The 72,089-nt window shown below is 43.2% G+C and overlaps 1 protein-coding gene and 2 long non-coding RNA genes across 8 annotated transcripts in view; 2 read left to right on the forward strand and 1 right to left on the reverse strand.

Moving 5' to 3' along the window:
- Nucleotides 1-3,408: 3,408 nt before the first annotated feature.
- LOC148685639 (uncharacterized) lies at nt 3,409-5,106 on the reverse strand. Its single transcript, XR_015950190.1, has 2 exons — nt 4,609-5,106; nt 3,409-3,849 (listed from the first exon to the last, which is right to left on the reverse strand). It is a non-coding gene; the product is annotated as an uncharacterized LOC148685639 (long non-coding RNA).
- Nucleotides 5,107-17,289: 12,183 nt separating this feature from the next.
- On the forward strand, nt 17,290-57,928 carry PCGF5 (polycomb group ring finger 5). 6 transcript variants are annotated; one of them, XM_035137702.3, is made up of 10 exons: nt 17,343-17,481; nt 34,821-35,129; nt 37,701-37,797; nt 40,449-40,504; nt 40,615-40,674; nt 41,387-41,535; nt 46,250-46,348; nt 47,683-47,772; nt 49,528-49,587; nt 52,051-57,928. In XM_035137702.3, the coding sequence occupies exons 2-10, from the start codon at nt 35,018-35,020 to the stop codon at nt 52,096-52,098; spliced, it is 771 nt and encodes a 256-aa protein (XP_034993593.1). In that variant the 5' UTR covers nt 17,343-17,481; nt 34,821-35,017; the 3' UTR covers nt 52,099-57,928. The 6 variants fall into 6 exon arrangements, with proteins under 6 accessions (XP_088526453.1, XP_034993593.1, XP_088526452.1 ...); XM_088670326.1 differs by lacking the exon at nt 17,343-17,481 and adding an exon at nt 25,697-26,543; XM_060274867.2 differs by lacking the exon at nt 17,343-17,481 and adding an exon at nt 33,899-34,036.
- A 9,114-nt stretch (nt 57,929-67,042) lies between these two features.
- Nucleotides 67,043-72,089, forward strand: part of LOC148685640 (uncharacterized) — a 16,059-nt gene continuing 11,012 nt past the window's right edge. Inside the window, exon 1 of the long non-coding RNA XR_015950191.1 lies at nt 67,043-68,900. This is a non-coding gene — a long non-coding RNA (uncharacterized LOC148685640). The remainder of the gene's footprint in view (nt 68,901-72,089) is intronic.

The following is a 72,089-nucleotide window of genomic DNA, read 5'->3' on the forward strand; positions in this document are numbered from 1 at the left end:
TACCCCGCCCATCTGGCTGGGTTTCCAGATAACTAGAGAGATAAGCAGAGCATGCACCACTCTGGTGAGGCAGTCTGCAGGCAGGTAGGGTCTCAGCCTGCGTACCAGATGGAGCTGATAGACAGCTGCCCTAGACACAGAATTGACCTGCACCTCCTCCATGGACAGCTGTGAGTCCAAAATGACTACCAGGCTGCGCACCTGGTCCTTCAGGGGCACAGTTACCCCATTCATGACCAGGGAGTCCTCCACACCAGCCCGTCCCCTGTCCCCCAAGAGCAGTACTTCTGTCTTGTCAGGATTCAACCTCAATCCATTAACCGTCATCCATCCTCCAACCGCCTCCAGGCACTCACACAGGACCTTCACTGCCTTCACTGGTTCCGATTTAAAAGAGAGGTAGAGTATAAATTGCTGAATAAATTATGCAAAAAAGGCAAAATTTGCCTAAAGTTACACACACATCAAGGTCTGAGTAGTGAGATGTTTCAGAGGCTCCAGGCCCACCATATATCATAGGTTTGATTTCCTAGGGGTGAAGATTGCATTGTTTCTGTAATATAATTATGTACATGTGAGCCACACCTGCTAAAGGAAGACCCTTTGCCTCATCAAACGCACTAATATTTTATTATTATTCAAAAGAAGACTTAGGCGTGTTTAGAGGGTACTCCCGATTCTGCTTCGCTTTAGCGAAGTTTCCAGCACCTGATTTCATTTATGATGTGTCAGGCATGGGGAAAGTGGTCTACCTGAAAGGCTTGGCATACACAGAATTGTATGTGACAGATTCAGCTCCTTCAAATGGCAAAACAATTTGACTGGATGTTGCCTGCTGGCTGCAATCAAAGCGAGATATCATTTTGAGGGTATTGCCCATGGACGAAAATGTCTGTGTTGAATGTGCCCTTTTCTGCGGATTGAGGAGTGCTATGCATATCAAGCTCCCCCTGTTTTCAGCAAACACAGCTGCAATGTGGCAAGCACACCCATGTGGAGATAGAGATGCTCATGGGCCCCCAAACAGGAAAAAGCTCACGTTGTCCCTGTGGGATGAAGTTAGCAGCTCCTTGGAAATCCTGCAGAGGGCCGCAGTGCGCATTCTGAGCGCAATATGCAAGGCGTATTATCTTCTTGGAAATAAATAAATACATCTGTGCAACTCATAGCTTTTCCTGTGGGTGAGAGACAGATTTCCTACTGCTCTGTTTAAATAATAATAATGGCAGATTGCATGGCATGTGCCTATCAGATTCCATCCAAAAAATGTCTCTCCCCAAATTGGAAACTGGGATCTAATATTGGCAGGTCCAGACGCAAAGGCGGAAGCAGAGGCATGACAGCGTGCTGAGGAAGTCATGAATGCCAGGAATTCCACAGTTATATACCACACAAATACCGTGTTTCCCACATTTTAAGACACCGTCTTATATTTATTTTACCCAAGAAAATAAGCCTATGGCTTATTTTCGGGGGGGTGTCTTTTTAATTTTTTTTTAACTGTAATTACGGCAGCCAGCGTTGCTGCTGCTGGGTTCCGGAGGCAGCCTGCAGGGTCGGTGCCCAGCTGCGCCGGTGCTGGACACTGGAGAGAGCAGGAGACTGAGCAGCCACTGCGGCATCGCGCTGCCAGAGACTCGCAGCCACTGAGGAGCTTGCGGCGCCGGGGCTTGCGGGCGGCTCTCGCCTTTCCGCCCTTTCTCCTGCTCCCGGGGGAGACGTGGCTTCTATTCCCCATTGCCAAGGAAACAGCCCGGGGGAGAGACGCCAGAGCTGAGGCGCCCCCCGCCCGCGGATCCCACGTGCCGCCGAAAACGGCAATGCTTAGGGCCCCCCACTCCTCGCCCGAAGTGGAGTAAGGCCCCCCGAGCGGTCCAGGGCTTGCTTCCGAATGCGCAGGGACAGGACTGCGCTGTTAAACTCTTTGCAAACTCCTTGCCCAAAAGAAAGCTGTCCTGCAGAGTGCCGGATCGAGGAGCCGGTCTGCAGAGTCAGCGCCCAGCAGCGCGGCGCTGGATTGAGGAGGCGGTGCTTCGTGCGGAGCTGCTGGGCGCCGACCCGGCAGGCCGCTTCCTCGATCTGGCGGCCTCCCGGGTTGGCGCCCAGCAGCGCCGCGCGGAGCACCGCCGGTCTGTAGAGTCAGCGCCCAGCAGCACGGCGCTGGATTGAGGAGGCGGTGCTTCGTGCGGAGCTGCTGGGCGCCGACCCGGCAGGCCGCTTCCTCGATCCGGTGCTCCGCACGGCGCTGCTGGGCGCCCACCCGGGAGGCCGCCGGATCGAGGAAGCGGCCTGCCGGGTCGGCGCCCAGCAGCTCCGCACGAAGCACCGCCTCCTCAATCCAGCGCCGCGCTGCTGGGCGCTGACTCTGCAGACCGGCTCCTCGATCCGGCACTCTGCAGGACAGCTTTCTTTTGGGCAAGGAGTTTGCAAAGAGTTTAACAGCGCAGTCCTGTCCCTGCGCATTCGGAAGCAAGCCCTGGACCGCTCGGGGGGCCTTACTCCACTTCGGGCGAGGAGTGGGGGGCCCTAAGCATTGCCGTTTTCGGCGGCACGTGGGATCCGCGGGCGGGGGGCGCCTCAGCTCTGGCGTCTCTCCCCCGGGCTGTTTCCTTGGCAATGGGGAATAGAAGCCACGTCTCCCCCGGGAGCAGGAGAAAGGGCGGCAAGGCGAGAGCCGCCTGCAAGCCCCGGCGCCGCAAGCTCCTCAGTGGCTGCGAGTCTCTGGCAGCGCAATGCCACAGTGGCTGCTCAGTCTCCTCTCTCCCATGCCCAGCGCTGCTGGGAGCCGACCCTGCAGGCATGGCTTATTTTCGGGGTATGTCTTATATTTTACAAAGGCTTTAAAATCCTGCCATGGCTTATATTATGACTCCGTCTTAAAAAGGGGGAAACACGGTAGTCACCCTTTCTTTACCCAATGAAGGGAGATGAATGCAAACCAAACGGCGTGGGCTATCAGCATGATTCACGACTGCAAGTTGAAAGCGGGCTAAAGTACGCCATCCTTGACATTAGGCAGAATGAGGTAGCTGCCTTAGGTGGCATGCGTGGAGTGTCGTGAAATGGCAGCAGATTCTTTGTTATTTTATCGATTATTATTATTGCACTTTTCCTGACAGAGAGAAGAGGAGGTGCTTGTGTGGGATTTTCTGACCCAGGTGGCAAAATAATTTGGCCAGCCACGGGTGCTATGCACCTCCGCTGGAGGAGGAAGAGGGCGGTGGAAGGTTGCTGCTCAGTCCCATATGGCAAAACATCTGTATGTACACCCACTGCTCTATACCTGATGGGTGGGAACAGGCTGCATTGCATTGACCTTCCCTGCCCTGGTCAAGGTAATCTCTGAATGAGTGGGCAAAGTGCCTTACATACAATAAATAATAACAAACATCGCAATTACAACATGGTAGGCTAATTTCACTGTTTGAAAACCTGGATGTATGGCAATCCTATTACAACATTTATTATTATTATTATTATTATTATTATTATTATTATTATTATTATTATTTTATTTATACCACGCCCATCTGGCTGAGTTTCCCCAGCCACTCTGGGCGGCTTCCAACCGAATATTAAAAACAATACAGCATCAAACATTAAAAACTTCCCTAAACAGGGCCGCCTTCAGTTGTCTTTTAAAAGTAAAATAGTTGCTTATTGCCTTGACATCTGATGGGAGGGCGTTCCACAGGGCGGGTGCCACTACCGAGAAGACCCTCTGCCTGGTTCCCTGTAACCTCACTTCTTGCAGGGAGGGAACTGCCAGAAGGACCTCGGCGCTGGATCTCAGTGTCCGGGCTGAACGATGGGGGTGGAGATGCTCCTTCAGGTATACAGGACCGAGGCCTGTATAAATCATACAAAATAATTAACAAATCAGTAAAACAATAGCCATTTATCAAATTTGGGTTTTCTATTGCATTTGAAAAAGAAGGGGTAAATTAACTTAATCTTGGAGGGAGAGAAACCCATCCTTAATCCTTCATTCTAAAGAAACAAAAATATATACCAGTTCTTCCCTCCAAAGTCTTCATGATTACGGTACTCTTCCCATTACACTCAGCTTTCATGCAGTCTGTTTTTGCATGAGGTGTTTATTTATTTAAGAATGATGTTCATTATATATACATGAAATCTTCTGAACTTAAGAAGGTCTGTTGTTATTCCTTGGATCGTTCTAATACTAGCAATCCATGGAGACTCGTGCACAGTGTTTCTTTATAGGTGTTTCTGGTGCTTTATAAGGAATCGCCAATTTTCCATTCAGCCTCCCCTGGAAATGTGGCAGCTTTACCTAGAAAGGAAGTTTCACTGCATCTCTTTCTATCCCTTGTTATGGAAGCTGAGCAAGAAAATATACAGGTGCAAAACACCCCAACAAAGGGGGAGTGGATAGATAAGCTATGCGAATATCTAGAACTAGCAAAACTGATGAATTTAATCCAATACAAATGAACTGGATTAATGAATATTTAGGGAAACAAGGTCTGGGAACAAGAACCTGGTTGTGTCTAGAATAACCTTGCAGGAAGTGGAAAACGGGACAATACAAATTTATGATGGGAAATAAATTAAGATGAGAAAAATAACAAAAAGTCAGATTACCTTCATGTATATAGAAATAAGTACTGTATGGAGAAGCGGTGGAAGTCTCAAATGTTGTATAACGTTATTCTGCAATGTATTTTTGTTTCTTTTTTTCTTATTCTTTACCCTTATCTTCCCCCCCCCTCTTCTTTTTCTTCTTTACTTTCCCGTTCCTTTTACGGATTAACTTTTCTCTTTCCTTCTTCTTTTCTTTTCCAGGAAAATTGATACAGGTGGCGCTGTGGTTAAACCACTGAGCCTAGGGCTTGCTGATCAGAAGGTCTGTGGTTCGAATCCCTGTGACGGAGTGAGCTCCCGTTGCTTGGTCCCAGCTCCTGCCAACCTAGCAGTTTGAAAGCACGTCAAAATGCAAGTAGATAAATGGGAACCGCTACAGCGGGAAGGTAAACGGCGTTTCCATGTGCTGGTTTGCCAGAAGCGGCTTTGTCATGTTGGCCACCTGACCTGGAAGCTGTACGCCGGCTCCCTCGGCCAATAATGCGAGATGAGCGTGCAACCCCAGAGTCGGTCACGATTGGACCTAATGGTCAGGGGTCCCTTTACCTTTATCTTTAACTCAATGAAATAATTGTCTATCATATGTTCTACTGGTATGTATTTTTAGTCAATTATGTATGTATTTAGTTGAATATGTATCTATTTTTATTTGATCATTTAATAAAGGATTTTTAAAATCTAAAAAAAAAATTAAAAAGAAAATAAAATATACAGGTGCAATTGTGAGAAGAGGGTGGGAAGAGCTACAACTCAGGGGCAGAGCACTTAATTCACATGCAGAAGATTTTGGGTTCAATCCCCAACATCTCCAGATGCATATGATTCCTATCTGAAACCCTGGAGAACCCCTTCAGCACTGAGCTACATGTCTGATTCATTATAAGGCAGTTTTCTGTACTCTTTCTGAGTGCCAAAGGAAATGGTGCCTCCAGTTTTAATCCAGAAAAAAAATATGGGATTCTGCCCAGCGCACTGTTTCAAGTATTATTATTTTAAGGATTGGCTTTTTAAAAAAGGCACTTCATAAACATTTGACTGGATAAACATGCCAAACGCTGGTGGGTGGAGGGAAGAGAGATTTTGAAAAGCCAAAAGCACAGCTCAGATCATAGCAGGAAGAGGGGGGGGGACACTGGCTGCAGTAGATAGATCTGTCTGCCCATAATCTGTACTCTCTGCACAGAAGTATCAGCTTTCTAGAAGAACCACTGCCCTGCTTCCTCTTGTACAGATTCAATACATAAACAAGGACTGCAGAACCTCTGGCAGGCCGTGGAGGCTTACCTGCATCAGGTTGTCCTATATGACATCAGATGTGGGGAAGCTGCAGCTAAAATGAAGCATAGACTTGCACAGTGACAGGAAAAGACTCCAAATTAAAGAAATGTCCGCTTTTTGATGCAAAGGAAGGCATGGGAGCACTCTCAGACAGCAATCTTGAATCTTTCTTTGAAGCACCAGCAAAGGATCTTCCTCAGCATGTATGGCTGAAAGCCCACCAGTAAAGGAAAAACTGTCCCTTCGCATCACTGGCTCGAATTCAAGATAGCCAGTGATGCCAAAGAATCTTCTTCTGCAGGCATGCCTCTTGACATGCTTGCTGTGGGTCATCCGGTGACATCAGATGACTGACAGTTCTTCAACTTTTTCAGACACAGGACCCCCTTATAACCTAGGGTTGCCATACATTCAGAATTCCCTGGACAAAGCCGTTATTCAGCCCTCATAGACAGCGTCCAAGCGGAAAACCCTGAAATGTCCAGGGAAATCTGGACGTATGGCAGCCCTTGCCAGTAGTGTCCATTTTGACAAATTTCATTAAAAACAGCTCAAAAACTCATTTTTTTTAAAAAAAAGATTTCGCAAACAAAACAAAACAAAACAAAACCCACAACAACCTTTGTGTCCAGATTTTCACTTTTTGAAATATGCTAACCCTATTTTAACCCAAATGTGCATTTTGGGACCAATTTGAAGACCGGTGCTTTAAAAGGTAAAACCAAATACATCAGAGTCCCATCGTTAAAGGGGGGGTGTAGTTTTACATACGGTAACTTCATTTTCATGAGGATGGTCTCAGATTCTACATTGCATGACTGGAGCCGCCTTCATGGCACCTTGTGCAAGAAAGAGGAAGAAGAAAGAGATCCAGCAGGAGGAGGGGGCGAAGCTTAGGTGGTTTTCCACTAAACACATTTCCCCTGACCATCTGTTAGTCTCAACCCTGCCCTCAACATTGCTTATACCAAAAAACAACAAAAAGCAGATTGAAACTAATATGCCAAACGAGCATCAACTTTAAAAGCAGCCTAACTAAAAGCCCCATGTACAGTAAATGTATATGCATTTGTCCTACAACTTACAAAGCTTCATATATGTAGCAGATTTAAGCAGGGCAACCACTTCTCTAAGTCCACATATAAGAGTAGGACTTTGCCAAAGCTGCTTTTGAGTGCTGTGCATTTCATTCAATCGTCATTTTATTCACGTTGGGGGTTTTTTGTTTGTTTTTTTGCTGAAGTAACTAAAATGAAATGTGAGAACAATTTGCATTATGAGTGGTGCCAGTCTATTTGATGGACCCATCAATAAAGATTTAAATCATGGCTGCCAGCTTTAATCGATTCATTGGTGCATTTAAGTTATTAAAGATTAAGCTGGATTCAAAATGCAGGGTTTGGGCTTTTTAAAAAAGCTACTAGCCTTCAAGCCAGGCATAGGCAACCTTGGCTCTCCAGATGTTTTGGAACTACAACTCCCATGATCCCTAGCTAACAGGGCTAGTAGTCAGGGATCATGGGAGTTGTAGTTCCAAAACATCTGGGGAGCCAAGGTTGCCTATGCCTGCTTTAAGTTAACACTGTTTTGGATATATTTTTATTTAAAAAAAAACAAACTTTTTTTTACTACCTCTGCTAAACTGATTTGGATTGCTGCCTTTGCAGGGTTGGTGTACTATATAACAGCGTTTCTCAACCACTGTTCCGCGGCACACTACTGTGCCGCGAGACGGTGGCTGCTGTGCCGCGATGTGAGGCAACGAGAAGGGCGATTTTCGGCCGCCAATAGGCAGCGCTGACCCGCCGGAAAGGAAGCCGGCCGGGTCAGTCTGGAGGGTGCGAGGGTGTTTCTCCGTCATCTCCTCACGCTCGCTCCCTGAGCGAGGCAGCGCTTCATGGCCGAGGCCGCCTCCTCGCGCTCTCCCCGCGTGCTCAATGGAGAAGGCGGCAGCGGCGCAGGGCGGCGGAGACTCTGGAGCAGCAGCAGCCCCGTCCAGCGGCGGCAGTAACAGCAGCAGCCGCAGCAGCAGCCGCCCCACCTCGGCGGGCTCCTCGCCATCCTCCCCCTCCAGCCGGGGAGGGCTCTCGGGCCGCCAAGGAGCAGTGGCGGTGGCGGCGGCTATGCCAGCGGGGAGGCCAGAGGGAGGCGGCGGTGGCGGCAGCAGCCCCAGCTCAGCCGCGGACAGCCCAGGAGGGAGCGGGAGGCTGGCGGCAGGCAGGACGACGGAGGCGGTGCTCAAGGGCTCTCTCAGCAAGTACACCAACCTCATCCTCCCTATTCCTCAGTCCCCCACCCATTCCCAACCCCCAGGATTTGCCCCGTCTTTTAATGGTGGTGTGCCGCGTGATTTTTTTGACGGAACAAGTGTGCCGTGGCCCAAAAAAGGTTGAGAAACACTGCTATATAATACTCCCTCTCGCTGGGGAGGGTGGGGTATAAATAAAAATTTAATATTATTATTATTTCTTATTTCAATAAGACCTTAGAAACTGGCATCTGAAGAGAAAACGCTAGGGATTGAACTGAATGCTTTAAAGTCTCACTGATTTCAATGGGAGAGGTTAAAATAATGCTTAGCCTCCTACTGAATCAGTGGGCAAGATCCAACCCAAAGCAGGGCAATATGCAACACAACCCAATCCTATTTATTTAGAAGGCAGCCCCACTGACTTCAACAGGAGTTTCTCCCAAGTAAGGATTGTTGTTAAAGTCGCATTGATTTTAGAAGGGCTGGAGATGAGGCAGAAAATCCTGCAAGAAGTTCCCCTCTTCTGTCAATAAGAACACAATAATAATAAATTAACTGCCCTTGCACAGTATCCAAAACCAGCTGCCTGTGGTGGCTGCCTCCTTCTGTCTAATGGTAGGGCCAGCCCTACCCCACTAAAAGAAGTAAGCAAGCACACAAAGCAAGCAGAACTACAGAAAGCAAAGGCAAGGAAGTCATTAAAAATGGCACATCATCACAACCCACCACCTTGTTAAGGCAATTAACAGATTTCCTACCCACGATTTCTGAAGCTTCGGTGGAATCAAGGGGGCGCCAAATGTCTCAATTTCCTCTAGTAGGGTTTGTGAATGAAATCAACTCATAGCTTTAAAAATCTGGCAACGGCTGCATCTAGCAGCCACATCTCCAAGTGGAACAGTTTTAGCTACATGCCGATCCAAGATACTGTACTTCCTTCCTTATCATTTCATCTGCACTCCCTCCTACTGATGATGATGATGATGATGATGATGATGATGATGATGATGATGATTATTTTATCCACAGCAACTTGATTCCTGTTTTAATTTGAATTAAGTTACTGAGAATTGTGCAGCTGTATTCCAAAGACTTTACAATACTTTGATGAAACTTACCAAGCGTTCACACACATACACACCAGAACCATGATTTTGGTCACATAAATCTAAGGCCAAACAAAAACATTTCAGCACTTAACTGAAAGACAATCCTGGGAAAGAGAACGCTGAGATATGTAACGTAATACACATATGTAATTCACAAGGGAGACAACCTTTTGATTTAAATATATGTCGTATCCAATGCTATACCAGCAGGGTTCTGCTACCGGTAGTATAGCAGAACCTCCATTTCCTCTCCTACCTCCACCCCCAAAACCTGCTCTAGAGGATCTCTCAAATCTCAACCCTCCGGAGCTGATTTTGAGAGCACACAGGGAGCAGAGGAGACAGGAAAGGAAGGGAAATTACCTTGCTCACATGGAAGTCCCTTGCACCAACAGAACTTATCATCTATCTATCTATCTATCTATCTATCTATCTATCTATCTATCTATCTATCTAATCTTCTAAACATTTTCTCACTTCACACCAATGTTACCTAGAAACCCCAAACTAAAAGGCAGGAATCTGTGCCAAGCAAACATTAATGTGACTCTTCAATGTCACCAGATAATGCAAGCACACACACACACACACACATGCATACATACTTAAACAAGTTCCTTGCTTGATATGGCAGTACTTTTATTAATTTTACTCCATGTAGACAGCCAGAACCACAACACTTTTGCAAACATAAGACTCTGCTGAGGTTGGGGATAGGTGAAACTCTCAATTTCACTTTCTCACTATTTCTCCTTTTCCCAAACGTAAATTCAATTATCCACAACAGTTTTTATGGGTTTGTTTTATAAAGTCCTCATTGAAGGTCATCAGCGTTTAAGTGCAAATTTCTCCTAATATGCAATTTTTGGCATGGAATTTTGCCTAATAGACACATTTTTGAAAAACTTTTTTCCCCTGGTATTAATATTTTCTTTACTATAATACATTTTTGTATATTATTTTCACTAATATATGCATTTTATGTACATTTTACCTTAGTAATTTTATTTTTGTACCCATTACATAACTAGAGAAGGGATAACAACCCATTTTTTTTAAATCTGGCACAGAGCCTTTGGCACAGAGCCTTTGTTACCTTAATGCAGTGGTTCCCAACAGGTGGTCCGGGGACCCCCAGGGGTCCGCGAGCTATGCCAGAGGGGTCCGCAAGATGCTATTAGAATAAAAAATATATTAAATATATTTCGTATGATAACAGATTTTTTGTTTTGGCCGCTTCCTGCATGAGCAGAGTCTAGCGCAAAACTAGAATTAGATGAGGCAGTAGTTCTGCTGTATGCCGTTAGGTGCCGCTTTACAAACACTACTGCATTCTACTAACGCTCACCTCCTCAAGATGCTTTGCGCACGTCGGCTTCATTTGTGCGCTACTGCGCAGGTACCCTGTCTTCTCCATTCCCCTCCCTCCTCCCTGGACTCTTATAAAAAGACTCTTAATTTGGCTCTCACTTTTTAATTTTAGGATTAGGAATTAATGGGGGTCCTTGTCACAATAGCGGCTCGATGAGGGGTCCTCGAGAAAATTTTGTTGGGAACCCCTGCCTTAATGACCCATATTTAGGGGGTCATTATCAAGAAGCTTGTCTGCCTATTCCAACAATTTGAATTCTTCCTTAGATTTTAAAACTTGCTGGATCCAGGAAATAGAAAGGACAAGGCATACAGCCTACTCCCCAATACTATTCTAGCTAGTAAGCTTCTCTTATTGTGGGTTTAATAACCTCCAAGTGCCCTGAAGACATTGAACTGTCTTGAGCTTCCCTTTCAACTTCCTCTTAATAAATTATTTATTTTTTTTAAAGGTTTCCCTCTACTGAACTTAAATATGACTCTGTTGGACTTTGTGTGCACCTTTCCAGTTACATACGGTATATGCTGAACGTTGGCTGGTGTGTGTCTGTGTGTGGTCACTGTTGCCAACTGGTTTGAGAAAACACATCAAACCATGAACACTACTTCTGATTCCCTTCCCCCTGGCTGGTTCTAAAGGATCAACTTCTCACAGGTCAACTGTTTACCCATCCATGTGACTATAGCTGCACTATCCACTATTAAACTATAGTGGAACCTCGGTTTACAACTACCTCTATTTATGAACGCTTCCGTTTACAAACGCCACGGACTCGGAAGTGTTTACATCCTGGTTCCGCGGCGTTGGATGCACAGATCGCACATGCACAGAAGTGATCTGCGCAGCACATGCGTGCACAGAAGTGCTCTATCAGCGCTTTACGCACGCGCAAAAGCGAGCCTTTGGGGAGCGAATGCCTCCGTTTACGAACGCCTCCGTGGAACGGATTGCGTTCGTAAACCGAGGTTCCACTGTATTTTCTTCTTTAGCTGCCTCTCTTGATTTCTCTCTGCATCTCAAGATCACACTCAAAGTTTTGGTCATGCCACAAGTACAACATGACTTTTGGGGCTTGGTATTTCCACCCACAATTCTGCTGAGGAGATTGTTCCTCTTAAGTTACCTACTTCATTGGATTGCATTCTGCTCTTTTTGACATATACTGCAGAATGCCCTTCCACCTTCCTCAGGGGTCACATAGATAGATAGAAAGGTTCTTCTATCTCAGCTCAGTCACTCATCTCTACAAGTTGGTGAGGCTCATTTGACAGCAACAAGAAATTGAGCCTTTAGTGTCATTGGCTGGGTCCTGAGAAATACCCTGCCAATTGAGATTTGGTGGGTGCCTTCTGTGCTAACTTAGCTGTCAAAAACTTTTATATTCCACCAGGTCTATGCAAGCAGTTAATGGTGCAGCCCCCACAATGATCTTTGTTGTCAACTTGCTTTAACCCTTTATGCTTCTATTGTATGGTTTTGTCTTATTTTTACTGTAAACTGCTTTGGTTTTTTGTGTGCCATATAGCCGCATAAACATATTTTTTTATTAAATTAATAGGTAAGATGTTCATGGACATTTCATGGCAAGGCACATTTGGTATGTAAGCACCAAGATGGCAAATTGGTCGTTCCTATGTTTTGGTTAAGCCGCACCAGTAAGCAGCACTTCGCTCCTTTTCTGCACTCGGTACTATGAAAGACTTTACCAACCACAAATGTTTTAGTAGTAAAACCACGTTAGCGCTGCTTGATCTTTCAAGATGCATATCATCACAGGAATAGATGGTACACGCAGATGTGCAAGTCCGTCATTTCGTGGTGATGACAAAGTACTGAAATGAGAAGATCTGTTGCTTAGAGGAAACATGTAAATGTTGGGAAGTGGAACAGAGTCCCACAGAGCAGTCAAAAACTCCGCCAGTGGAGGAAGTGAAAGTGGTAGTATGATTAGAAGAACAATTCTCCAGCCGGTGTCAGGAACGTGGGCCCCCCCCCCAGAGTGCAGCGGAAGAGTCAGCCTCAGAAACCCAGCTGAGCGAGCAAGGGTCCGACTCTGCAAATGAGAGCTGTCTGTCAGAGTTTAGAGGGGGCAGCCCGGCCCCCCTCCTTCCCCAGGAAGACACGGTTAACTCCTAAGGAGAGGAAGAGTTGGAAGTCGACCAAAGCATTGCCAGGCAACCAGCAGATAAGCCAGAGTCTGAGGCTATGTCTTCTGGGGAAGCGACAGGCCAGCCAATCAGTCCCAGAAAAAGGAGACTGGAGAAGCTTAGAGAACAACAGAAGGGAAGGAGAAGAATGGTGGGATTATGGCATCCTTCCTGTTGGAGTAGGGGCGATGAGTCAGACTGAGCAACTACTGTTAATGTGACCATGCGGAATGCCATGCTCTGGATGTGTTTTTCTTGTAAATAAACTTCCATAATATTGATGGAGAGTCCTTGCTGCTTACCAGGCTGCTTGCCTGCCAGAGATCGTTATAGCCTGAGACACAGTTCAGTGCTCTGGGCACCATAGGAAATAACTGATAGAATAGCCCCAAGTTTTAGGCTTAGTTAAGGAATGAGGGGCCATTTTGGCTTATAAGATGGCATGGTTTAAGGGGTGTATCTGAGACCCTCCTCTTTCCGAAGTTAAGCAGGACTGGGTTTCACCTGTGCCTGGCTGGGTGATCACTTGGGAGTCCTACCAACGGTGCCTTGAGCTCTCTAAGAAGAGGCCTGCTGGATCAGGCCAACATTCTGTCCCCACATTGGCCAACCAAATATGTAGTGGAAGCTCCTTCCTCCGAGACTTCCTGTGGTGGTTGCGCATTCTGCAGTGGCACCAGGGGTCCTGTGAGGAGGGAAGGGTGGGGAGGCGGCTAAAATATTTTTGCAATACATTTTGTTTAATAAATAAATCTATTAAATCTATTAACTGTGCATTTCATTATATGCACTCAATTAATTGTGCCCATTAAATAATATTAACTATATTGCAAACAGTTTTAATTTACGATATGGAAATTTACAGTAATCCAGTGTGTGGCCTGCAGATTCTGTGTCGAAGTACTCTTGCGGTCTACTTGGTCTGAGAGGTTAGACTGCCCTGGGCCAATCTCATCCTAACAACTGGGTTTCATAGGCAAACTTCTCTCTACACATAGAATATTTCATTTCAGCAATACGCTATACAGCAGCGTAGTACATGAGTAATAAGAAAATGTTTAAAACCACAATTTGCCCTTCTTGTAAAATTTGGCTGCAGAGGAATGGTTTCTGTTCACCATAAACACAAAGAAATTAATGAAGTGCACAAGCTACATGATCCCCTGAAAGCTGAGCTGTTTGTCCCATTCACTTCAAAAGGAAGCACTTTCCCCCTATGCTAAACTTTCCCATTGAAACTAATGGGTTTTGTTTTGAGCGTATTGACTTTGGCTGGGTTCTGCATGCGGCTAATACTTTTACCAAACAAAAACTATGTAAACTGCCGAAGCATCTTCTCTGCTGAATATTTACCCAAAGGCTAAAACTCCCCGGGAATGCTTCAGAATCTGTTGATTTAAGAGTTATTCTGAATCAACCACCTTTGTTTACATAGATCAGAAATCCCACAGGGTTTCAGCCAGGCACTCTTTAGGGGCTTTCCATATGTTTTGAAAACAAGCCTACCCTTTCCTTTTAGCACTATTAGGGTTGGCAGTATTTGCTGCCCCCACTCCTATGGCTTTTAACATTAGCCGTGCAGAAATTAAATAGGCTAAGCTTTCCCCATTACATTTCCTCCATGCCAGGAAAAGCTTCCCATGCCCAGTTTCTGCATGTCAAGCTGCTGTTAAAAGCACAGGAAGAGGTGCAGTTGGGCTTTGATGCTTGTGCGTTTGTTTGTAAAAGTTGGCAGTCGTAAGCACAGCACTTCCTCTAGGTAGATATGTGACTATGTTTATAGGCCTGGTCTCCAGATGAAGCAAGGCATGTTTAGCGAACATGCTGCTCTACACAAGAACACAAGAAGAGCCTGCTGGATCAGGCCAATGGCCCATCTAGTCCAGCATCCTGTTCTCACAACCAGGTGCCTGTGGGAAGCCTGCAAGCAGGACCCAAGCACAAAAGCGTGCTCTCCTGTGGTTTCTGGCAACTCGTATTCAGAAGCAGTGCAAGCCATCCAACTTGGTGGTCATCACTGCCTCCTGTGGGAGCAAGTTCCATAGTTTAACTATGCACTGCATGAAGAAGTCGTTTCTTTTATCTCTCCTGAAAATTCCAACATTCAGTGTCATTGGTTGTCTGCATTGGTTGTCTGGATGTTGCTGGGAAACAACTTCCATCGACCTTGACCATTGACCATGCTGGCTGTTTTGTTCAGGGTGTCTCCCTCCTTGGAAGGAGGGGAGGGAGCTCTGTTGCCACAGAAAAATAAATATCTGCCTTGCTTTCCACTGGATCCAGTCTCCATACATTTTTCTCTGACCTATCATGGACGGGACCTAACGGTCAGGGGGTCCCTTTACCCCCTTTACTATTATGGACTTAGGGGACTCAGAATCCTATGGGGAGTAGGGCAGCAAAAGCGAAACCCCAATTTTTATATACGGTAAATTCATGGAGCGATAACATAACTAAATGAAGCAAATTCAATGCATGCAATCTCATTCATTTAAAATAGCATAGGAATGGGATCATTGGAACTTTATAGATGTCCATGTCACTTATGCAACCACACTGCAGTGACAGTCACAGACGACGTGCTAACTAGGAATTTCACACACACACACACACACACACACACACACACACACAAATATTGCAGCTTAAGTCCTGGGAAAATGTAAGATCTCTGGAACAGGAGACATCCCTACTTCCTAATGGTGGGGGGCAGGAGATGGGATACATTTGAGGCCCCTAAAACTGAAGAGTCCAAGCTGAGCATGTACCACTCTAAAAAGAATCAGCTGGAAGTGTCATAATAATCTCTCAAGTATCACTGTGTTGGATTTTTATGATGAACTGCACCTATTGATGGGTACCTGAAATGGCTGTTTGATGGATAATGTCGTTATTTATCCAAAGGCAGGTTAACAGCATATAGCAAATGAATGCCAGAACAATAGCTGCATTTTTCTGCAGTAACAGACAAACCAAGATCCATTCAAGTGAGAAATGGAGCAGCATAGGAATCCACCTCCATCTCATACATCCACCCCAGGACAGTATAGGGTGGTATACAGTGGTACCTCGGGTTGAGTACAGAATCCGTTCCAGGGTGCCGTTTGCACCCTGAAAAGTACTTAACCTGAGCGGCGCTTTAGCGCATGCACGAAGCATCGATAGAGCACTTCTGCGCCCGCACAAAGCGTGCAGAACACTTTTGTGCATGCGCGCGCAGTGGAACCCGAAAGTAAACACTTACGGGTCTGCAGAGTACGCAACCCGAAAGTACACAACCTGCAGCGTACTCAACCTGAGGTATGACTGTATAAATTAATAATAATAATAATAATAACAACAATTTAATTGGGAAAATGGCAGTCTAGAAGCAAGGCATGGATTTCATTAAGAAGCTCCCCCACCCCGCCTTCCTTTCTCCACAATTAGATCACGGATTCGCTGTAGAGCAAATGCAATACTGTATAGGATTCCGCTCATACGCCCACAATAGTACGGTAGTATAAAGCAGGTCATGCCAACAAGCACAAAGTAGCGCGTCGTCAGTGCTGCAGAGGCGCAGGGAAGCTGCCCCACGATTGTATCTGGGTATCTCACGTCGGAATAAACTCTCCCACCACGCTGTTGCTACGCACTAACAAGTGCCTAAGCTTCAGCCTGATCACACTTTCAGCATAGCTGCCAAGTTTTCCCTTTTCTCGCGAGGAAGCCTATTCAGCATAAGGGAAAATCCCTTAAAAAAAGGGATAACTTGGCAGCTATGGCAGGGGGAGTCTCACTGAACTTAGTGCGACTTCACTTGTGCGCAAAACATAACTGGAATCCGGCTGCGCTAATTCCCTTTAGCTGCGTCCCCCTCCTCCCTCTTTTTAATTGCTGGAAGATCTTGAGACTGAGCGGACGAGAGATCAGCGGGAGGAATATTTTACCCCCGACCCCTTTTCTTTCTTTTTGCTAGGGGAGTTTGCGCCTCGGGGACCGGACTGCTCTCTCTCACTCGCGCGCGCCATTCACGCCTAAGAATTCCCGTCAATCCGGAGGCGCGGGTAAGGGCAGGCTGGAAGGACCGCGGCTTCGCGGGACTCCGGCGCGCATGTGCTACGCGCACGCTCCTTCCGCCGGAGCCCTGGCAGCATGTGCGCAGCCAGGCTAGGAAGGGTAAACTCCGCGCTCGCCAAAAGGGCCGCCCGACACCATTGGCTCCGCTTTCGCGCGCGCACGTGTGTGTTGTGAGGGGGGGGGGAGAGAAGGCGGGTGTGGAAGATTCGGGAGCGCGCACGCGACGGGAGCCGAAGTCCCCTCAAAGCGGGGCAGAACTTGCTAGCCCTGCTCTTCCCCTGCGGGGCTCCGTGTGTCGGCGACCGCAGCGGCATGGCTGCGAGGCGGCGGCGGCAAGGGCGGGCGGCGAAAGGCTGTGCCCCAGTTTGCGTCCAATCAGAGAGTGCATTGCGTGCACCGAGCAGGGCAGCAATGCGTAAACAAGCCCTGGGAAAGTCCTCCGCCCCCCTGCGCCGCTCCCTCCGCGCCGCTCCGCGCGAGGCTTCCTCCTCCTCCTCCCCCCCCGTCCTTCCTCCTCCTCCCTCCCCCGTGGAAGTCTTGTCAGCTGAACAGCAGCGCCGAGCGCGCCTCGCTTCCCCGCGCCGCCTCGCCTGCCTCACGCCCGTAACTCCCGCGCCGCGTCCTCGGGGCGCTCCCGCTGCGCTGCTCGGGGGGAAGGTAAGGGAAAGCGTCTTGCCCAGCCAGCCCGCTCGTCCCCGGCCGCCCTGCTTCTCCCTCCCTCCCTCGCCACCCCAGAGGAAAGTTAAGGCGGGGGAGGGCAGCGGGATGGCGTCGGGGGAGGAGAGCTCGTCTGTCATGACAAGTTGCTGAACGTGCTCCTGTCGGAATCGCGCCTTGCAGCAGCAGCAGCAGCCGAAACCAAAGGCTGCTGCGAGGCTCGGGAAGGGGCCGGAGCGGAGAGTTAACTTTCTCTCCCGCGTCCCCGCCGCCGCCTATAATTAAGGAACCTGCGTCGAGTCAAGGGAAGCTGGGACTTCCCATCACTGGAAAGGGGCAGGAAGGTGTCCTGGCGATGGTGCCTGGGAGCTTCGCAATGGGGAACCGAGCGCAGCAGCACCACCACCTCATCCTGTTGGGTGTCTCTTGCATTTAGCTGCTGCGTCGCTTCTTCCCTGCCGGGCTTTTTTCTAGCATGTCGCTAGTTTTTGACGAAAGGCTCCTTGTCCGGAGGAGCGCCCGTTCCGCCGGCTCCTTACTCTCGGGGTGGCTCGGTCGGCTTCCGCTTTTGAAGCTTGCTCGGATCATTCTTATATAAGATGTCACAGGAGGAGGAGATGGAGGAGCGACGCACGTCCTGGATGTGGCGAAGGGAAAGCTGGGCGCTCGCTCGGTGTTGACGGCGCCGATGGGCCACGACGCCGCGGACGCACACACACACACACACCTGTCTGATCTCAAAAGTGAAACTGACATGCTGATATTACACCTGATCTCGCGGGTGCGGTAAAGGGGAGCGTTAAAGGCATTCAGGACTGAAGCGTCCCCCCTTCAGGCTCCTGGTGCCCATCTCCCTGGGCGCATAGTTGTTCTCACCACCCCCGCACTTTCGTAATAAAGGAAATAGGGAATAAATATTTGAGGAATTAGTGGGTGAAGGGGAAGAGAATCCGGCGCCGTTCCGAATCCGGCCGATTCAGAAGGACCTTCGGTGTAAAGTGGTTTGTGGATTACAACCCACGTGTGTTTCTGCTTGTTAGTATGGCCCGGAGATAGTGACTGAATGGATGAATCATCAGTTCCACGGAATAGTGACTCACCTCGCTCTGTGTGTGTGTGTGTGTGTGTGTGTTGAGAGAGAGAGAGTCAGATGGACTCACTTACACACACACACATTGTAAAAAGATACTAATTGTCCAAAAGCTGTTTTTATTTTACGGTTTTCACCATTTAATTGTCACAACAACCCTGTGAGGTAGGTCAGGCCAACTTTATGGAAACTCCTGTGGACTATTTAAGACTTTGATTGCCTTCTTGGAGAATGCCTTGGTGATGCTATGTGCTATGGACTATAAGAAAATGTTGAATAATAAATCATTAAGGTTGAAAGCTTCAAAAGAAATTCATGACCATGTTGTAAGACATGGTATAGTAAAGTGGCAAGAAGACACCTGATGCAGCCACCTTGCTGAAGCTTGGCAGGTCTGAGTCTTCCCAGTACCTGGATGGAATACTACCTGAGAGCGCTGTGTTTCACGGTGGAAGGAAAGTGAGATGTAAATGAAATACATAAGCAAACACCCCTGTAGGATCAAAGTAAATTCCATAAATGTACAGTCTGCAGTTAGTGCCCTACAACTGTGGTTTGGGATTTATTTATTGGTATTTGATAAAAAATTGTATGCCACTGAACTGTTGAAACACCTAAGCAGCTTACATAACATGTAAGCATAGCTGCCAAGTTTTCACTTTTCTCGCGAGGAAGCCTATTCAGCATAAGGGGAAATCCCTGTAAAAAAGGGATAACTTGGCAGCTATGCATGTAAGAGATACTATTTATAAAGGTCAAAAGTTTAAAACAACTCCAAATGTGAATAGAATCAGTAGTTTAAATACCTATTAAAATACATGTTGCATCTGATTAGGCATGCCTAAACAAAAAGCTTTTTAGCAGGTGCTGGAAACAATGCGACCAAAGTGCCTGTCCAGTATCAGTGTGCACAGGATGGGCCACATGGCCCCAGTAGGACTGTAACTATGCAAAATAGTACTACTGCACTACTACTGTTTTTTTGTAGGCATGTACTTTGCCCAGTTCCTTTGCTTCTGGTGGTTCTCTGGTGGTTTCTGATGAACTGACTAAGGCCTTATCCAGACTTCCTTTTGTGCCGTGCTTTCCAGGCACAGGACTGTGCCTTTCAGATCAGTGTCTGAGCGGGTTTTGTTTTGTTTTGTTTTTTGCCCCCACACCTTTCTCCAGGAAACCCCACTGTTTACTGCTGAATCAGAACACACAGCAAACAGGTTTTCTGCAGATTGTTGCTTGTTTCCATTCAGCCTTAACAGCGTGTTTTCCTGGTGAAACCAGGTGGACTTACAAAGTGTAGACCTGCGCCTGGAAAGCATAGCACAAAAGAAAGTCTGGATGAGCTGTGGCAGCAGAGGGCCAGGTGTGGGGAATTAAGGCCTCCCCAGAACAGGCACCAGCAATGGGTCCTGCTATGGCCCTGGCAGATGTGTCCAAGGATGTTGAGTGCTGATGCTAGCCCTGGCTGTGAGAAGAGTTGGGAAGAGGGAGAGAGAGCCCAGAGCTGCAGAATAGACAGACTGGAGATGTGCAGTCTGTTGCTAGCTCTGCTATAGCTAAGAGTAGGAAAGTGGAAGCTGGGAGAAATAATGCAGTGGCAAAAGAGAAGGGAGGACTAGGCCAAGAAGAGCATGTTCTGCGGATGCAATTCAGAGGCCAAATGGGCGCTATACAGAAATGGGATGAGTCTAGCCACTACCCAAGTTTGGTGTACCAAACAATGTTCTCCAGATCTAATTGCTGAAGTGAGTTTCCACCTTTAAGGAAAGACAAGCCATTGAGTTAAAAGGGTCTTTGAGCCAAGAGCTGTTTAGGATGGAGAGCATCCTGTGACATTGCCCTGTGACTGTCCACAAAAGCCAAGTACTGTACAAGCATCATCAATGTCAGTGCTGCATGGCTCAGAATCAGGCAGAGTGCAAGCATGTCAATAGTAGGACTCTGGTGGCTAATTAGCCAAGGCTTTCAGGCTACTGCAAATACGGACAAGTCTGCACAGATCTGTGTGCCTAACATAGAGTGGCCATTTGCTGCAACAGGTCTGCATGGTGGACTTGCACAGTTGCATGTTGCAGAAGCCTGTATGTCTGTGAAAGCAACCAAGTGTACCATGGCAGCCACGAATGCTATATCAGAACAGCCATCTAAATTCTGTCAAATCAGTTGCCCCATTAAAGTTAAAACAGCATTGCCTAATGCCAGATATTACTTGGAAAAAAGAAATAGTCATGTGATAATGCCTATTGGTTTCATTTAGACTGAACTATTATTGATGAGTCGATTCCAGAAAATGAGAGGCAAATAATTTTGTAGATCTTTTCCCTTTCGTAAAGCATGACTGCTGAATGTGTTGATAAGAAAGGGTGAGGGGAAGGGAGCATTCTTTACCATATCTTTTTAACTTGTAGAGCAGTGCTACCGGTAGCTACATCGTGATAGCTTTTTGTCATTTAATGCAAAGACACAGAAGACCAAAGAACTGGTCAAAATACTGTCTTGTGTCACAAACAACCAATGAAGCTGGGTTAGAAAGTACATACAGGAGGCTGGAGGAGTCAGTTGGAGTTAGGCACAACCAGTCAGAGTGTACCAGTTGAGATGTTCTACGAATAACCAGCTGCTCAAATGTAAGATGGGAGAAACTTGGCTTGCCAGCAATACACGTGAAAAGGATCTAGGGCAGGCATCCCCAAACTTTGTCCCTCCAGATGTTTTGGACTACAATTCCCATCTGCCCCAACCACTGGTCCTGTTAGCTTGGGATCATGGGAGTTGTAGGCCAAAACATCTGGAGGGCCGCAGTTTAGGGATGCCTGATCTAGGGGGTCTTAGTAACAATAGTCCGCAACAAAAAACAGTAATGCTGTTCTAGGCTGCAGCAGCAGCAGCAACAGAAGTCTGGTGTCCTGATCAAGGGATGGAACAGTCCCATTTTATTCTGCCTTGGTCAGACCACACCTGAAGTACTGTGTCCAGTTCTGGGCACCACGATTGAAGAAGGATATTGACAAGCTGACAGAGGAAGCCAACCAAGATGATCAAGGGTCTAGAAAACAAGCCTTATGGGGAACAGTTGAGGGAGTTTGGTATGATCAGCCTGGTAAAGAGGAGGCTGAGAGGAGATAGGATAGCGAGCTTCAGATATCTAAAGGTTTGTCTTATGGACGGAGCAAGCTTGTTTTTTCCTGCTCTGGAAGGTAGGAGCCAAATCAATGGCTTCAAGAAAGAAGATTCTGGCTAAACATCAGGAAGAACTTTCTGACAGTAAGAGCTGCCTGACAGTGGAATGGACTTCCTCAGAAGGCGATGGACTCTCCTTCCTTGGAAGTTTTTAAGCAGAAGTTGGATGACCAATGACCATCTGTCATACGATTTAGCTGAGATTGTTGCATTGCAGAGGGTTCGACTGGATGACCTTTGGGGTCCCCTCCAACTCTACAGTTCTATGATTCTATCTAGGAGTTTTGTTGACATCACTATCTTTGACCTTATTTCTGATGCACTTCAAAGGAATCTACCGGTACTTCCATTTGGCAGCATCTAATCTCTGGAGCCTCCTGCCCTTTGATATTTGAAAGCACCTTGGATGTATTGCTTCCAGCACCTCCTAAACACTTTTTTGTTTAGAAAGCTTACCCAGGCTACTTTTTTTACTTGTTTTCTGACAAATATTAGAACAACTTTTTTTTTACCCTTTTCTCAGCACGCTAATGAATATATTATTTCATATTAACCGCTTAGATGTTTGCGATGATTGAGCAGAATATAAATCCTGCAAAGTAAAAATAAGTGTTAAAATATTCAAGTGTCTGTAGAGTGGGACCAAAAGTAGCAAGATTTTCTGTAACTGTAAGGTTGCCATACTTTTGTTTTGACTGAGAATGGAAGGACTGCCGATTTCCTGTTTCAACGGAAATGGATGAAAACCCAACCATAATTCTCCTGTTTCTGGGGAAACCCCCCATGACTAGTCCTGATAGGACTGCAAGGTTGAGAAGGAATGGGGCAGTGAACAATGCAAATTCCAGAGATCTGCTGTGCATTGGACTCTGTCTGTAATTGTGTTTGGCTATAGAGACCCTTACTGTAGGTTTGGCTTTAAAATCCAGTCCACTTCCATCTGAAGGTTCTCAAATCCACTGGCAGAAGTAATTGAATTAGGCACCTACTGTATTCTAGTGACAACATCCTGGTAATGTGTCACAGGATAGGTACTTTGCTGTTCCATTTTTCCTAGGGAAAGAGGAGTGTTGCTTTATTTAAAAAGTGTACAGTTGTGGCAAATTTTTCAAACTTCATGTGGTTGCCAATTCTCATCTCATATTGTTCATCTTGTATTGTTCTCTTAGTATGAAAACTGCCCATACTGACACTGGTTGTGTGGGAGTCTGGTGGATCTGAAAGATGCACAGCGTCCTTTGTCAGTTCAAAGTGACCATGTTGCCTATTTTTTCCTTTAACCATTGTCTTTATTTGGCTTATTATCTGTGACCCTAACTGTGATTTTGTTCTCATTAGTGGCAACCCTGCAAGTTCACGTAGTTAAAGCAGAACCCACTGGCTAGCAAGAAAAAGTTGCAAAGCAGGTCAGAACAGCCATATTTGATGTGGCAAAGTTGTCTGCAGTTCCACGAAAGCAGAGAAGCCTCCCTGAATGCAGTAACGATAAACTTTGTTTCCTGTTCGTATATCATTGATATGGCAATTGTACAACTGTGGGCAGCTATACCGACCTGACCTCTTATACTACCGTATTTACTCAAGTCTAATGCACCATTGAATCTAATGCGCACCTCAGTTTTCAGAACCTTAAAACCAAAAAAGGTATTTGCTGGTGAATGTAAATGTGCCATTGGATCTAATGCGCACCTTGATTTTCACAACGTAATTTCGCCCAAAAAAGGTGAGCATTAGATTCAAGTAAATACAGTATGTCAGTTTCTAGCACTGTGCAACATGCTCTGGTGTTGCACTAGCAGAGCAGGCACTATGCCTTTAGAATCGTAGAATTGTGGAGTTGGAAGGGACCACAAGGGTCATCTAGTCCAACCCCCTGAAATGCAGGGATCTTTTTGCCCAGCATGGGGCTCAAACCTATGACCCTGAGGTAGTCTCATGCTCTACCAACTGAGCTATTCTGCAGGCTCTAATGTTATGTTAGAGGGTTGCAACAGAGGTGAAGGGCAGATGGGCAGGGTCCGGCTGCTAGTGATACTTGCTAGTATCAACACTTCCAAATAATCATTTTAGTCTGGAGTAGTAGAAATTCATTGGTTATTCTTCCATCGTTTGATCCTGCAGCTTTGATCCTGCGCAGGTGTATGGCAGGATGAGGCCATATGTCAATATAGCCCTGCTGTTCAGGAACATTACAAGGAAACTTCACACACCTGTATGGTCATTGCCAACTGTGCTGGGTACTAGTGGCCTCGGTACATCACGATGGAAGGTTGTTGTGAATGTAGCATAGGCGTAGCCAGGATTTTTGTTGGCCGGGGGGGGGGGGCAGAACCTCAGTTAGCTGTTCCTTTTTATTGATTTCTATTGATTGGGGGAGCTGCCCCTCCCTGCCCCCCTTGGCTAGTACGCCCATGGCAGGCAGCAACAGGAGGTGAGATGGTATGCTAGCCTCCAGCGGTCGCTTTATGGTGAAGAAAATTCTCATCCACACTGTTAAGTACCAGGAAGCAGCAATGGAGGCAAGGCTTGTGCTGAAGCTGATGCCAACAGAGCCCTTGTCTGCACAACTATGATTATCCAGTCAAAAACCATGTAGCTGTAACCCGCATGATTCTTGGCTGCAGCCGAACCTTCCTATCCTACACCTCCCAGGGCTAAAAGATATGAGCAAGAATCCCGCCTGGTTACCATGGAACGATGCTGGGTGCTTTCACCCAACGAAGGACCTTGTCAGCCACCACTGGTTACATGACACAGGAATAGTGGAGATATGATATATAAGGTCATGCACATCCAACTGGCTAATATAGGCTGTGGGCAGAAAATCAAGATAGTCTTGAAAGTAATCTCTAATCACAGGATGTTGTGTTGGAAAAATCAAAGTATTAAACAAGGTAACTTTGCTCTCAGCACAAGAAGATCAAACAAGTGCCGAATAACACGAGACTTTTCTGCCTTTCCAGACAGCACAGTATTTTGGATTCTTACCTGAACGTAGCTGTCTTTAATGCTCACAGTTTTGTATATGTTGAGATAAGATTTCATCTAACACAAACCTTCCTGGGCCAGAAGACCCCTACGTTACTCTGTTCCATTCTTGTTTTGCAATGAAAAAGGGATGAGAAGAGGCAAGGTCATACTTATTGCAGATAATTTGGTTCTCCTTAATGTTCCCAGAAAGATGAGGTAATCTACACACGAACTCTCTAATTCCTCCCAAAGGTCATACTGAATTCCATGTTGATTTTTATACCTGATAATAAAATCCTGTGACTGGTGAAGGTCAGAAGGAATTATTTAGAAACAGGTGAATTCCACAGACTGGGCTCAATGGAAGTAATAATAAGGCATTATAGTATTGGCAGAGACTAGTGGTCTGTGTGTGTGTGTGTGTGTGTGTGTGTGTGTGTGTGTGTGTGTGTAACGCAGGGGTAGAGGCAAGAAGCTGTTGTGGCTGTTTAACAAGACTCAACATGAACAGTAGTTACCGTATCTGAACTCAGGAAAACTGCAGAGTTGTCTGTCCTCTTTATGATTTTACCGAATTAGTAGTAGTTTTTCCAAAGAATCCTGTGCTTCATGAGTAGACACTCAGACACCATATGCTAACTACAAGTAGTCCATCTTGCGGGGGGGGGGGGTGTAGACTTGTAATCATTACTCATAAGCAGCAATGAATACTGTTGTTTTCTCTCATCATCTCTGTAGAAGAAAAGATGGCATGCAGGTGACATACGTTATATCTTGAAGCAGGCCTTTCACCTAATTATGCTTTAGGAAAGGTAAATGGGTAGGAAGGGCATTTCAGTAAGGGCAGAGAAGAAGAAGCACCCTCAATTTTTACTCCATGGCTTTCTAGGGCCAATTGTAATCCAAGATCAATGGCACATGAACTTTGAGTCCTTTGCATTTGAACAAAAATACAAGATCTTGTGAACTGCTCCCAGCCAGAATCAACTTTTATATCAACTTCCCATTAAAAAATAAATAAATGTTTTAGTGTGGGGTATTAGTTTTGAAACTGTTCACTGCCACTGGTTTGAAACGAGGATCGGCTCATCTAAAATTGGGAATAGTTTGCAGTGGTGACCGAACGAATAAGCTGCATATGTATTTGTTTCAGTCCGCCATAACAGACTGCATTTTAACCATCCAATTTCGCTTGCCCATCTGTAGAAAAGTTGTAGGAATTTTCACCGGGTGTGCAGTACACCGCTGCCCGCAGATAGGCCGCAGCTTGACCCCCCGGGGCGTGCGGCACACCACCGCCCACAGGCAAGCCGCAGCTGTCTGAATGCCATGCCCTTGGTCTCACCTTTTGCTTTCTTAGTGGTCTGCCGTGTCCTGTCTGTGACCTTTGCCTCCTTTTGGAGAGGCATGGCTCACTTTCCACTTGGTAGGAACATGACGTGGTGGAGCAGGTCTCGCAAATATCAGAGAAAACGTGTGTGTCAGCTCATGATGTAAAAGGTCAGACTGTTCCTAAATGTGTGCATATTGTACTAATAAAAGGAGCCTCTGCCGAGCTAGCAATCAGCTTGCTTACGCACAGCTCACCTGCAACAACAACTCCTGACTTGCGTACTTCACTTCAAAAGTAGCTTGAATAAATTAGTGCAGGTGGATGTGTTTAGTTGTTGCTTTTTTATTGGCAACAAAAGCTGTAATTGCTGTTTGATGACTTCTCTCTCCCTTTCTTATTCCCTCTGTAGTTCTAATAACAAACATACAAACAAACAAACCGTACTGGAGTCTGGAAAGACAAAGCTGCTGAGTCGCTTCATTCACCCATATAGTTAAGTGAAAATACCTTTGAATTGTCTAATAAACTAGAACAGGAGTTATAATCCTGCTCTTGTCAGGCACAAGACAGAATTTTAACTGGAATATTTTGAACTAACTTCTGAGTTGTGAATACAGGGAGAAGAGGAAAAGGGAGTTTGTAGAAAGAGTAAATAATATGAAACAACAGGTTTCAATAAGATTCTGTAGTTCTTTAGCAGAACTTAACGCTGAGATGCAGTCTGGCAATATGTCTAGGGTGGTACAATGGATTTTGTCACAACATATTTTAATCTGGATTTTAGTGGAATACCTTAACTGCAAATTCTTTTTAGTTCCATATTTCATTCATTGTTTTATAAGATAACGTGTGCTAATTTTTTCATGTGTTCCTAATTCTACTGTAATATATGAAGCACCCTCTGTTGTTGCAAATTCATATCCTGTACAAGTGTTGTATACAATTGCTTTCTTGATGGTGGAGATGATGGGCAGTTGGGACAGAGGTGAAGTAAAATGTAATGTACACAAACAGTTAATGAATTTTCATGCACTGTTTGGGGCACACACAAAAAAAAATCCTTCCAGTAGCACCTTAGAGACCAACTAAGTTTGTCACAGTTTCACTAGAAAGAACACTAGGTCAACACTGTGAAACCTCTCATGACCATTCACGTAGTGCGGTATGGAAGAAGAAAAAATAGGAGTGATAATAATGGTTTAAGCCAGTGGTGTTTTTCTAGAAAAACAGGTGCCAGGATTGAGTTCCGACTGGGGGGGGGGGAAGCCCTGGTTTAAGCCATTTCCAGGTGTTTTGGAACCCCTGGGCATGCTAGTCTAGGGGTATAAAGGTAAAGGTAAAGGGACCCCTGACCATTAGGTCCAGTCGTGACCGACTCTGGGGTTGCACGCTCATCTCGCATTATTGGCCGAGGGAGCCAGCGTACAGCTTCCAGGTTATGTGGCCAGCATGACAAAGCCGCTTCTGGCGAACCAGAGCAGCACACGGAAACGCCGTTTACCTTCCCACTGTAGCGTTCCCTACTTATCTACTTGCACTTTGACATGCTTTCGAACTGCTAGGTTGGCAGGAGCTGGGACCAAGCAACGGGAGCTCACCCCGTCGCAGGGCTTCGAACCGCCAACCTTCTGATCAGCAAGCCCTAGGCTCTGTGGTTTAACCCACAGCGCCACCTGTGTCCCAGTCTAGGGGTACTTCCAGACAATTGTTATTTGCAGGTGGGATTCAATGGCATATTGGCAACAACAAATTTGCTTCCAAAGAACCTTTGGGCTTTTTGCAGTAAGGACTGGACGTATAAAGCTTGGTCAACTTTAAGATCCATTTCACCTCTTCTAATGCCCAGTCTAAGGCCTAGACTGGGCATGCTGTCTAATAATAATAATAATAATAATAATAATAATAATAATAATAATAATAAATTTTTATTTATACCCCGCCCTCCCCAGTCAAAACCGGGCTCAGAGCGGCTGACACCAACAGAATTACAATAAAACATAAAAACAATTAAAATACAGATTAAAATACAGTATTAAAATTTAAAGTGCAGCCTCATTTCAAGTAGTCCATAAATCCAAGCCATGAGGGAGGAAAACATGTCTACTGTGACATGTTTTTTGTTCATGTTCCTGTGAAGGAATTTTGTTGCCCAAGTGCATCTGCATCTACCACCGAAAGAAACCACATCCTTTCATCTGAGTTTTAAAAACAGGCACTTCTCTGCTTTTCTATAACCGCCTGGTTCTCAGTTGTCCCCTCCGTGGCCAAGAAACCCTTTCCACCACAATCTGAATCATGGCCCTCTCAACCACCTGGCCCTTCCAATCTGGCGCAACAACTTTGAAAGGCTGTGCAACAAGATGTACAAAGAGTTAGCTGGGGGGGGGGGTTACGCTTTTTCTCTGTGGAAAGCAGCTCCAGTGCACTATGCTCAGTCCCTGGTGGGAAAATGAAAGTATGCATTGCTAGACAACACTCTTGCCACTTGGGGACCAGTTTTGCCTACGCTCCGGGGACTGTTGGCACACCGTTATTAATGAGATTTAACATGAAATGGGAATGTTCCAAATTGAGAAAGTATATGTGTAGAGTGGAGTTTCTCCTATGCAACTTCACAAGACATACAAAAATGAAGTATGTCAAAAGCCAATCAAAAATTGCCTACGTAACAATGTTTGTTCTGAAGTATTAATTTTATTTATTCTTGCAGCGCTATCACTGTGATTGTCTGAAAAGCATATTGCCCACATGCACACACAAGCCCCTACCATCAGGAAGAAACCTAGCTCAATCCTTTGGACTTGCTTTGAGAGCAAAAAGGAAGGACATTTCACCTCATTTCGGGTGCTTGCTCCCTTCAGAAGCTTGTTTTCATGGCTTATCCCTCATTTGGGCGGGAGGGACACTGGGAAGGATCTGAAAACAAACATATACAAACACGCCCCTCTTTATTAGTAATCACTTTTTCAACCTCCCAACACCTTTCATTGTTTCTGTGCCTTCTCTTCATCTCCCCCCACCCCCTGTTGACCAGAATCCCGAGGAGTGGTCTGTAGAAAACACTAAAGGTGTGAACATCAGAGCACAAACCAAAGAAGAATGAATGCACAACCATAAACAATGGAGGCTGGTCCATTCAAGGAAGCGGACCTGCCCCACCAAACTCAGTCTTCTCTCAGCCAGTACCACCTGACTACCTCCTTCCCTACAGCCAGACTAGAGCAGGGGTCAGCAACCTTTTTCAGTCGTGGGCCGGTCCACCATCCCTCAGACCATGTGGTGGGCCAGACTATTTTTTGGGGTGTGTGTGTATGTGAATGATTCCTATGCCCCACAAATAACCCAGAGGTGCATTTTAAATAAAAGAACACATTCTACGTGTAAAAACACGTTGATTCCCAGACCATCCGTGGGGCGGATTGAGAAGGTGATTGGGCCGGATCCGGCCCCTGGGCCTTAGGTTGCCTACCCCTGGACTAGAGGGTGGCACTGGCTGTCCGCTTCCTCCTTAATCTCAAGTGTTGCCTTTCTAAAATGCAGCAGGGAGGAGGAGGAAGATAAAGCTAACATTAGCTCTCTGCCCGTAATTGTCTCTGGCTCCCCCTACTGTTGGGCTCCTTACCCTTTACCCTACCTAGTGGGCACCAGTCACCACATACCTCAATGAACTTCCTTTGAAAATATAAGACTTGGGCCACCCAGGTAGGCATTGGGGCAGGAAGAGGCAGTTGTCAGCTGCTGCTTTTTGTTAGTACCCTAGTTGTATTTTGTGGTACGTTATGGTTTCTTCTGGCCACAGCCCGAAACACCCTTATTAGATAATAAGGTCTACTGAATACTGTGAGACGTACCTCTGCATCAGCATGCATAGGATTATGCTGTCCGAGAAAGCAAATCAAACAGCTGTAGACTTTCTTTAACATCATGCCAGCTTCTCCCACGCCCCTTCTCCTATTTTTATAGAATCTCAGAATTGGAAGGTACCCCAAGGGTCATTTTCTCCAACCCCCTACAATATAGGAATCTCAACTAAAGCACCCAGGACAAACGACCACCCATCTTTCAAAGTCTGCTTAACCTCCAGCATGCTAAGCAGCTATGAAGAACTCAAAAACCTGCTCACTATTTTATGACACTGGTTGGCATTACTGTAGATTCTGGAACATATGAACTAACGTGGCTGGCTATGATTTTTCTCAACAGCCAATCAAGAGTTTTATTGAGAGTAAGGGATTAATGATAAAGAGCTTGAGTGCGTGTACCTAACAAATAGGCTGGCTTTTGCATGCTGCGCCTGTTGAATGCTGACAGTGCAGAATCTCATTTAACGTTATAAGCAGGAGAAGAGATTCTGGAGGCAATAGTGCTCAATTTGTGATGCAATTGATCACTACAAATTATGGACAAATTTGTATAACTGGCTAGGTAATGGCAACCTCTGCAAATCTGTACAAAAAGTACGTATATGAACTTCACTCTTGTGAACCTGGAAAATGAAAACAAGCAATGATACGTGGTTACTGTTTTGTTCTTGTAAAATTGGGGTGGCAGCACTTAGAACAGTAAAAGAAATAATTGGATATGCTTAAAATAGCACTTTAGATATAGGTAATTAAAAAAATACACAAAATAATCAAGAGATTCCTTCATATGCTGTGTTAGGGAAATAGGGCAAGCCCTATGTTCCCTTTATTTATTAAATTTATATCCTGCCCTTCCTCACAAAGCAGCCCAGGGCAGCAAACATATCTGTGAAAGCGCAATACATTTAAAAACAAACAAAATGTTTTAAAACAATCAAAAAGCATATAAAAGCAAACACAATAAAACTTTAATTTAAAAATAGATGTAGCCAGAGTGGCTTTGAAAGGGGCTTTTTTTAAAACCATTTTTCCTAGACTTAAGGAGGCTTGCTATCACACAGTCTGAGTACTCTTCATCTGAAAGCACTATATTGTTTGACTTTTCACAATCCGGAGGCATTTATATGTGACTATTAACTCAAATGAACTAATTTTAAGCATACAGTAGATGGGTGAAAATGTGCTAAGTTTACTGCTATTTCTTGAGTGTTTAATTAAGGCTGCAACTCTAGAGTCACATTTCAAGGAGTAATTCTCATTATACACAGTGCCTTACTTCTGAGTAAACATGCACAGGATTGTGCTGCGAGTTAGCATGTGACATTAAGGTGCCAATTTATTCTAGCTTTTGCTACAATTAGAATTGCATACCAATTCTAATTTATTTTTAAATTAGGGTTGTTGTTTTTTATAAAAAGTTAAAAGCTACTTATAAAAAGTACTTACACAAAAGGAAATGTATTTTTTAAGATGGCATGTCTTGCAACATAGGAATGCATCAAAATAAAAACTAAAGCTTTGCTTCACAAACATTGTTCTGAAATAATTTATCAAATACCTTCTAGGACTGAAATCTGAATAGTTAACTACAACCTGCAGAGGGTTTTTTCCAATCAATTAAAGTTGCATTATTTGCCAAATGAATAAAAAAATCACATGATTAATTGAAAGCTTCTTTTTCCATGTACATAAAAACTTAATATGAGTAGTCAAAAAGGGTTTCTTCAGTTAATTTGCAATCCTAGACATAAACTTGCTTGTCTATAGTATACATTCCCTTCATGCCATGACAAGTTGCCATGAAATTCAGTCAAAATTCAGTGTCCTGCCCTTTAACTAGTACCGGTATAAGCATTTGCCATAGATAGCATATTTGAAAGATTTTTTTTATAAGTTTAGATTTACTTTTGTCCCTTTAATGGGATCAAATGGATCAATAACAGAGTCATTTAATGGTAAGCATATATGGAGTTAGAGATTAGAAGTGACAATGAAAGTTTGGGATCAAGAGAAGTATAGCATAGATAGAGCAGTAAGTCCTAATAACATATGTGAAAGCTAGTAATCAAACCAGTTTTGTGGTCTGCTCTGCAAAACAAATACAGAACAACTATTAGAGCTAATCTCTAATGTAATTTATACTGTAGGAGCAGTGTACCAGACATTTAGAAATAACCAGTATAGTATGTATGTATCTGTTTATGCTACATGTTTAGGTCATGATCAAAGTTATACTGTACTTACACACCCTAATCCTAAATGCATCCACTGGTCCACTGATTTCAAGGGAAAGCAAATTTCTGCTTCAGCCGGCACCATAATCCTCTTGTACCATAGGGGAAGCTGGGCTAAATAATTTGCATCTGAGTTGTATGGGACAAATATTTCATTATTTGAGATGCAATTTTTAAGCCTTATTCTCATTCTATAAATCTTTGCCCGATAGTTCTATATTATATACTTTCTCTTTAAAGTATAGCTCTTTCAAGCCTGTATGAGATTTTAAAAAGACCTGTATTATGGTTGAAAAGTATTGGGGTGATAAAACAACTGAAGTGTACAATAGGTTTAGTCTTTTCATATTCCTTGCTCTATGCTTGCAGTTTAGGGACATGTGCCTTATGAAAAAAGCTGAAAATAGTCTGCAGGTGAAGCTACTTTTCTGCTTTTGTAACTAGCATACCGTAATACACCATAGGTGATCCTGGGGTTTTCCTCCACTATCAATTGAGAGTCACAGTGCAACTTTCCTATTGCTGCTTCTGTTTGTTGTTTGTTGTTTGTTTTGTGGTGCTTGTTTTATATTATTGTTTTTATGTGAACTGTAGAAAGGTGGCTAATTAATTATAAAGTTGCCTGGCTAATATGGAGTTATGGTTTTATTATTATTATTTTAAAAAAGGAATGGAGGCTTATTGGCAGAAACGCAGCTGGAGATGCTCTTCTTCCATTACCCCATCCCATGGATGACAGATTTCCTGAAAAGGGAAGTTTCTGATGCAGTCCTACAGCTGGCTAATTTTGGTAGAGACAACACATCTGCATGATTTCAGCCAGACACATGATTGCACAACTAGCATTGTTACTGCTCTGTCTGTCTGTCTGTTGTGGCTTTGCTCTGACAAAAAATTTCACACACTCAGAAACCATACTGAAAACAGTATGTTTGTTCAAACAGGTGCAGTTGAAGAGTATAGCAATGTGATCTGCAATGAAAGGGGTCTCATTCTCTAATACGTGGGGGGGGGGGCGCCAACACTACCGGTACCAATCTCTAGGCTCTGCCCACGTATCTGATAGCAGCAGCGCCTACCAAGCCGCTAGCATCCTCGCTCCATTCTACAGGTGCTCACGGGAGTGTTTTTCTGTCAACGCTGGATGCGGTTAAGGGAAAAATACTGTAATACCTTGTGCCTTTTTCTAAAGGCAAAGGACAGATGCCGGGGTTCAAGGCTATCTGCAAACCTGATCTCTGACCTAAACACACGCCTGCCTCATACCACTCAAATGAAGACTGGCAGAGATGCCAACTTGAGTAAAATATTGGGGGGTGTTGTTGTTGTAGGTAAGCCCTGTTCTGCACACACACCGCATTTGAACGGCAATGCCCATCAACTTTGGGGGAACAGCGCCCTCAAATATTTTAGGGGGGGCGAAGGAACCCGCCCCTAGGAGTTGGCTTCTATGAAGACCGGTGTTGAGCAGTCTTGCTGACAATGCAAGCGTGTGTTTTTGTCTCCGGGCTTCTGAGCCAAAGGAGCCGGGCTTGGGCGACCGGCTCTCTGCGCCCTAGCCAGATCCCTGCAACCGCGCACACGCTGCTGTTCAAGTGGTTCTGTGGACGGTGCGCTTGGTCAGCGCGGAAGAAAAAGCACTCTGCACATGCTCAGGCGCGCAGCCCTCCGTTTCTGCTTTAGGGCTGAAAGGGGGCTCTGGAGAGGAGGCCAGGTGAGCCCTAGTTGAAAGGACATCGCGCGCGCGCGCAGAGACGGCGTGGCCCAGGCGACGGAAGAAGGCTCGCTTTGGGGCTGTCCCGTCGGCCTCAGTCAGACGGAGGCCGGGCGCGCCTGCTCTTTCCCTTTCTCTTTAGCGGGCAGGCGAGCGGGCCGGGGGTAGCGCCAGGTATGAGAAACTGGAGAGGAGAGGTGCGCAGGCCGGGGCTGGGCAGGGCAAAGCGGGGAGCGCCAGCGGGGCGTCGGGTGCCTTAAAAGAGGGGAAAGTCCGAGGGGCAGCCCTGAGACCGGGAGCAAGCTGTGAGACCATAAATTGCGCGGGGGGGGGGCGGCGAGTAAATAGCTTAAAAAAAAAACTTATGGAAGGCGCTTGGCTGTTGGAAGGAACATGTTTCCTTCTTCAGCTGAGCAGCCCCCTCCCTCAGTCTCTCAGGGGAGAGACAAGCCTGGTTCTAGGTTTCTCTTGTACCTCTGAGTTCTTACCACCAAGCTCTTAGGCCAGGGGTCAGTAACCTTTTTGAGCCTGTTGGCCGGTCCACCATCCCTCAGACCATGTGGTGGGCTGGACTCTCTCTCTCCATATATATATATATTGAGGGAATGAACGAATTCCTATGCCCCGCCACAAATAACCCAGAGATGCATTTTAAATAAAAGGACACATTCTACTCATGTAAAAACACGCTGATTCCCAGACCATCCATGGGCTGGATTGAGAAGGCGATTGGGCCGCATCCGGGCCCCGGGCCTTAGGTTGCCTACCCCTGTCTTAGGCGCTCCCTACCTCTTGCTTTTCCTTACTAAGTTCAAGGAGCATGCAAATGTTGCAAGCATTTCTTCCTTCTGCAGGCCTGTTCAAACATCTTTTGTGTTTGCGGTGTGGCTGCGGGATCATCTCTGGTGTCAGACTTCCATATCCTGGGTTTTTATTTTTGTGTGTGTGTATGTTACAGGGCTCAAAGATGTCTAACTCTAAAAAGAAGCAGAGGTTAGGAATCGTGACCCCCTGAGGACCCTTGGATTTTGATCAAATGCCTGGAGAAGTTCAGCTGCGCAGGGCAGCTCACCAGCTCCTGTGATCCTGCCACCTTCGCCTTCCAGATTCACGGCTCGGGTCCAAACCATTTTATTGCCGCAGCCTGTGCCACGAATGGCTACCCAGAGGAAGCACTTTGTGAAAGATTTCAATCCCCATATCACCTGTTGTATCTGTAAAGGATACCTTATCAAACCAACTACAGTAACCGAGTGCCTCCATACTTGTAAGTAGGATTATGTGAGGCATCTATCTTTGGAACAAAATGGTCTTTGCTCCAATTGTTTATTTTATCTTATTTACTACATTTATGCCCTGCCTTTTCCCCAAGGAGCTCAAGGCAACCTGCATGGTTCTCCATTTTATCCTCACACAACAACTCTGTGAGGTAGGTTAGACTCTGAGATAGTGACTGGGCCAAGGTCACTCAGTGTTATATGGCTGAGTGGGGTTTTGAACCTGGATCTCACTGATCCTTGTCCAACACTCCAACCACTACACAACATAATTTTAAAACCGAGACATTAAGTTTATAAATCATTATACTATTGCATAATATACACCATTATAGTATTTATAACAGGCACCCCCAAACTCGGCCCTCCAGCTGTTTTGGAACTACAATTCCCATCATCCCTGACCACTGGTCTTGTTAGCTAGGGACAATGGGAGTTGTTGTCCGAAAACAGCTGGAGGGCCAAGTTTGGAGATGCCTGATCTATAGCATACACTTCAAATATTCAAAGAGTATCGCTTACAGAATATATCAGTTATTCCTTAATACCAGAAATTTCAAAGAGTTGAAGGAAGTTTAAATAGTTGAGCTATGTCTGTGGCAAAAGTGTCACAAAATACTGTACCAGGGTACTCTGTTCTTTCTGGAGGTTGACATAGTTTGGATTCTGTATGTTTTCTTAGATCTCCCTGTGCCTTCAACTTAAAAGAAGCAAAAAAAAAAAAGTTGTTTAAAAGAGCTTTGTTCAATAGTTATATTTTGACAAGCCATGAAACTGCTGAAGTTTTTGCTAAAAACAAAAATGTCATGAAGCGGGACTGACAGGCCAATCCTGTACAAGGTTTAAATTCCCTTGATGGGTAGTTTTAATAAAATGGTCCTAATGGTCCTACAAATTGATAGGCAGCACTCATAAACTTTTCATTCTTGCATTTATGAGGCCTCCATTCTAGTATCTCCATTCAGAAAGAATTAAGTAGTATCCTGATTTACATTCTAGGTCACCTTCATGTGTTAGGATGTTTGCCACATGTATACCACTGTTTGTCACAGTAAAAGAAAAAGTAAATAAAGTGTTCTGTAGGTGCATGATTCACTTCTACTGTTAAAGCTAAATAGTTCTAATCCTGTAGTATGCCTGGGTGGGAAACTGCTTGGGAATCATATGTTAGCCTCTCTGAGCTCCTTGGAGAAAGAGTGATGGAGAAGTGTAATAAATATTTAAAGGGTTTGTGTATATATATGTGTACATGCACAACATTCATATGTCATGCTGAATCAGTGGTGGATAATCTGTAGTCCACATGTTGGATTCAAAGTCCCATCAGCCTTGCCTAGAATGGCAGGAATGGAGGGAGAAGTAATCCAACAACATGTAGAGTGACACAGGTTCCACATACCTAGTTTAGCATCACATACAGAACTATATGGGTTCACATAATCTCCCATCCAGTATGGGTGGGAGAATGACCAAAAAGATTTATTTTCAGTTTCCCCCTGATCTCTGTCTATTGCTGTGTACAAACCCAAGAATCATGATTATAGCAGACTGATCAGTTAAAGGGGGGCGGGCGGGAAGGCTTTGGAAGCCATGGTGTGAAGTGGGCTTGTTTGGAAATTCACCAGTTTGTTATAACTCAAAATATCTGGTGACTATAAACTAAGAAGAAACTGAAAGTAAACATTAGCAAAGTTCTACTCCCGTGTACATGGGGAGAAGTCCAGGGCTCATTTCAGCTTGTGAACATCACACTAAACCATGGTTTAGCATGATGTCCAAATTGGGCCATGGTGGACATGTCCCTGGAAGTTAAAGTCAATGGCAACTTCCCTGTACATGTCTACTGCAAGTATTTGGAAACTTATTTCTCCCCTTTACACCTGGTGGTATCTACCAAAGGGACACAGAAGTTCAGATACTGTGGGGGTTTTCCTTGATGTTGCTGTTGGCTGCCTTGATGGAACAGAAAATGCAGGATTAAAATATTTAAATAAACTATGCAGGCACACGTGCAACATAAATCTGTCTCTTCCCCAAATCCAGTAGCTTTGCTTTGTGTTTTCCCTAAATTGGTATGATAAATCTTGATAGTTACTTTAAATCAGTGTTGGGTAACCTGTGGCCCTCCAGATGTTGGGACTGTGGCCAATGGCCTGGGATAGTGGGAGCTGTAGTTCAGCAACATCTGGGGAGTCTCAGTTCCCTGTCCTGGCTTTAATTTTTTTAGTTATCTTGAAAAGAATCACTTCAGTTTACATTAAAAGAGAACTCTGCAGCCTATCTGAATCTCCTTGCATGCTCTGTGCACATGGAGGTCCTAGCTTCTCTGATTTGAATTTTGAGAGCAGCTTGGCTCATGCAGATCAGTTTAGAGAAGTCAGCAGATTTTACCAGGGTGCTTGTGTGCTGGAAAGAAAATCCCAACACTATATGAATAAGGCAGGAAGGAACTTGGGATGTACTTGTGATAGGTGTGGGCATGCTCTTAAATGATAGAATTCAGAAATCATTCATCCAATTTACATTTTTGTCTAATACATATTTCTTACTTGATTTTGTAGTTTGTAAGAGTTGTATTGTGCAGCACTTTGAAGAAAGCAATGACTGTCCCAGGTGTGGCAATCAAGTTCATGAGACCAATCCATTAGAAATGTTGCGGTAAGAGGATATTAAATACAAATTATTTCAGTGGAGAGAGTTTGTCTTAAATTGCCTTTTGCCACAATTGGCTACCTACAGAAATATAGAAAGCTGCCATACCGAGTCTGACCATTTTTCCATCTAACTCATTATTGCATCTATGCTGAGTGGCAGTAATTCTCCAAGCTTTCAGATGGACTAGGATGCAATCCCATATTAATTACGGTGTGTGTAATCATGTCTTTTTTACTTTACCTGCCTGCCTAATCCTCTGCTCCTAGCAGTGCAAAATAATTGTCTTTTATGCAGTGCAGTGCAATGACCTATCAGATCATTTACTTTCTAAAAAAAAAATCTAACCGGTGCACACAAATGGCCTTTTAAACAAAAAAATCCCAAGAATCTTAAATGTGCTTGAGATTAAGGATAGGGCAGGAGAGCATACAGAAAACTAACATGTAGGGGGATCAAACTACATAATCATGGGCTTGGAAGAAAATGAGGTGCTTATAGTAATGGGGAAGCAAGTAGGGAGATATCCTTGGGGAAACAATGCCAGTCATGGCAGTTTCTGCTTCTTTGCTCCCTTTTTCTTTTGCTGAATCTGCAGGGGTTTTCACCTTCTTTCCTCTCCAGCTGAGCTCTGCAAACCAGAATCTTTGCATTGTTAAGGAGGCAAAAATGTGATGAGCAATTTATCTTACTTTTAAAATATGACTATTAATGGATACTTCTATAGTGGGAGAAGAGGTTAAAATGTAAAAAAGGGGGGGGACTCCCCAAACCAAGTGGTCATGCTGGAAGGTGGATATATAATGTGTTTTGTTGGTTTCAGTGGTTGAGTTGCAACACAGTTTTAACTGCAACAGGATCCATGTCCTAGAGTTTACAGATTGTTAAAGAGATGCACAGAACTATCTTCTGCTGCTAAAGAACAGGAAGCCCAGATTTCCAGAACTATTCTCATGCTAAGTTGCAAGGTAGCATTACTATATGTAGAGTAGTAAAAAACTATGGGAAAAGGCATATATGCTGGATCACACCAACAGGCTTCCCCCTTGGTCAGTACTGCTGCTATCTCCACTTTTTCTCTGGCAGGAGAAAGTGAATGACTTGGGTCATGAATGGCAACCTTTTCTGAATGATTTCAATTCCCATATGTTGCACACATTTCTTCTGAAGCCACTGTATCTGAGATGCTTTCACCTCAGGCACTCAGTTGCAGGGACTTTTTTTATTTCTTTCCAGTTGGATGAGGTGGCGGCGGCAGCAGAGAAGGGAGCAGGTGAGGCAAGAATAATGGCTTGAACCAGCATTGAAATTGTTCTGTGCTCACAGACAGTACAGATGAAATATCTGCTGTGTGTCCTCGTTTTGCTATATTTCATGACTACCTTAACTTTTAGTGTTTATTAGAAATCCCATTTCAGCACAGGCACATCATAATTGTAATAAAATATATAATATTAGTAACTGAGCATGAATACTATAATACTATCCAGTTCATAATAATCAATGGCAGGTAATACAACTTGTCTCTCTGTGGTTTGCTACTGGCTTTGGACAAAACTGATCTATTGGCTCTATACTTGTAAATGGACAGGACAGTCAGTAGATTTTTATGGATTGCCTTTTTCCAGCAGAGTTTTGCAATCTGATCTGTTTGAGGGGGAAATTCCATCCTTTAGATGAATCAGCTGCTCACAGGGACCGATCCTGAAGCTTCTCATACGACCCTGCATCCCTTTAAATACAGGCAATTCTCCACTTATGCAGGGGTTACATTCCAGCACCCCATGCACATCATGTAAGTGGATAGCAGCCTCTAAACACTCTTTAAATGCCCTTTCTGCCACTCTCTCTCCAATCCAGATCAAAAGTACTGTTTCTGGCTGGAGTGTGGAGGATGTGGGGAAACTGGTGACGGCTGCTGTGCTACCACATAAATCAGCTGTTAGGCGGGAGGCTGAACAGCCTAAACCTAAATTACAGGACTGTGACCATGTTATTTTTAGGGGAAGTTTGCAGACAAATTTTAAGGGGGCAAATAAAGTCCCTTTAGCATTATGGGCCAATGAGCCAAACTACACTTTTTACTGTGTGTAGTTTTTGCTTTGTACAGATTACTGCCATGGAGGCTTCTCTCTCTGAGGACATAGACGATTTTTATACTTTTCTTCTCTGGATATCTTTCTTCTGAAAATTGTAATATCTAGATGCCTCCCCCCGATATACAGACCCATACCAGAGAAAAGATTTCGATACATTTAGTGGACAAAGAAAAAAATGGTACCCTATTCCCCCCTAGATTCTTTTCCATTTGTCTGTCAATATTTTTTGGCTCCATACATTCTCAATACTATTGCAACTAGTGGTAGAACTTCCAGCAGAGGTTGATTAGAAGGAGGCAAGGCCAGGCATTCAGTGGCTAGTCTTCTCTGTAGGAAGGGATCACAGACAATGTTTAAATATAACTGTATAGTTGTTTGGGGGATCTGTAGCTTAAATAATTGCTGCCAAAAACAGGGTTCTGAAAGTTTTCTTCCTCGTTCCCTTTCAAGTTCTGCAATGCATGTTCATAAAATTTGTTATCAGCTAGCTAAAAAAAAAAGATAACTTTTTTTTAAGGCGTCAAAAGACTTGTTTTCTTTCTGTTTATCTCTCTTCAGGCTGGATAACACATTAGAGGAAATTATATTTAAGTTGGTCCCAGGACTTCGAGAACGTAAGTTTCCCCCTCTTCATTTGGTTGCTGCTTTCTTTTCATTGCAATCCTGTTGATATTCCAGCATAATTGAACTGAAATATCATGCTCCTTTTTTTGTTGTGAACTAGAGGAACTATACCGTGAGACTGAATTCTGGAAGAAAAACAAACCTCAAGAAAATGGAAATGGTAATTACATCCTTGATTTTTTTAAAGTAACATTTTGATAAGATCCAGTGTATTTTAATTTCAGACGTCAAAAACTGCATGAGAATCAGTGCTCCCAAAACTACATCTGTATGTTCAGCTGTTGCTTTTTCCCTTGGAGTTTACTCTTGCAGCTCTTAGTTACATGGCTTATTTATACACATCATACGGTAAAATGCTCAGCTTCTAGAGTTGGTTGTCTGCATAGTTGTGCATATAGAGAATATATGTTATGCTGTTTCTAATGTTTTTTTTATCCAGTTATACCTCCTAGAAGCATTCTTGTGCATCTGAAATGTTTCACATTGGCATACATAAGGAAAGGATTTGGGCTTTTTGGGTTTTTTGCCAAAATCTGTAATCTGCTATTTGAAAAAAGAAAAATAGAATTGGGTGTAATTGTCATCAGCATACTGATGGCACCTCCCTCTCAAACAAAAAAACACCCTCCCATAGCAGTCTTGTGAAGATATTAAACAGCAGAATAGATAAAATAGACCTATTCATGACTGCATGTACAACTGCCACAACACAAAGAAGGAATACTCGGCACCACCGCATTGAGTTATGGCTCACTGGTTTCAGTACAACTTACTGCTTAGTAAGCATGCTGTGGATTTCATTCTTAGTCAATTTGTTTGAAGATTGTGATATATGTGTAAATGGTACGTTTTATTTCATTTTATTTATGCAGAAGAAAATCCAAAATCTGAAGATCCCAAAGATGATGAAGATGGAGATGAAAATCGAGATGATAAAGACTATCACAGGAGTGACCCACAGATTGCTATTTGTCTGGATTGTTTACGTAACAATGGGCAGTCCGGGGATAATGTAGTAAAAGTGAGTTTTGATAATATTTTTGTTTCTTAAATAACTCGAGCAGTTGTTGTTGTTGTTGTTTAGTCGTTTAGTCGTGTCCGACTCTTCGTGACCCCATGGACCAGAGCACGCCAGGCACTCCTGTCTTGCACTGCCTCCCGCAGTTTGGTCAAACTCATGTTCGTAGCTTCAAGAACACTGTCCAACCATCTTGTCCTCTGTCGTCCCCTTCTCCTAGTGCCCTCAATCTTTCCCAACATCAGGGTCTTTTCCAAGGATTCTTCTCTTCTCATGAGGTGGCCAAAGTATTGGAGCCTCAGCTTCACGATCTGTCCTTCCAGGGAGCACTCAGGGCTGATTTCCTTCAGAATGGATAGGTTTGATCTTCTTGCAGTCCATGGGACTCTCAAGAGTCTCCTCCAGCACCATAATTCAAAAGCATCAATTCTTCGGCGATCAGCCTTCTTTATGGTCCAGCTCTCACTTCCATACATCACTACTGGGAAAACCATAGCTTTAACTATACGGACCTTTGTCGGCAAGGTGATGTCTCTGCTTTTTAAGATGCTGTCTAGGTTTGTCATTGCTTTTCTCCCAAGAAGCAGGCGTCTTTTAATTTCGTGACTGCTGTCACCATCTGCAGTGATCAAGGAGCCCAAGAAAGTAAAATCTCTCACTGCCTCCATTTCTTCCCCTTCTATTTGCCAGGAGGTGATGGGACCAGTGGCCATGATCTTGGTTTTTTTGATGTTGAGCTTCAGACCATATTTTGCGCTCTCCTCTTTCACCCTCATTAAAAGGTTCTTTAATTCCTCCTCGCTTTCTGCCATCAAGGTTGTGTCATCTGCATATCTGAGGTTGTTGATATTTCTTCCGGCAATCTTAATTCCAGCTTGGGATTCATCTAGTCCAGCCTTTCGCATGATGAATTCTGCATATAAGTTAAATAAGCAGGGAGACAATATACAACCTTGTCGTACTCCTTTCCCAATTTTGAACCACTCAGTTGTTCCATATCCAGTTCTAACTGTAGCTTCTTGTCCCACATAGAGATTTCTCAGGAGACAGATGAGGTGATCAGGCACTCCCATTTCTTTAAGAACTTGCCATAGTTTGCTGTGGTCGACACAGTCAAAGGCTTTTGCATAGTCAATGAAGCAGAAGTAGACGTTTTTCTGGAACTCTCTAGCTTTCTCCATAATCCAGCGCATGTTTGCTATTTGGTCTCTGGTTCCTCTGCCCTTTCGAAATCCAGCTTGCACTTCTGGGAGTTCTCGATCCACATACTGCCTAAGCCTGCCTTGTAGAATTTTAAGCATAACCTTGCTAGCGTGTGAAATGAGCGCAATTGTGCGGTAGTTGGAGCATTCTTTGGCACTGCCCTTCTTTGGAATTGGGATGTAGACTGATCTTCTCCAATCCTCTGGCCATTGCTGAGTTTTCCAAACTTGCTGGCATATTGGGTGTATCACCTTAACAGCATCGTCTTTTAAAATTTTAAATAGTTCAGCTGGAATATCATCACTTCCACTGGCCTTGTTATTAGCAGTGCTTTCTAAGGCCCATTTGACTTCACTCTCCAAGATGTCTGGCTCAAGGTCAGCAACCACACTACCTGGGGTGTACGAGACCTCCATATCTTTCTGGTATAATTCCTCTGTGTATTCTTGCCACCTCTTCTTGATGTCTTCTGCTTCTGTTAGGTCCTTACCACTTTTGTCCTTGATTATGGTAATCTTTGTACGAAATGTTCCTTTCATATCTCCAATTTTCTTGAACAGATCTCTGGTTTTCCCCATTCTATTGTTTTCCTCTATTTCTTTGCATTGCTCATTTAAGAAGACCCTCTTGTCTCTCCTTGCTGTTTTTTGGAAATCTGCATTCAGTTTCCTGTATCTTTCCCTATCTCCCTTTGCATTTTGCTTGCCTCCTCTCCTCCGCTATTCGTAAGGCCTCGTTGGATAGCCATTTTGCTTTCTTGCATTTCCTTTTCCTTGGGATGGTTTTCGTTGCTGCCTCCTGTATAATGTTACGAGCCTCCATCCATAGTTCTTCAGGCACTCTGTCCACCAAATCTAAATCCTTAAACCTGTTCCTCACTTCCACTGTGTATTCATAAGGGATTTGATTCAGATTGTATCTTACTGGCCCAGTGCTTTTTCCTACTTTCTTCAGTTTAAGCTGGAATTTTGCTATAAGAAGCTGATGATCTGAGTTACAGTCAGCTCCAGGTCTTGTTTTTGCTGACTGTATAGAGCTTCTCCATCTTTGGCTGCAGAGAATATAATCAATCTGATTTCGATGCTGCCCATTTGGTGATATCCATGTGTAGAGTCGTCTCTTGTGTTGTTGGAAGAGAGTGTTTGTGATGACCAGCTTGTTCTCTTGACAGAACTCTATTAGCCTTTGCCCTGCTTCATTTTGAACTCCAAGGCCAAACTTGCCAGTTGTTCCTTTTATCTCTTGATTCCCTACTTTAGCATTCCAATCCCCTGTAATGAGAAGAACATCCTTCTTTGGTGTCATTTCTAGAAGTTGTTGTAGGTCTTCATAGAATTGGTCAATTTCACTTTCTTCAGCACCGGTAGTTGGTGCATAAACTTGGATTACTGTGATGTTAAAAGGTCTGCCTTGGATTCGTATCGAGATCATTCTGTCATTTTTGAGATTGCATCCCATTACAGCTTTTGCCACTCTTTTGTTGACTATGAGGGCCACTCCATTTCTGCTACAGGATTCTTGCCCACAGTAGTAGATATGATAGTCACCCGAACTGAATTCGCCCATTCCCTTCCATTTTAGTTCACTGATGCCCAGGATGTCAATATTTATTCTTGTCATCTCATTTTTGACCACATCCAGCTTACCTCCACTCATGGTTCTTACATTCCAGGTTCCTATGCAATATTTTTCTTTACAGCATCGGACTTTCCTTTCGCTTCCAGGCATATCCGCAACTGAGCGTCCTTTCGGCTTTGGCCCAGCCGCTTCATCAGCTCTGAATCTACTTGTACTTGTCCTCCGCTCTTCCTCAGTAGCATGTTGGACGCCTTCCGACCTGAGGGGCTCATCTTCCAGCGTCATAACTTTTATATGCCTGTTGTCTTTGTCCATGGAGTTTTCTTGGCAGGGATACTGGAGTGGCTTGCCAGTTCCTTCTCCAGGTGGATCACGTTTAGTCAAAACTCTCCACTATGACCTGTCCATCTTGGGTGGCCCTGCATGGCATAGCTCATAGCTTCTCTGAGTTATTCAAGCCCCTTCGCCACGACAAGGCATTGATCCATGAAGGGGACTCGAGCAGTATGAACCCTTTTTATCTGCATGCTGTAAACAGTTGAAGATAATATTTCCTGCAACTATATCATTGTGTGCAACCTCTATTTCATGAGCAGTGGTGCCTGCATTTATCCAGGGTTCACTTTCCTTGGGATGAAGGTCAGTAGAAACTGTGCTGTCTTTAGAATACATCGTTTTATTTATTTCCTATAATTAACACCCAAACAGATCTTCCTTCCCCAAGGGACGCTCAAAGCCAGGGGAATCTCCAAGTCACCACTCTGAGTCCAGCACAGAGCAAATATGCTTCTGTGTCTCCAGCTTCCAGCATCACATACACAGCCCTCCCTGGCCTATTCTTCTCCATCCTAGGATGGCAAGGCATCCAGCCAAGTGAGGTTTGGGGGTTTGGGGGGGGGGAGTCCATCCATTTGCCTCTATGGCAACAGAGCTCATTCTTTAAGGTGCCAGGGACAGTGACCTTGACAAAAGAACTGGTCTGACCAGTTCAGTAACCTTTTCTAGTAGATTTAAAGCCTCCTTGATACAGGAGCACAGGCTTGGAGGAACCCAGCGAATCATCCAGACTGACCCACAAACCTATAATATTCTTTTCTAAAACTATAGGAAGGCTGAACCCTTCCCCTGCTTTTGCTTTGGAACACCTGTACCCAGGTTGCCCCACCCACCCATGGGCTCATTTTCAGTCACCGAGTCTTGTTAGAATACATAAAAGAGCAAAGGGAAGTTTCAGCACCCTGTTGCTTATTGCCACTTCTCCACTTGAAATCAGCCTGCTACTTTCCCATATAGTAGCAATCGAAAATATAGGCAGATGTGTTGTTTGGTCTTCAAATGTCAGTGTTTTATTTAAAACATTTCTTACCTGCCCTTCATTGCAAATGCCATTCCATTTAACTGCAAATTAAAACAAATTGAGACACATTATACAAGTACTAAAAATAGAGTAGTTAAAACTAGCCAACTAAAATAAACATCAGTAGTAACAATGAAGTCCACTAAGAGCCTGGGCAAATAACCAGGTTTTCAGCTGCTGTTGAAAGGTTAAAAGAGTTGGTGCCAATTGTATTTCACAAGGAAAGTGTTGTATGTATTAAAGTTCTGTTACATCTGTGAGCATACCTTTATAACAGCTGGCTACAGCCCTACAACAACACGAGTACTACTACTACTACTACTACAACAACAACAACACTACTACCGTATAACAAAAATGCTAAGTAGTGTAGTATTTGTGTTGTCACTGAAAGTTTGTCAAATGAAGCTAACCTAAGGCTTCCAAATTCCAAATGTGTTCTACCACTTAGCTGTAGTACTTTCTCATCCTATAAATGATCAAGCAGGTTTGTCTGTTTTTCATTGGGTTTCATTTTTGAACCCAACAAAGGCTGAAATGTGTATTCAGATTTACAGGTTTTTGTCTTCTTTCCTTTAGGGACTGATGAAGAAATTCATCCGGTGTTCTACGCGAGTTACTGTAGGGACTATCAAGAAGTTTCTAAGTTTAAAATTAAAGCTTCCAAGTTCTTATGAGGTATGATAGACAACAAGCCAAAGATTTTACACACCTTCCTGTGATTAAGTTAAATGGACATATCATGTCAGGCTTCAGATGTACAAATATTGTTTGGCTTTAATGTCAAACATGCACTGCAATATTAATAATCCAACCCTTTCCAAATTTACTAAGATGCCGGTCACACTGAGTTCAGTGTACTCCGGTGTAAGTGTGCATGGGATTGCAGTTTTAGTGTCATAATCGAGGGTAAAGCCTACCTTTTACTGACGATTATTATTCACTGAGAAATCAGCATTAATGTGACCCCAGTGAAAAATGCTACTAACTGCATAAACATTTCCTCGGTGAAAGTGCTACTTCATCTGAAAATGGTATTTGTTCCTAACTCTGAGATATAGATGGGTGTTATTACAGGAAGTTTTGTCTCACTCAGACAATGAGACATTAATAATCCAGCCTTCAGCTCTAATTGGTGAAAGCAGCTGTAGCAGTAAAGCAGGTTCTATAACCATAAATGCCAACAAATTGAACATTGGCATTTTGGGCCATAAATAGTGATTTGAAGAGGGAGCATAGCACTGTGGATACAGCACATGGCTGCATTCATTAAGTTCCAAGTTCAGTTTCTTCCACCTCCAGTTTGTTGTTTTTCTAAGATCACGTGGAAGGCCTTGGCCTAAAACTTTGGAGAACTGTTGCATATTTAAGCTGCCCATGGTGGACCAGATGGACAAATACTGTAGTTTGGTATAAGGCAGTTTCCTGTACTTGTATGCTAAATCATTCTTTGCCTTACTTTATGATCAGACTGGCTGCCCCTCCCTTTTCTTTTTTCTTAAGCAGCATATGCAAATTTATTTGTACATTCTCCACCTTACTTTTTAAAAAAATCACAATCATGTAGCTTTCCTATGCTCACTAAAAGCCCTTTACTAATCTGATAATGGAATCAAATGGACTCCCAAGTAAATCATGGTTTAAAAACACTGCAATTTGATGTGCCACAACCCAAGCTGCTTTTCTAGTTTGTCTAATTGTCGGTGGCATGTATAGATGCTGGGTCTTCTGTCTGGATTGAAAGTGAAAATATATGTGGACTTGTAAAAAGATCTTTCTGGATCAGGGCCATTTCGTTTGTATTTTGTTCAGTTAAACAATGATCAATATCATTATGTTGCACTAGGATAAAATGCTCTCTCTTATATTCCCTATCATTTCCTCTTATATACTAATCAGTTTTAGGAAACATTGCAAGAGTTTAAAGGAAATTGGCATTTTTATGTTTGTGTTTTTTACTCCTAAGGTTATTTTGTGATTTACAGTACTTCCCTTTTCCTTTTCTTTCTAAGCTGGATGTACTATGCAATGGGGAGATCATGGGGAAAGATCACACTATGGAATTCATCTATATGACAAGATGGAGACTACGAGGCGAAAATGTAAATAAAATGAGAAATAACTCTAATCATTTCTTTTGTGCATATATAGCTTATTTGCTATCTTAAGTTTCTAAATTTATGTTTAGAAGCCTCAACAGGCTTATTAATAACTATTTTAAAATCCATTGCTGGCTTCCAATAGTCCATGATTTCCCAAATTTTATGATACAGTGGCATGATAACTGGTGGTTATTCCAAACCAGCACCACCTTGGCTGCCTCGGCACAGAGTGTAAACAAAGAAACCAGTTGGCAGCAGCCACTTCTTGCTGGGAACTAAGGTAAAAATTAAGACATGGAGTCCAGGGATAAGGGGGCCTTGCAGCCTAGGAATGTATTTGTCAGTGAAAAGTACAGAAAACAAAGCTTCTTGGTGCCAAGTGGATACAAAAAACAAAAGAGAAATAGTTCTGGGGAAATTGGGAGGGTGCTTGAACATTTATCATAAAGAGAGCTAGTAGTTAGATAGCTGCCTCAGGAGTAGTAGCTTCCTCACAAAGTACCATTTCAAAAAGATGAGCACTTGACATGGGTACCATTAGTACCATCTATTATATTACTGTATTCAGACAGGCTGAGAAATGATTAAGTGCAAGAATATTTAAGGACTCTCAGATTTGGAAAGGAATTCACTCACATTGCTAAAAGTGATGACTTCAGAAAGATAATTAAAAAAATTTAATCCCTGGTTATGTTTTGTAATCATTTACTGTACATAGATAGAAATAGTCCTTTAGACTAGTAGCACTTTTAAAACATGGCTTATACGAGTTTAATGCTTAGTATGAGCACATAAGAGCTTGCACAATAGATCTTTCCCTTTCCCTTTCCCTTTCCCTTTCCCTTTCCCTTTCCCTTTCCCTTTCCCTTTCCCTTTCCCTTTCCCTTTCCCTTTCCCTTTCCCTTTCCCTTTCCCTTTCCCTTTCCTTGCAGTGCCCCTACTGGAACTGTAAATAGCTGCATAAGTGGAGGGGAGGGATGCACAGTATCAGATTAGAAAAACTTGCACCATGGAGATGCTTTTTGGGGGAGCAGAGGAAGGAAAAGGTCAATTGCATGAGCTTGTCATACACTCACACAGTGTTGTATACAACCCTATTCATCTACTGAATATGAAATAATGGGTGGGGGGATTATATATTTTCCATTCTAAGTGAATGCTAAATTAGTCACAACTAAGAAACTACGATATTTGCATATCTTATAGCCTTAGGTAGCCCTTTTCTTAATTCCAGTTTGTGCCTTAAGCCCTCCAAGTTAAGTTGAAAGCACTTTCACTCATTCAAGGAGAAAGTTCTTAAGTCCCTCTCGTTGCATCTGCACCCTTTGCTGCACAAATCCTGAAAAGAGTTGAGGATCCTTCAAGAACACTCCCAACTCTCTGCAGGCAGTTCTGAAAGAGTGGGGAAGCTGTAGACCAGGAGGCAGGGAGAGGGAGCAGTGGAGGACACCTCTGTGTAAGCAGAAGTGCTTTTTATTCCCCTTGTACAATGGGGTCTTCAGATCAGTCCCTAGTAATTTCCACATTGCTCCCTTTATAGTTGTTTTGATTATAAAATGAATATGCCTACTAATAAAATTGGTCCAGTACAAGTTATACGTTTTGCTGTTAATCTCTGATAGCAATGCAATACCTGTCTTAATTGTAAAATAATTAAATTCTCAAATATGAAACAAAATTATATATGAGATGACTGATAATCCATGTCCAGTTGTGGATGCCTCTTATCTGATCAGAAACTCGTCTCCTTCGCAGTTTCGGTGTCAGAACTGCTCATCTTCGCAAGTCTGCTCACAGGATGGCTCTTTTTATCAGGTAAGAGGCACTCCCGACTGTACACATTATAGTCATTAAGATTACATTAACACAACCATTGTTAATGAAGCCAGTGGGTGGCGGGTATCCTTTTAATTCCATATAAGAAAGTCTCTCAAGACCAAAATAAGTCTCAGGTGCTTTCAAAAGGTCATGCAGATTAATTTTTTTAATGCATGTAATAATATTTATTCATTAATTTGTTTATGAACTTTGTATCCTACTTTTCTGTTCACATACCCAAGGCACATATCAAAGATAGAAATAGTGTAAAACAGTGACACTAAGGCTATAGTCCTAAGTCCTGATTAGTACTGCTGTAGGACCTTATGAGGGACGCGGGTGGCGCTGTGGGTTAAACCACAGAGCCTAGGGCTTGCCAATCAGAAGGTTGGTGGTTTGAATCCCCGCGACGGGGTGAGCTCCCGTTACTTGGTCCCAGCTCCTGCCAATCTAGCAATTCGAAAGCACCTCAAAGTGCAAGTAGATAAATAGGTACAGCTACAGCGGGAAGGTAAACAGCGTTTCCGTGTGCTGCTCTGGTTCACCAGAAGCGGCTTTGTCATGCTGGCCACATGACCTGGAAGCTGTACGCCGGCTCCCTTGGCCAATAAAGTGAGATGAATGCCGCAACCCCAGAGTCAGTCATGAGTGGACCTAATGGTCAGGAGTCCCTTTACCTTTTCCTTTAGGACCTTAGAATCCAGTGGGCATACCCACCCATTGGCCTCTTCCTATGGGGGTGCAGGGAGCTCCCCCACCACAGAAGCCCCTGCTGCAGCTATGGATCTGCTGGATCAGACCCAGTCTGTTCTGCCAGCCTGCAGCTGGTGCAACCCAACAAAAGGGAAAGAAGTGAATGTCTCTGCCCCTACCTCCTGCCCTGGCCATTATAAGTTAAAGAACATTGAGGTGGCTCTGCCGTTCTGTTTACCACACTGACCCCTGGCCAGAGTTAGGATTACTTTGCTTATAGATATATAAACATAAGTATCCTAAGAAAACTTCAGAGATATGTTATAACAATTGAGGGCTGGCTTCTCCCTGTACTGCTGGCACCTGATGTTGACCGGCTGCCACATAGATGGGAGTTAGAAGTTTACCGTATATTTAGCCCCTCTATCTGCTGTGAGTGTTGATGCTTCCAGTACCAGCAGCCTTGGCGACTCCCTCTGGTGCTGTTTAATTGTTTGTGTATGATTTAAACACTTTTAATTGTTAGGATACATGGAGACTAGCAGTGAATGTTTCATAGCCGTGTTTCGTTAAGACAATTGGGAAAAGAACACACCCCTGTATATATATATTTAGAGAGAGAGAGAGAGAGAGAGAGAGAGAGAGAGAGAGAGAGAGAGAATTCAGTACCGAGATGACAATCAAACTTCTGATAAAATAATCCAATTCCTTAGCTTTTTGTAAAATAGTAAGCCAAAACGATAGGCCAAATGTCACAAGGTGATTTGCCCTCCTATGGCCCTGCTTGCTCAAGTAATGTTACATGTAACTAAAACTGCATTCTCATGCAGCAATGGGATGATCCCTGAAATGCCTAAAAACAGGGCCGGCACGTCCCATTTTGCCGCCAGAGGCAAAAGGGGAAGTGCTGCCACTGCACTGCCCGCCCCACCTCCTCTACTGCTGGCACCAGCACTGATTTCTGTTGAGATTTCACTGAAGTCTCGCGAGATCTTACCAGAAATCTTGGGGGCGCTGCCTCAGGGACTTTTACCACCTAAGGTGGCTGCTTCACCCTCCCCACAGGTGAGCTGGGCCTGCCTTTCGCCACCCAAGATGGTGTTTGATAGTTTAATTTATGTTAATAGTTTATTTAGCTGTTTAGGACTTCATGGGATTTCAGCCTAAGATTTCAAAGCAATTTAGGAATAGCATTAGAATAATGGCCTAATTTTATTTTTGTGCAGTAAAATTTCTTGTGCAGTAAAGGAAGGAGAGTTTTATCCAGGGTGGCGTACATGATGGTCCTCCCACCAATTTTGCCTTCACTTATGTTAAGCTGAACTGTAGTGAGTGGCACAAGGACCCCCAGTGTATTTAGCTTCCTCCTGCTCTCTGGAACATGTGATGAATCCCAGTAAGGCCCCCAGCAGCAGATTTGCCAGGTTCACTGCTTCAAAGCAGGCCCAAAGAAACAGACTGGAGATGACATTTGCATAGGGGCTGCTTTGAAAGACTATACAGAGGGAAATAATGGGCTCAGGTCAGTCTAGAAATTAGGCAATGTATTGTCTGATTTGGGGAGAAATACCTCATCTCCAAGGCAGCCTGACATGACATGGGAAGAGCTAGCCCAACGTTTTAATTTACAGAGCCCCTCCTTTTCGTTTGGTTTCTTTAATGTGTATAAGTTGATGAGTAAAATATTTTGATGCATTTTAAATGATTCTACTGCATATGTGCTTATGTCTACCTGCTGTCATTGTTCTGTTTTCATTGTGGTTCTAGTCTTACCCCATGGTACTCCAGTATCGACCCAGAATTGACTTCGGTTAGACCAAAGGGCCAGAACCCACTGAGATTGAACCTGCACTATATTTACCCATCGACAGATTGCACAATGAATGGACGTGCCTGGATTTGGGGGGTGGGGGTGGGAAAACAAGATCAGAATTCCAGCATGCAGATATGGACTTTTTCTTCAGCTGATCAACTATCTTTCCCCCGTAATCCAAGTGCCATTCTCCTACTGAAACATTCATAAGATGTTTGTGACATCAGAGTTTGCGAGTCATAGCCAAATAGTTAAATGTATAGTCTGAATCTCTGGAATACTTGCTTTGCCTGTTAGAAACCTTCCTTGGTCCATAACATTGATTACATCGGCAGAGATGGCCATCGGCTCTTTCATATGTGGTGTTGCTGTTCGTTTGTTTTTCCCCACATTAACTATCTTACTGAAAAATGTTGTTTGAAAGTACTGTATAAAAAGGTTAAATATGCCTTTACATTTTTTGTATATAATACATGTTTTAGAAATGTGGTTGTTGTGCCACTAACGTTTTCACATTCAGTTCCCCATAGGTCCAGGTAGCTAACTCGTTAGAATACAGCAGTCTCTTTGCAGAATTCGAAATTTTAGATTTTGTGTCAGATAAGTTAAATGCGACCGTTTGTATTGAATTGAAATGGTATAACGTCTCATATCCTTTCAGCAGTGTATATAACTTAACCTAGAGTTTTAAATTGCAGAAATAGCAAATCTGTAAACATGCAGCAGGTAAGGTTATTTTGTCTTTTTAAAAGTCTATTACATAATATTTTTTTAAATAAAAGAAGAAACAGGAAGTGTCATAAACTGTAATATGAAAAATGTTAGGTATTTTTTGAAACTGTTGGTGTTGCAGGCTTCCCTTTTCAGATTTCCTTGAAGGCAATGTGGGAAAGAGGTAGTTTTGAAATTGGTGGTCTTAAGTGTGCTAGATTAGGTCCACTGCACCTAAATATAGGTCTGTATTATTTTAGTATATTCAGTAACACATCAACATGTTGTAAAATGTTAATGGCATTTCAACCACATTTTCGGGTTACAGTATCTGGAATCTAAAAGCTATAGTAGAACTGGTTGTAACACCTGAAACAGAAGCAGATTTAACACGATTGACAAAGCTACCTGACCAAAACCCACTGACTGTTCGAGGGAGGGGGGGGGGTTTCCCCTGACAAGCGGTAGTGTTACAAAAATACTAATGGCTGCCTTAGGTATCGCATGTGCATTCTTCCTTGTTTAAAAATGTTGTGCTTTGTTTATGGATATCATTACAAAGCTAGTAACATATTGTTATTTTGTTTCCTGTCTTCCATTACCATTGCACAGTTAAAAGCCAAAACGATACAGCTGAATGATCTGTAGAAGTTTTAATAAACAGAGTTATTTGTAGAGTAAACGGCACACTACAAGTAACTACATTCACTTTCGAATGCTATGATGTAATTAATTCACTTCAGGAAAATACGGCAGTACAAATACCACAGCCCTAGGATGTAAAAGTAGGAAGTAGATGATGAAATACTGTAGGCTGTCATTTCTGTGCCCCACAACGTGATCAGCGGTGTGTCAGGCACAACAGAGCAGATGGGAGGAAAAAGGACTAGCTGGACTAAAGCCCATGCTGGCTTCCTCTAACTTATACTTGATGACAGTGTCAATAACTATCACCTGTTAAATGCTCTGGGCATGGTGCAGGAGTACCACTTGCATACACTCCTATTTTGGGTGCAGAGAGCTTGCACCTGCCTAACGCCCCCACCCCCACCCCCTTTCAACAGTTTGGCCTGCCACTCATGCCATATCAAAAACTGATTTTCTAATTCACTTCTGTTTCCAAAGCAGTTGTTTCACTGTATGTGAGCTTGCTGCTTGAGAAGAACGAGTCCACGGCTTCTTTAAGCTCTTGGAACTAGTTATCTGGATCTTAGCCAGATATTTTTTTACACACACAGGTTAACATCTAGCAGTGGATCTAATTACATTATATAAGCCTACTTCTGTGTATAGGTTAGTATTTTAGGATGTGGCAAATTCCCCCTTTGCACTGTGTTTCACTAGAATGATTTTGGACATTACCTGGAAGGGCAGGGGGAGGGAAAAGTTAGTGAGTTGATTTGTGTATCTGTTTGCATAGTGCTAGATGACGCCCGAAGCAATAGCTCCTGCATCTTCCTTTGGGTGCAGATCCAGAATGTGTGTACTTTGCCATGGAGAGGATGTGGGAGTCACCACTTTCCCCCAAAGTGTTCCCCATATGTAACCCAAAAGCTTGGAAAGAGATGCATAGACCATAATCTTCAGCTCTTTTAGGTAACATCCAAAGATGCCCTGAAAAATCTGTCAGTGCAGATCAGTTGTATGCACAGTGGCTTGATTTAAGTTACCGGTACTGAAATTGTTGCCATTTAAGATCTGAAGGATCTTCCAATAGCAACAAATACGGATTTATTTTCTTCATCAGTGCTCTGCCAACTTGAGCATTGTTAAAAATTCCCACAGTCCCACAAACAAAAGACTTTCTGATTTTCACAAATGGAGTATGTGCAACTTATTTCTGAACTATTTTTTGGTTTCCTGTGCAAAATGAGCTGTTAAATCCTTCCTTTGATTCATGGAGGTAAATGTAATGTTTCAAAACTTCATTCCAACTGACTTAAAATACATTCTCAAAGTAATCTATTTTTTTTCTTCTAAATCTTCAGAAGCCTAACAATTATAAACCTTGTGTAATTATGTTGTACACTGGCAGAAAATTTGCTTTTTCCTGTAGAGAAAGGACCATATAAAAACAATAATTTGGGGTCAGGCTACAAACATTTTCTACATCAATTTCAGGAGCATCTCATATGTTTAGGGCTGGGAACCAACATCTAGTTCATCTTATTTATTTATTTATTTATTTGCATTTCGTTTTTAAATAGCATAACCTTGATTAATGGGATCAAATATTTTCCACTTGAAGAAAAAGCATGGAAATCCAAGACAGACTTGTGAGCTGTGAAACTAAGAGCCTTAAAATGTTTCTTGCACATGTAACCTCTTTGTGGCTTATACCATTGCATTTCTGGTTCAGCTGAATAGTGCCTCTACAGAGTTGGTTGGGTAATTGTAGGAAGGACCACCAAGTGTAGTCATCTTCTATACAACTTTCTAACTTCTTAGTTCACTGACGATTCTACCCATTTGTTCATCTGGTCACCCCTAAAATATATTTAATGGTGTACCAAGAACAAATTAAATATGAAATATCAATAGAGCATGATCACAGGCTTCTTGTGTCAGAGAAACATTGCATAAATGAAGATGACCATGCACACAGAGATATCCATAGCCAAACTAACTGGGGGTTAAAAAATAATAAAATCAAACCTGACAATGGCTTCACTGTTTGCTCACTTCCTATAAGCCTAGTATGTGCTGAGGATTCTCATTCCAAGCCATATTTTCTATTGGGAGAGTTCATACCTCAGCAATAAAGCACATGATTTACACGCAGAAGGTCTCATATGACATCTTCAGTTAAAATTAGGATAGAAAAGACTGCTTCCTGGAGAGTAGCTGAGAGAAAAGAGTGGACAATACTGTACTGGGCTTGATGGGTAAATAGTCTAGCCAGCTTCCTCTGTTCTGTGAAAGAGAATCGCTCCATGGACATTGTAGCTGTTTCCCGTGTGCAGGCTGGGCATTTTCTTTTCACAGAAGAAATGGAAAGCTTTTAATCTCTCCCTGGGCATTTGAAACTACTGTTCTGCATGCCCAGCCCAAAGAATTGTAACACTGCTGTGCCCACAAGTAAGCAGTAAATAGTATACAAGCTTAGGGCATAAAGGGATCCCTATAGGATAAGACATGAGGTTACATACGTAGATTGTTTTTGCAGGACTGAAGCAATGCTACAGTTTTAGATTCATCTCTTGCACAGAAATAAAGGTTCTGCCTGGTTTCTCGTCCCTCGAACGAAATTTCAACTAGCTAGTAATGTGTATTTTTTGAAGGTTTCATGCCAAATGATTTACTTTCTTTTTCTTCTTTGCTGGCATCCAATCTCAAATGCCTATATAATGCAATACTGTTAAATTAGAATAAACTATGTAGTGTAAACACACAGAGTTTTCCTAGATTAAAACCCCCAGTTTTCCCAGATTAAAATGGTAATTCAAGTTGTTCACACAAAACTGCTTTAAAGATTGCATGGGAATGGTCCTCTTCTACAGTTTAGGATAGACGTGTGTGCTGCTTCTGGACAATTGAAATATAAAGTACAGTATACATTTTCATGGCTGTTCTTGACTCTTGACAAAGTTAAGTGTTAGGCTGAATGTGCTAAGTGACACTCTGCTTTTCTTGTGGCATCTTTTATGCAAACCAGTGTGTGATAAGAAGAGAAGGGCATTTCTGCTTTATACGTATTTCCCAAGGTCAATGAGTGATAAGCAAGCAGGATTAGTAATTTGAGAGAGAGAGACCAATAAATATTCCCAGAATGCTTAGTTATCTTTGTAAAAGATGACACAAAAACACACGGGGCTTATTTCCCCTATGAATGGAATTTCTGCATTTATTTTATTTTATTTTATTTTATTGGCAAGGGGTTCATATTTAATGATGATCTTAGATGCTGGAGAGTGCCTGAAGGTCTCTGTTGCTTTAAAATTGGTCCTAAGAAATGCTCACTTACAAAAAAGGTACAAAGGCTTTTGCTTCAGTGCTGGTGGCTCTGCTATACCTGGCCTATGAACCAAAAACTGTGCCCTGTCAATCTTGTAAATCTGCAAAGCACAAAATACTGATCAAACTAATTTCATTCAGCCTTTTAAAAATAGCTTTGAGGTTTAGTTACACAACCCTTAGCCAGAAAGAATAGGCCTGGAGTATGTGACAAGGTACCGGTATTAAAATCCATTTTACAGATATTTGTAGTATTTTTGTTTGTTTGTTTGTTTTAGCAGAGAACATTGCTTTCAATCATGTCTGTTCTGTGGGTTAGCAAATAAGGCAACACTGTGTTATGCATTATACACAACATAGTCCATTTTGATACATCTTTTCAAAGTAGTTTTAACTTTAAAAAAAATACTGAACTTTAAAACTTGTCTACAAAATTATATTTGCTTTCTAGACTAGAAAATAAAAATACATAGATTAGCCTACCACATTACAGTCAGCCATTGAAAAGAGAAACTGTGTGGCATTAAAAAATAATAATCCAGGTAACTTCTTGAGGGCTGTATTCCTGTACACACTTACTTCTGGGTCAGCCTGCATAGGATGGACTATAAGTGTCCTTGCATAAGATGTGAGCTGCTTCCACCTGGCAGTTTATTGTGGATATAGTGCTGCTCATGTATGCAAGTTTTGTGGAGTGTCCACACAACATCCTTATCAAAATGTCATCCCATGATATTTTCCCTTTTAATCTGGATTTGCTGTTTTCGCAGAAAATCTGATAAGTAAAGAAAAACCCCGCAGAAACAGTTAAATCTGTATTAAATTGGGAGGCAGGGAAGGATATGGGTTGGCATTTTGTTGAGGAAGATCTGGAGACGCAGCAACAGATTTGCATCAATGAGCAGCACCAAGTCTAAAATAAACTGCCTTGAGAATCACAAGTGGTAGGGACCAGAGAAGAGAGAGATTAGTTGTTATTCTTCTAAACTTCTTTGTATGTAGTTGGTGGTTAAATCGGTACTCTAACGGCTCTTGCAGTATGTAGAGAACTACCGGTAATTGCATAATATCCCATTGTTAATTTTCTTTTCAAGTATGAACTATTTTAAGCCTTTTCTTTTTCTGTGTCAAAAGTGGTAACATAATAAACCTTTTTGTGGTTGTAAAGTTTAGCTTATGAATCATTCAAATTGAAGTGAAAAAAAAAATCCAGGTCATTATTAATGACAGACTATCCTATTTAGGAATAAATGTATTTTTGTAAAGGAAGTGCACTTGTAAATATTTACTCTGTTATCTGTTATCTGATATCTATGTTTTGTTTTGTTTTGTTTGGGGGGGGAAATGCCTCTTAGGGGGTCGCCTAAATATTTTTAGGTTTGTGCTAAAATGGATTTCCTTTGCATTTGTGGCATGTTCATTCTGTACATAGCTGAATAGTTACAACTGGGCTAAGCACGTTTTATATCTGGACTTAGCTAAGTATGTCTTGAGTATGCCACAGAGTCTTTCATTAAATCTGCCTGAAAGCAGAATATGCATTGGTGCTGTGTTTCCATCATTGATATTAGCTCCCTTCTGCCTTACAGCATTCCTACCATTGTCATCATGTTATAACAAACTTCTGGATTAATTAACTGTGACAGTCACACTCCAGATTGAGGTATCACTGGCTGCTTACTTTCTGTTTGCAGTTTATAATAGGATTGTGAGCTTTGGGTATCAAAAGTGGTGAGCCAGGAGACAGAGGACCCCTCCAGATGACCTCTTTATTGAGCATTCATCCCGCAGCAGTTAGATCAGGCCCTCCAGATGTTTTGGCCTACAACTCCCATGATCCCTAGCTAACAGGACTAGTGGTTGGGGAAGATGGGAATTGTAGTCCAAAACATCTGGAGGGCCGAAGTTTGGGGATGCCTGAGTTAGATTATATCTGGTCTTCACTGAACATTTGTAGTGATTTGTCTGCATTCGTCCTACTTTGCTTGTTGGTCATCTACCTGTCAACTGTTCATCTCAGACTTTTCAATGTTCTTCCTGGTCACTTTCCTAACCACAAAAGTCCATTTTGTTTTAAAAGTGGGCTTGCTGTAGTAGGGGAACAGAGCACCTCAGTCTGCTTCCATTGCTCACGCCTGGAGTTTTGGTATGCACTTTAATCTTTCCCACATATCCCTGACAGTGTGGAGGCACGCAGAGCAAGAGCAAGTAAGGCCAAGACTAAAACAAACAAACAAAACTCCTTGTGAGTTAGGGCAGAGCTTGGACTCAGGGCAAGATGGCAGAGATTGAAGCTGGTGGGTCATGATGAGTGGAGGCTGGCAAGCTCTGAAGTCAGCTGGCTATTTAGCCCCCAATCCTGATTATTTTAACAGAAGACCGTTTTACCTCTTGGCCCAATAAAAGGCTGGCTGCTTGGCAACCAGGTTATAAAACACGTTCTCATATCCAGTCAATATTTCAGTGAACTGGGGTGGGGGCAGGGACAAATGATCCAAATATATATTTTTCTAGTGCAGGTGGGTTGTATACCTGCATATTTTGAAAAGCTGTTCCCTAGGAAACTGCTGTAGGAACACAGAAAAGGTTTCAGCTGCAATTCTTGAACGATTAATACAAAGCGAAGAGGGGGGGTTGCTGTATGAAAAGAATTGAGATGGGGAAGGTACTTAAGCTATAAGGCTAGAGTTAGCCATTGGAAATTGTGCAGTAGCTGGAATTTAGTCCTTTTAAAATCTTATCTTTTTGAGCCAATCAAAATAAATAAATTACTACGCTATAGGATGAAGGTGGACGTCAACAACCCTGGAACTCAGGCTTGTGGTCAGATTCTGATAACTTTAATTCTGAGATGTTGCCTGAGCTGAATCCCTTTAGAATAGCAGAACTCCATGACGTTGCATATAATCTCTTTGATGGAAATGCTGTATAGTATATCTGAACACATGTGGCTGACCCAGTTTCTACTTTCACTCTTGAATGCTTTAACTGATTGTTAATCTTTATTGTTTTGTCTGTTTTCCCTGAGAATTCTTAGTTCTCAACCACTATGCCAGAGAATTTGTTAATGACTTTTAATGTTGTGACATTATGACCTCCAGTTACTTTCCCTGAGCTGGATTACAGCCTGCAAAACACATGCCTGCCCGAAAAACAATGGCTGCCATTAAAGCTACCTGAGGCAAGGTGTAGATGTTGCATTCTATTATGATCAATGTTTTTGGTGGCTGCTTGTCGTTTTGAAGTCTGATTTGTATCAGAAGGCAATACCAGTAAAAGCCACAGCAGCATGTGCACATTATATAAACTTGGCTGAATAAATGTGTTATTAATCAGCCGGGGTGGGGTGGGGCAGGGAGTGTACAAAGAGTACTAGCCCACACAAATTTGCACTAGTCCACTTATCCACAACTTATTATGTAAGTATGTAGATGGATTAAGGAAGAATGAATGAACCAAAACTCCTCAAATTTAGTGAATGTTCCCTTTCTAGCATGCCCGCAGGTGGTTCATACTTGCAATGGGCAATCAGATTAGTAGCCGTTTAAAAGCCCTGTCATGAATTATATTACATGTTACTTACCCATTTTAATAATGGAGATAATGGTTCAAAGTTTGTGTTAAATGCTAATATCGAGGATGTTCACAGCACTATTGTAAGCTGCTGATGGAAACCACATCTTGTACGGCCCATATGCTGCAATATGCTTCTGGCCCAGTTGGCTAAAATCCTATAAATAAATATCAAGTTGGGCAAGTTGTATAGCTCCTTTGCTTGTTAGCCCTGAATTGCTCCTTTCTGAAAGCAATAAATATATTCATGTTGTAACATCTGTTGCGCAGCCTACAGTAAGAGGCATTTTGTTGCACTTTTGTTTTCTATCTAATTTATTTTGTGCTATAAAAAGAATTATTTGGTTCATCTGAAAATTTGTCTCATTTGTAAAAGGCTTTGAATAAAAGTGTTCTCTGGCTTCAACTCACAACACACTAGCAACCATAACGACTTCACACCGACCATTAGAAAAACATCAAAATAAAGTTCAATTGAGTGGGATTTTGGATCATTGTGGCACTAAATCCACACCACCAGCGTTATGCCATTTGATTTCAATTCAAATAATATTTGCCCATTTGCCATATACTCATGCCTCCTCCTAGAATTAGGCTAGGATCCAAAGCATTTTTCAAAATACAAATCTTGTAGTTTACAAGAAACATCAAACTACATTTTTTAATGAAAAGCACAACAAAATGCCATAAATATCCTTCCTGCATGCCAGATGGTGATAAAATGCTCTGTTGGGAGAGGCAGAGTAAGATCCAGCTGGGAAACACTCTGATGTCTCCTTTTTTGTTTGTATTCCACCCTCTCCTGGAATCCTTTGCACAGGGCACTTAATGTCCTTGATAGGGGGTTGGGTGGGAGGGAAAGCCTCCTGAGTCAGACTAATGGCCCCTCTGCTCCAGCATCCTGTTCTCACAGTGGCCATCCAGATGCCTATGGGAAACCAAGCAGGACCAGAGCACTAGAACGCTTCCCCTTCCCGTAGCTCCTGGCATTCCGAAGCATTACTGCCTCTGACCATGATGCCGAGTGTAGTCATTGATAGCCTTATCCTCCATTAATTTGTCCATGCTTATCTGAAGAACATCCAAACATTTCATCTCTCACAAGGGCTTTTGGTCTGCTTTATACGTGGCATTTCCCGATGTAGAGATAATCAGTTTCTCAATCCATATACTAGCAGCAAAATAAATGCTCGTGCCAATTAAATCTTTTATTGCCTGTGTTTCATCAGAACAATTTTTCTGATTTAATCCTGATCTTGCCTCTGTGGCATTGGACAGGTACTGCACAATGTCTTTAGTATCTATCTGTCTATCTATCCATCCACCCACCCACCCAAGAAGTTTAAAGCAAAGGCTATTTCCTGCAAGGTGCTCAACTGTTGTCAACAAACGCCCTACTGCTATATGATCAGACCTGGCAAATGTACAAAGGCACTAGGGCCAGCCCATTCTGTTGCCTAAAACAAGTTGGCACCTCATATTTCGCATACAGAATCTGATGACAGGAGTAAGCCAGCAATAAGTTACACCAAGCAAGTTGGAGTTAATTATTAGTAAAAACAGGATCTGCACAGGAGTGTCAGGCCTAATCAGAAAACCAACTCATCTCTGGTATGTCTTGTCCCCATTAAGCAGCTGCTGAGGCTGAAGGTCCCTGCCTCCTCACAGCTGCCTAAGTCCCCTCCTCTCCAGGGTTTTCCCTAAGCAATCTGAGACTCTGTCTGCTGGAAGCTAAATTCTCCTCTGCCCTTTTCATGCCTCTCCTAGTTTTGGGAGACCACAGGGGAGGGGAACTATCACAGACTCTAAGCTCACTAAGACCTGTTCCCTCCTCAGCTTCCGAAACCTCCTCTTCCCAGTCTTCTCCCTCTGGCCACCCACCACTCTCCCACCACCAATCCCTGGGCTTTGAGACTTTTCCCCTTGGGGGTTCTCCAGCTGGTTCCTCCCATCATTCCTCTGCATCCAACCAGTCCATAACGTCTGATCACAATGTCAGCTGAGTCTTCTGGCAATGAGACATCACAGTTCAGTGCAGCAGGCGAAAGGGTGTAAGTCATGTGGCCTTAACAGCTCTTCCCTATCATAGAATCATAGAATTGTAGAGTTGGAAGGGACCCCCAGAGTCATCTAGTCCAACCCCCTGCAATGCAGTAACCTAATCTAAAGCACTCATGGCAGATTGCCACCCAACCTCTGCTTAAAAACCTCCAAGGAAGGTTTTTCTCACTGCTGCCCCTCATCCACCTCACTCTGCCTAATGTCCCTGTGTGGGGCATTTGTTTGTAAACATGCAAAAAAGAGGGTTTGCCTTTTCCTCTTAACTTTCAGTGCTAATTAAGCATTTGAATGTGTGACGATCACAAACATTTTTTAAAAGGTTTGTTAATCTCTACTCCTCCACATAGCTATATATACACATTGTTGTTATGTATTTTAATTTAGGAAATGACATCCCTTTGTATAAATAATTCCGAAAAGCTGGGGAAGAGTGTTTCTGAATGCAAGGATATTTTCTCTTCCTCTGTTATTTTAACGGGACGCATGCCAACCTTTTTATGAATTATGAATGCAGAAGGCTCCTTTCCAAATGAAGTTGCTGGATGCCTGCCATCCGAATGAGGCATTTGCCTGACAGAATGCCAGCACATTTTTTGTTGTTGTTTAAGTCAAAACTGAATGATTAAATCACTTTTTCCATCAAAGGGAAAATTCCATGGAAGGAAAAAGAGGGAAGCAAGCACATGAACTGGTGCTCAAGAAAACGACCTGTAGCAGCGCCTAAAACGATTTGTTGTCTTCCGTCGTAACTGAGAGAGATTTTAAAAAACCCAGGCAGATTACGATAAAATAACATTCAAAATAGCAATTGCTAACCGAGAGATAGGCACAGAAATATGCAAAAAATAATATCCTCAAAGTAAGTATGTAGTTAAACTTTACATACCGTAGGTATGTAGGATCAGACCCAAACAGGCCAAGCACAAAAGAAGCTTTTAAACGTTCTGCCTTTCTTGCATTTACCTTGCATAATTTCAACCAGCTGGCCTTCAACCGCATGTTAAATGTGTGTAAGATGCAATTGTACTGTACAGTCTAAGGAGGTGTTTAAAAGTAGCAGGATGGTGCACAATCACAGGGGAACAAGCAGAGAGCGTAAGGAGGAATGTGCTGTGGCTGCAGACTATTCAGTGTGCACATGTGGTTACAAGTCAGAGCAATCATGTAATAGTCTCTAGTTTTCCCTCACTGTATTGATATTCAAAATGCTCCCATGGCCCATGCAGAGAATGGCACATCTTAGAATGGCACATTTATTTTTAGCATGGAAAAGAGACATATTGGCGGATCAATTCAGCAGAGATATGCAACACAAATGGTCTTAAATAATACAGTAACGATCATATGCTTTCCCTGGAGAGAGATACCTCAAATGTATCCCAGATGCTTATAACTTCTTTATGTTGCTTTTTGTGGAGGTATCTTTACCTAGTTCTTCAGCAGACAAAAAGCCTCTTAAAGAGGAGCTTAGAAATATGAACAATAAGACAATCCCTGCTCTCAGGCTCACAATATAAAATACATGACAGAAAAGGGAAGGACACTGGGAAGGATGAGGAAAAAAGCAAACTCAGCCATTAGTTCTGCATTACAAAATTTTTGCTAATAGGAGTTCAAGAAGAGGAGGAACCAAAACCTGCCAGTCTCTCAGCCTAGCCAATAGATAGCAGAATCATCTCTCATTCTTCTGTAGCTTGGTGGAATGGCTTCAGGTAGATGACTATTGAGGGAGGAGCTGGATACATAGGATGTTGTTTGCATATGCATTTATTTAAAGCATTTTACCCTGCTATTTAGCCGTTAAAGAGCAATTTACACATATCAATCATAAGAAGAAGATAAAAAATATTTATTTGCATCAGCCACATGCCATAGCAAAGGAATCAAATACAATCAAATGCAAATATAGCTAGATGGTTGGCTATACAAAATGTATCAATAGTAAGTTGAAGCCAGTGCCCTGGGAAAAAACCATACCTAATAATATCATTCTTTCCCCAAGACCTGATGATGCTGTTGAAGACCTTCTTACCAGGACAGTTTTGTTCTTTCTCTCCTGCTGCCCTGCTTTCCTCTCTTCTCCATGCTATGGGCACAAGCCCTGTCCCTCATCTCAGTAAGCCCCCCTTTGGGCCTCGTATGGGTCAGGGCAGAGGGTGGCAATGAAAACATTTTCCTGTTTTCGTCCAAGGGTCAATTGTCAGGAGTGGGTGGAGCAATGAATATAAATTATACCTTTATATAAGTTAGCTTCACCCTCAAACATCCCTCTTTAGCTTCCACCCAGGAAAGCAGGAGGCATGAGCAGAGTTCAAGGACCGGGCCCCCAACTTGAATACTAATAATTTTTAAAATATTTTTAAAATTTATACCCTGTCCATTTGACTGGGTTGCTCCAGCCACTCTGGGCGGCTTCCAACACACACACAAAAGCATAACATAACATCAAACATTAAAAGCTTCCTGAAAAATAATAATTGGGGGAGGACCATGTAAGCCCCACCCCGCATAGTCAATCACAAGACATGGTGTGCACATCATGTGTCCCCATCAACTTTGTGGGGGAGGCAGCCGCCTCAAATATTTTATATCAAGGACACATTTCAGCCAGCCAAAAAAGCTCAAGGATGTTAAGCAGGACCAGTGAGGGGTGTGACCTGGGGAAAGTTATGAGGGCCACGACAGAGAGGTTTGGAGGGCCACATCCAGCCCTTGGAGCCTGAGGTTCCCCACCACTGGATAGGGGCAGTGGGAAAGATGGTACATTTTGTGTCTGGTATGGTTGGGTGGTGGTGTCTGGTACACAAACAGCCTGGGCCATACCACAGTGCACCCCCTCCTCATAGCCAGGTGGCAAAGGGCCAGGTGACTATAGGGGGCCCTGCCTGGAGTGGAGTGGAGTAGTAACTTCTCAGTCTGCACCTGAGCTGTACATTCTCGCTAACCCCAGGGATGACACAAAAGTTCCCTTTGTAATATTCATGGCCTCATCTTGCTAATGTAACAGATCACTGTCCATGGGCGTAGGCAGGGGGGGCAGGAGGGGGCAATTGCCCCCCCTAGAAGCAGGGCCACTGGCCAGCCTGCCCCACTGCCCGCCCGGTGCCGTCTCCCTTCTCCCTGGCTGGCTGTGGGGCGGGCGGCGGGAAAGCACCAGAGCCGCGCAAAGCATTTGGCTGGCTTTCCCTCCCTCCGCCCCACAGCCAGCAAGGGAGAAGGGAGACGTCCCTTCTAGCCGGCTGGCTGTGGGGCGGGCGGAGGGAAAGCCAGGCAACCGCTTTGCGCGGCTCTGGGGCTTTCCCTCCACCTGCCCCAGCTATTGCAGAGGGGGAGGAGGGGATCGGAGCAGCCCGATTTCGGGCTGATCCTGGCTCCCCCTCGTCCCTTCCGATCGTGGAGGGGGAGGAGGGAGTCGGAGCAGCCCGATTTCGGGCTGATCCTGGCTCCCCCTCGTCCCTTCCTATCGCGGAGGGGGAGGAGGGAGTCGGAGCAGCCTGATTTCGGGCTGATCCTGGCTCCCCCTCGTCCCTTCCTATCGCGGAGGGGGAGGAGGGAGTCGGAGCAGCCCAATTTCGGGCTGATCCTGGCTCCCCCTCGTCCCTTCCTATAGCGGAGGGGGGGGAAAGAGTCGGAGCAGCCCGATTTCGGGCTGCTCCGATGTGGCCCCGCCCCCGCCCCTTGCTCCCCGCCCCTTGCCCCCCCTGATTTTCATCCTGGCTACGCCCCTGTCACTGTCTGCTAATATTGTAAACTTTCAACAAGGAGACATTGACAATTCTATCTGCATAAAGTGCTAATGCACTTCAGTGCCATTCATTTTTGGGAACTAGCCGGTGGGGGTGGGAAAGGAAGAAATAATAAAGCGGTGATTTTGTTGCTGGTGTCAATTCCTTCTTTCAACCAGCCTGCAATGATAAACATGCTTCATAATTTAAGTGACAGTCAAATGCCAGCCAAAGTTATTCTGCCTCTTATTTTTAAATATTCTTTTGCATTTTTGCTTGTGATTTGATTTCTTCTGTTTGATATGGAAGCAATATTAGAGTAAAATGTGTGGCATCCAAAAGAGCAGGCAAATGCTTTGAAGAGTCTCTGCTGTGACATCTAAATAAAGAAAAGAAGAGAATTTGCAATGCAAATTAACTGGCTTTTGCTATGCTTGGAATTAATCTATATACAGCGATGCATCTTTGGATCACCCATGCAACTTTCTAAAGGGCTAAAGGCAGCTTCTCTCCTGAGGTGCCTATTATCATTTTGAAAAATTACTATGAAGTTTCTAATGACACATACAGCATCACATCTAGTTTTGACCCTTAAGCTGCAGAGCATAACCTTATGCATGTTGAACCAAAATTAAAACCAGAAAATTAACTCAAAAGTGACTCAAGCTTATCAGAACATCACTTTATGATTCACTTTAAACTGAGCCAACCTGTTGAAAAGTCCAGCCCAATGCATTATTTATTATTATTATTATTATTATTATTATTATTATTATTAGTTATACCCCACCCACTCTGGGCGGCGTCCAACAAAACATTAAAACACAGAAATCCATCAAACATTAAAAGCTTCCCTAAAGTCTCTCGCTTGGACTACTGCAATGCGCTCTACGTGGGGCTACCTTTGAAGGTGACCCGGAAACTACAACTAATCCAGAATGCGGCCGCTAGACTGGTGACTGGGAGCGGCCGCCGAGACCACATAACACCGGTCCTGAAAGACCTACATTGGCTCCCAGTACGTTTCCGAGCACAATTCAAAGTGTTGGTGTTGACCTTTAAAGCCCTAAATGGCCTCGGTCCGGTATACCTGAAGGAGCGTCTCCACCCCCATCGTTCTGCCCGGACACTAAGGTCCAGCTCCGAGGGCCTTCTGGCGGTTCCCTCACTACGAGAAGCCAAGTTACAGGGAACCAGGCAGAGGGCCTTCTCGGTAGTGGCACCCACCCTGTGGAATGTCCTCCCACTAGAGGTCAAAGAGAACAACAATTACCAGACCTTTAGAAGGCATCTCAAGGCAGCCCTGTTTAGGGAAGCTTTTAATGTTTGATGGATTTCTGTATTTTAATGTTTGATGGATTTCTGTATTTTAGAATTTCTGTTTTGTTGGAAGCCGCCCAGAGTGGCTGGGGGAACCCGGCCAGATGGGCGGGGTATAAATAATAAATTATTATTATTATTATTATTATTATTATTATTATTATTATTAACAGTATTTAGTCAAAAATGCAAGTTTCACCTTTCCCTTTCTCTTGTAGGCTTCTGTGATAGCAAAACCGTACAGATTTAATCCATTCAAATGCATGTGAGCAATGCATTTGAAATCTACTTTCATCAGGCGATAGCCTCAGTTTGAATTGTTTCCAGTCTCTAGATATTTGAGCTTCCTTGTTTAAAAAACATAAGAGGAGTTCTATTCTTAGCGACACTTGCCGGTTCCAAAGATGTCAACAATGGTCTAATGACTTCCTGGGCAGGCCACACATCCCAGGCCAAGACCGACTACTGGAACATACCCTCCAACATTTCTCCGTTGAAAATAGGGATGTCCCATTCCATAATGATAATTTTACTATTTATATCCCACACATCTTACTAGGTTGCCCCAGCCACTCTGGGCAGCTTCTAACATATATAAAAACATAATAAAACATTTAAAAACTTCCCTAAATAGGGAGGGGTTAGATAACTCCATACCCTCCAACATTTCTCCAATTAAAACAGGAATATCCTACCATACCATCCAACATTTCTCCAATGAAAATAGAGACATCCTAGATGGTGGAAGAAGATTGAAAAAAAATTAAAATAGGAAAAAAATATATATATTTGAAAAAATATTGTAGTATACTGTATAGAAAATTATTTCCCTTAGTGAAGATAATATAGGCTATGAGCGTTAAAATTAAGATTTTGATGTAGAGTTAGTAAATGTAGAATTTAAACAATTGGTTAACAGATAAATGAATAATTAAATTAATATCTGGTTATTAGATGATGGTGAATAAACTGCTAAAGATGTATCACAATGAAACTCAGAAGGAAGGGATCGAGGGAAGTCATTTGATGATGTTAATGAAAATAAGGTTCATATAAGAAATGTTTGCACAGTATATGCTTTTTTAGATTTGTTTGTTTCATTTGTATTGTTGTATTTTGTTCTCTTTTTGTCTGTTGTTTCTTATAAAATGAATAAATATTATATTAAAAAAGAAAAGAAAATAGAGGCATCCTAAGGGAAAGTGGGACATTCCAGGATCAAATCCGAAACCGGGGTGGCTTCTCTAAATCAGGGACCTCCCTGGAAAATAGGGAGACTTGGAGGATCTGCTGGAAGGAGGAGCGGCATTGTTTGGCTTGAGCAAGATGCAGCTCAGGCAGGCAGCTTGCCAACATCTGTAGCCTAAACAGAGCAGAGCAGAGCAAGTTGCAAGCAGCTAACAGAGAAGGGGACAGAGGAGCATTCTGCTCATGGCTTCCAAAGCAAAACAAAACTGCAAGTATGTCACATTTTCAAAAGTTGTTGGGTCTCATCTGTTTGTCTTGGGAGACAATGAAAACGTGTGAAGTCAAACCGTTGGAGAGTTACAGTGCCTGTTGTGTTTGCATTCCAAAAGTAATAAAATAAAATATTGGGATAAATTTGGCCATTTAACAAAAAATCTTGTCACAAGTAGAGATTTGCTTCAGTATGTCCAATCCTTACAAAAGCTGCTGAATGGTTTTAGGATTAAGTGTTGATTTATGACCTTTCCCCAGAAAACCGACTGTCCCTGCCCAAATAAATCCTACTGATAGTTGTACCATAAAATGTTATTCATCCCCTTTCCACTGTCTTTTGCCTGCCTCTGAAATACATTGAAATGCCTACTGTGGAACTTGTAAATGTAACAAGAAACAAAGCAGCAGGTCTAAAATAAGAAATCTCATAAATTATTGTGGAGCTGGTTCAGCTCCCTCCAGCTAAATCAACGATTGCACTTTAGCTGTACTTGGCTCTTGGTGGAAGAAAATAAGCATTCAACATCTCCATATGAGGTCACACATCACATGGATCAAAATGCAACTTTAGCTGGACTGGGTCCATAAGCTGTAACACCCCTCCTCTGTTACACTATGATATTCCTGTACGTACCTAGGGAACTCTATCACTAGATCATGGGCAATGGTTTTTTGCTCAGGGGGTGTTCACACTGATGCCACCTCCACATCCAGTGCTAGTTTTTGAAACTACAGTTGCACGTAGAAGCTTTTAATGTTTAACAGACCATTGTATTTTAATATTTTGTTGGAAGCTGCCCAGAGTGGGCAGGGCAGGGTATAAATAATAAGTTGTTATTATTGTTATTATTATTATTATTATTATTATTATTATTATTATTATTATTATCCTCCATATTCATCCAGTATTGCTGTTTGATGCATTTCCCCCCCTCAAACTAACTTCAGTCCGACCAGAAAACTAGATGCGGAGTATGCAGTAACATGGACATAACCAACAGCCACCATACATGGGCAAATGAGAACACATGCACAGATGACAGCTTCATGAAGAGTTTGTGGCGGGGTCTGGGAGGGGGAACAAAACATCATGCACATTGGGTGGGAACATCCTCACCTTCTTTCTGATGTGAACAACAGTGTGCAAGTGCAGCTTGAAAGGCTAATGTGTACATATCCTAATAATCTCTGGAGCAGACTTCAGATTTCATGGGGGAGTCTGCAATGGGGCGAAAGGAATCACCTTCCTCATTTTACTGATGGATGTTGAACATCGCCCTAAGATTCCACAAATATCCTGAAATGTAAATGAAAAATAGAAAAGATTGACAGGGTCTATTGACTTATCATGATATAAGCTCGTTCTGGAGCATCTGTTACGTCACGCTCAAAGAAAGCTGTGGCAGATTAACCCATGTTTCTACTTCCCCTGGCAATGAATTGATTGTTTCCTTAGTATAATGACTGCTTCCATTCTCTACTGGGAAAATACAAAGAGTTACGTCAGAGGATTTTGGGAATATGATTTCTTATGTGGTGGTTCTTGCTGCAGCAGAAGCCATATAAGAAAACAGTTGTGTGTACCTTGGAATGACTAATTATTCAAAGGCAAACGTGTTCTTTATAGATGGAAAGCTGATCCAGCTACTGCACCACATTGATGGAGGTTCTCCCCATGATCTGAATTATTTCATAGAGAAGGTATTCTGACTATGTTACCAGTAGAGAACTCTGCCTTATTAGGCTGAGACAGGCTTCTCAGAGGCGCTACATTTTCCCACATTCCAAGAAAGATTGTGGATAACTAATAAGTAGCCAAAAATTACCTTTATGCTAAGCTAAGCTATAAAATACATATTTTTTTTCTTTAAAAAAATCCAAGTGACATAACCTATTAAGAGAAATGTATCACATCATTGCACAGATGTCAGAATGGTGACTGTGAGATTTTTGCCTGGCTCTGGCATGTATGACACAACATGCTTCTTTAAACCATCTGGTTGTAGCTTTCTAAAATTATCCCATGGCCTGGTGCGGTGTTAACTGAGTTAAACTGCTGACTGGTGTGTCAGCCTTGGCCCATGTTTCCTTATGGTACTGTGTGTGAGCAGAAGTGTGGTGAATGTTGACATTTACCAGTAATTCTGAATAATTTCAGAGGTCAATGTCAGAACTCTATGGAACACTATAGTGCAGGCCTGGGGATCCTTTGGCCTTTAAAGGCCTTTAAAGAAATGTTCAGAGTAATGACAGTGAGATGAGAAAGGGGAAGGCCGCAATTCAGTAGCAGGGCACATCCTTCACAGGCAGGAGGTCCCACGTTCAATTCCTGCCATTTCCAAATAGGGCTGAGAAAGAGCTCTGCCTGACACTTTCTAACTACCCCACACAGAGCTACTTTCTTTGTTACCTTAATGGTCCATTACCTCACCAGGAAGCTAGCCTGGCTATTATAGGAATTGAATCCCTACTGGATCGAGGGATTAGGAAGGAGCTCATACACACAGCCTACCTTCCCCCAACTCATAACAATACTTTTTGTGGTAATTAATAGGGACCATTGGAGTGCATGGGCAAGCTCAGTACAACTTTCCCTCCTAGAAAACTCATAGATCAATATTCTAATTCCATGGTATACAGCTCTTTGAAGAACAGCATAAAACAGCAAATAGACCTCTATTCATTTTCCTGTGTTTTCATTTTTAGCACATGCATTTCTGGGCAGCTTTGACTAATAATGGCTTACATTTCTTTAGGGTTCTATTTCTTCCACAACACACTGCTTCTTTTGAATCTTCCATAAGCAGATACAGTATTTCCAAGAATGGATACACACACAAAACCCTCCCAAACCTGCTGCAACTTTTAAGCTTCTTTTCCATATATTTATAGCTTTTACTTTACAAAGTCCCCTCCCTTAAAGAACATTCCATAATTTCTCCTTCACTAAGCTTTTTACCAAACTGCAAAAAGTCACACCCATCATCACTTCCTCCAGTGGATGCCAAAGAGAAAACACAATCTCTTTTTTCCTCTCTCTTATTCTAACTTAACTGTTTCTTTGTGCTCTTCCAACTCACTTAACACTTTCCATGTGCACTTTATTCCTTTCAAAAAACACAGGTCTGGCTCTCAACTTCTGACTTTTTTTTTGGACCTACTAGGAGAAACAACACTAATTTGGAAGT

This window comes from Zootoca vivipara, chromosome 5 (assembly GCF_965207765.1).
Source record: "Zootoca vivipara chromosome 5, rZooViv2.hap1.1, whole genome shotgun sequence".
In the NCBI taxonomy this organism is placed as follows: Eukaryota; Metazoa; Chordata; class Lepidosauria; order Squamata; family Lacertidae; genus Zootoca; species Zootoca vivipara.

Excerpts from the sequence above, each read along its gene's own strand:
- PCGF5 (XM_035137702.3), top strand. The coding sequence starts at position 35,018 with ATGGCTACCCAGAGGAAGCACTTTGTGAAAGATTTCAATCCCCATATC. Across the intron at positions 35,130-37,700 it reads AACCGAGTGCCTCCATACTT|TTTGTAAGAGTTGTATTGTG; the intron begins GTAAGTAGGATT and ends TTGATTTTGTAG. Across the intron at positions 47,773-49,527 it reads GGAGACTACGAGGCGAAAAT|TTTCGGTGTCAGAACTGCTC; the intron begins GTAAATAAAATG and ends TCTCCTTCGCAG.